Here is a 72,089-nt window from a genome sequence, read left to right as displayed (position 1 = left end):
AAATGGAAGGCTTCAGGTATGCCCTGCCTGTAGGTGTTGGCATGGGGAAGCTGTGGAGGGCTACCTAGAGGGCAGGTTATCTTATCTAGTTTGTTTGCAGAGTATGCTTGGCTTTCTCTGGATGGTCCTGAGTTTGGGGAGAGGGAGCAAAATTTATGACAGCTGGCAGTCATTAATCAAGTCCTGACCATTCGAGGCAAATTGCTGCAGAGGTTGTGGTTTGGCTTCTCTGGTTGGTTGGGTGGTTGCTGATTGCCAGAGGTTATTGGTTGAGTTCTATTGTCATATATGGCTTAGCCATGGTCAATTTGTATATTCAATCTCTCCATTTAGTATTCCTCAAGTATGTGACAATTTGAGGGCCTCACTTGAATTTTAGCTCTCGTACCAGATACATGGTGGATGCTTAATAAATATTTGTGGGTTGGTGAGGAATGAGAAGAGATGAGGGCTGAAGTCCTTGCTATGGAGACTGTACTATCCAGTGTAATAGAGTACTGGCCACGTGTAGCTGGTGGACACCTGACATGTAGCTAGTCTGAATTGAGATATGGTATCAGTGTAAAATACACTCAAAATGTCCAAGACTTAATGTGAATGAAAGAATGTAAAATATCTCATTAATGATTAAAAAAAACATTTAACTAAACATTGAAATAATTGTATTTTGGACATATTGGGATAAATATATCATTAAAATTAATTTCACTGTTTCTTTTTTACCTTTTAAAAAATATGGCTACTAGGCAATCTAAGATGACATACGTGGTTTGGATTATATTTTTACTGGACAGTGTTGACTCAAGGTAACCTTTTTGTGCATATGTTTACTCTTTAACAAAATAAGACGAATACTTTCTATAACATATTCCTTCTGTATTGCCTTAATATAAGAGTATTTGAAAAAGCTGGAAACAAATTTGTGCATTAGTTTATTCATTCATCAAAATATTTTTTGAGTTAATTATGTGCCAGACAATAAGTTAGAGGTTGCTCATTCCTGAAAAATTCCCAATTATTGCCTTTGGCATTTTAGGGATATAGAAAACTTAAATGGCAAGTTGTTTAGGCATACAATACTACTTAATATATACTGCTACGTAAGTCTGAGAAAATTTCATGAGAAAATCCTCATGCAGCCAATTCTCACAATTATGTATCAATAATGTTGTAATTGATTTCTTTAAAAAATAAAACCTGAAAATTCACCTCAGGAAGATTTTTTTTTACACTTTTTCATGAACCAAGACATGTTTCAGTACTAAATTTTGTTTTCCCACTTATGAGATGTATGACCTTGATAAGACTCTGAACCATGTGGGAACCATGATTTCCTGCTCCATAATCTGGGTTTACCTCACGAGGTTGCTCTGAGGCTCAAACAAGATAAAAAACCGATAGAAATGTGTGAAAAACCAATAGAAATATGAAGGATAATTGTGGTTATTATTAGAAACAATTATGGCCATTAGGTTAAAATGAGGGTACTGGGAAAAAGAACAGTGTGGGGACCCACAAAATAATTGTTAGCTTGTATAGATTCTCATAGAACTAGAAGCAGCTAACTAAAGCAGCATAAAAATGCAAAGCATATTATGTGATAATAAGATCTAACCCTTCACATGGTTCTAAATCTTTTTCTTTAAACTGCTTTCATGATTGATGTGAACTTATGGATGACAGAAAGCTCTCAGGAAGAAACTGCTGCAGGGCTGCATTTTTGATTAAAGGTGTGGCCTCAAGCCTTATTCTTTACAGGAATCAAAATGAAAAAAGAAAATTATTGCTTCTTGTTGAATCTGGTGGCCTTTTGACGAATTTTGGTTATCTCTCTTCACCTAGCCATGTAAAAATATCCCTGGCTACAGCACTGGGTTACAAAAGGATAGATGCAAATGACTAGGCCAGGGCTGTGTGAAAGGAACAGCCTCCTTCCACACATCTGTAGTATGGTGTGGTAGCCCCAAGGTATGTGTGACTGTTGACCACTTGATACATGGTTGGTTTGAATTGTAATGTGTAGTAAGTGTGAAGTACACACTAGATTTTGAAGACTCTGTATTAAAAAAAGAATGCAAAATATTTGATTAATTTTTTATGATGGTTATGTGTTGAACTAGTAACATTTTAGACATATTGAATTAAGTAAAATATATTATTAAAATTAATTTCTCTTTTATATCTACTTTTTGAATGTGGCTACTAAAAATTTAAAATTACTTCTGTGGCTCACATTGTGTTTCTATTGGATAGTGCTCCCCAAGACCCCTCCTAGTGTGTTTTAAAAGCTCAAGTCCTTGCCTTGATGGATTTGGGGATCTGTTTCCTCTCTCCGTATCTATACTTCCCATTCCTTTCTTCCAAAAGGCATTAACTAAGCTGCCAAACCAGGTATCAAGGTTGATTACCTGAGAAATAAGACCCCAGTCATTCTTTCCTCCTGTTCTAATAGGTTTTCTTCATTCATTTTTCCCTCCTGTTGGAGAGGACACAAACTTTGGCCTGAAATGACTTGAGCAGAGTTCCCATAAAAATTCCTTCAGTTAACAAATAGATGGAAACCATAAAATGGTTTTTCTTTGCTAGTCAGTGGCTTTCAGTTTGGTTTGAGGTGACCTGTCTCTACTCATATATGCAATAAACATGATTTATTAGTACTTTTCAGGAACTTATTTTTCCTTCCACTAGACATTCCACTTAAGTGCCTTGTCTGACCACAGATCGGTATCAAGAAGAAAGGGTCATGCAGAGATAGATTTAAACAGTTTTTTCTTCCCCCATGTTCTCCCTAGCCCTTACTTGGAAAAAGCAATAAATTCAAAGAGGAGAAGAGATTTATAGGATCATGTTTAAAAGGCAACATAAAGAAGAAAGATATTCAGGATGATTTAGAATTCTTGAAAGTGATATTCTGAATGTACAAAGCTTTATACAAACATCATCCCTAGAATGGTGGTAGGCACTGGTAATATAAACAAAAATCTCTTCCCTCATTCAAGTTATATTCTAATGTGAGGAGGCAGGCAACTAAGTGTTAAGAGTATAATTTTCAAGAGGGGTGTATAATGACTCTCTTGCAAATGTAAAATGGACATGTCAACAATTGTATTCAACTCATTAATTAATAAGAGAACCAGTAAGATATTAAAACAGGTTTAAAGATCATTTGAGAAGTTAGGTATTTACAGTTAATATTAGGGTAAAGTTGCTGGGTTAGATACAAAACTGGTTAATGACCAACAGGGACATAAACCATAAACTTTGGTTTTGTCTGTTCCACCAGACAGAAGTTATTTGCATCTTGACCAGACAAAAATCTACAGGTTAACTTCTCCTCCTATGGAATTTTAAAACAGCCCAGGCAAGAGAGAAGCATTTGTTTTTGTTTTAAAGTCAAATAGTTTTGAACAGAACATAAAACTTCCTTTGTAGGGCAGGGATTCATTACTTTAAAAAGAAACATATAAAAATTTTAATCATTATTAAAAATTAATATATATTCATTGTGGCACTTTTGGAAAATACATAAATATAAAAGCAATATGGACTCCCACTACTTACCATTAACTAATAGCGTTTGGTGTATCTCTTTTACTGTTGGTGTATGTTACCATGTATGTAGAAAAGTAGGGTCATACCATATGAACGGTTTTGTATCCTGCTTTTTAATGTTAAATTTCTACATGTATTACAAAATATCTGGAAATATGGGTACATGACATGCTATTATTTGAACATATATCAACATTTGTTCACATGCTTTCAGTTGCCAGCCACAGAAAGCCAATTATAGATGACCTAAACAATAAAGGCAATTACTATCTTCCATAACAAATTTCCAACAGTGCTACTCAAAATGCCAGTTTGCAAACTGTTTGTTACCAGTGAGTGATAAGAAACTTGCTCCAGAATGGAAATGAAACAAACACCATTTAGTTCAGTAGATAAATAAACACAGTTTAGCCAGTATTTTTGTTTGTTTGTTTGTTTGTTTCTCGGTGAAGGATATGGTGCTCTGCTTTATGTCCTGGCACATGCTATCTCATTGAGACCTATGGTTATTAAAGTTCATGACAGCTACTAGTGCATGGACCCCACTTTGAGAAGCACAATCTAGAAAGAGGTAGGGTAGTTGCAAGGTTTATAGGTCCTCTAGCTCAGAAGCATCCAGGACTTAGGTTCATGGATCTTTTTGCACTGCCCTCCTCAGCCTGTTGGCTTGCACCCATAGACTGGTTTCTCTCAGAGTCGCAAGCTGGCTTCAGCATGTGCATGCGGATGGAAAACTACAGAGGCAAAAAGAAAGCATCTTTTGTGTCCTCTTTAAGAGCAAGGAATATATCAAGCAAACTCACCCTCATGTTTCATTGGCCAAAATTGTATCATGTGCCTGTGCCTAAAGCTATCACTGGTGAGGAGAGTGGTATTATGTCAGTTATCACTCACCCCTGAGGCCTGGGAAATTCTCAGCCACCCTGCAAGCACATGACCCCGCCGCATCCCCCTCCACCCCCAGCAGCTCTAATATTTTCTAACAGTTAATACATGATGGGGTTTCTGCAGATTGAGGATAATACTACCTGCCTTAAAGGCTTATTGAAGGAAACTCAATGGCATAATGTATATAGAACATTTAGCAGAGTGTTTGACATTGAATACATACTCCATAAATGTTCACTCTTAATATTATTAGTGTTATTTTTACTTAAAGCCTTTTTATTTGTACTTTCTTTTTCATTGTAGCTTTGCTTGGAAAGTTCTTCCTTATGTATCCCCAAACTAGACAGTTATTTGGCAATGTTTCCCTATTTCCTTGTGTGTTTTGAAAGTTTGAATTGTGAATTTATATTTAGTGAGGTTCTCCCTGCAGAAGTCCTGGGAAGACTGGGTTGAGAATGACTTTCTACAGAGAGGACTCACATGTATCTGCCTCCTGTCCTAGAGTGCAACCTCTGGGAACTATGAGTTAATACTCCTGCTTGGGGTATCTGGTACAATTTAGGAAGCATACATTTGAACCGCAAACCTGAATGAGGGCTAGTCTCTGAGGGTGTAGCTGACAGAGGGTTCCCACTTTTGTGGGGATATCAATCCCATATCCCTGCCTTGGGCTTTGACCTGATCCCTCTGAGGTATTGAAAACCCAAGACGATGCTTCACAGAAGCTGCAGCTTCAGTGCCTGATTTCTATTATGGTATAGAGTCCTGCCAGGCCCCTCCGCACCACCACTGCCCCATAGTATCATTTTTGGTGTTTTGTAGTGGAAGAGATTTTGTGAGATACAGTGATTTATGTGGGTACAAGTGAGTGCTATCCTTCTATTGTATGGGTCCAGTATTTGTTCCAGTGATTTTCTTCTTTACATTTAACTTTGCAACTGATCTGACACATTTCAGCATATGCTATCAGGTAAGAATTTGATCTGATATATATTTTCCAAGCAGTTATCTATTGAAATAGAGCCACTTATAATTCCCAATTTGTCATATGCTAAATTACATATAATTAGGTCTATTCCTGGACTTCCTTCTGCTCTATTAATCTATCTCTGAATTTGACAGCAAGTAACACACTTAAAATATTTTCCAAATTGTGGCTTCATAATATTTTTATTATCTATTACAGAAATTTTCAAAACTTTAATGCTTTCTCACTCATTTATTCTTCCAGATACATTTTAGACTTTGTTCTGAAGAATATATTAAGACAAATTAATTTTTACATCAATGATATTTTTATAATATTCACTTCAGATTTATGTTAGGTCTGTATTTATTCAAGCATATAGAACATTTAAGCTAAGTGATTAGAGATATACTTTTTAGATAACTTAATAACCCAAAGTAACCAAGGTGGTAGGGAAATTTTAAAAGGATAAATAATGGTAAGAGCCATCCTAACAGATGTGAGATGATATCTCACTGTGGTTTTGATTTGCATTTCTCTCATAATTAGTGACATTGAGCACCTTTTCATTTTGGACATTTGTATGTCTTCTTTTGAGAAATGTCTGTTCAAGTCCTTTGTCCATTTTTTAATAGAGTTATTTGGGTTTTTTTGTTGTTGTTGCTGCTGTTGTTACTATTCAGTTGTGTGAATTTCTTATATATTTTGAATATTAACCCCTTGTCAAATATACAGTTTGCAAATATTATCTCCCATTCCATAATTGCCTTTTCATTTTGTTAATTGTTTCCATTGCTGTGTAGAAGCATTTTAGTTTGATATAGTCCCACTTGTTTATTTTTATTTTGTTGTCAGTGCTTTTGGTGTCATATCTAAAAAGTCATTGTCAAGGCCAATACCAAGGAGCTTTGTCCCTATATTTTTTTCCTAGAAGTTTTTGGTTCCAGATCTTACATTTAAGTTTTTATTCCAATTCAAGTTAACTTTTATACATGCTGTAAAAAAAAAAAAAGAGTCCAAAAACAGTATTTTTTAATTCTTTAAAAAATTAAAACTAGAACTATCATACCATCCAGCAATCTTAAGTCTGGGTATATGTCCAAAGGACATGAAATCAGTATCTTGAAGAGATAACTGCACCCCTATGTTCATTGCAACATTATTCATGATAATCAAGATATGGAAACAACCTAAATGTCTATTGACAGATGAATGGATAAAAAAAATTTGATCTATCTATCTTTCTACCTACCTATTTATCTATTTCTGGCTTAGTCTGTGCTGCCATAGCAAAATACCTAATGCTGGGTAACTTTTAAAGAACAGAAATGTATTTCTCACCATTCTGGAGGCTGAGAAGTTCAAGATCAAGGCACTGACAGTTTTGGTGTCTGATGAGGGCCTTGTTTGCTGCTTCCAAGATGGCACCTTGTTGCTGCATCCTCCAGAGGGGTCAAATGGTGCAACCTCACATGGAAGAAGCCTGAAGGGCAAAGGGCATAAACAAGCTCCTTCCACCCCTTTTTTGAGGCACTGATCCATTCATAAGGGCTTTGCTCTCATGATTTAATTACTTGCCAAAAGGCTCCACCTCTTAATACTGCCACAAGGGTGTACATTTCAACACGAATTTTGGAGGGGACACATTCAAACTATAACCATAAACACAGACACACAGACACAAAATGTAATATTATTTAGCCATAAAAAGAAGGAAATCCTGCCACTTGAAACAACAAGTATAAACCTGCAGGGTGTTATGCTAAGTGCAATAAGCCAGACACAGAAAGATAAATACCGTAGAAACAGAGAGTGGAATGGTGGTTACTAGGGGCTGGGGATGAGGAGAAAATGAGGAGATGTTGATCAAAGGGTACAAACTTCCAGTTATAAGATGAATGAATTCTGGGGATCTAATGTACAGCATGAGTGGTTATGTATATATTAATTTGGTTGTGGTCATCATTACACAACGTATATGTACATTGAATCATTACATTGTACAACTTAAATATATATGATCTTTGTCAATTAAATATTTTTTAAAAATTCTCAAAATGGAATATATAATGGGTTTTCTGTGTTTGCTAATAAAGTGTTATTTTTGATTTAGTGTAAAGATTAAAGAGGAAAAAAGAGAAGAGGGATGGAGAAGTCAAGGAAAGTTATTATATTGAAAGTAGTCTGGTAAGTCAAAATTGATTGATAGCGTCTAAATCCCACTTTGACTATCAATTCCTAATTTTAGTACCATCAAATTCTTATAAAAGCAAACTTATAAGTGATACCTTTGACTGACACAAATATTGCAGTCTCTCCTTTTCCCGCTTATTCTCTGTAGAGGAAAAGGACTGTGAAAGTGTCTGAACAATTGTCAATCTGCTTAGCTAGCCCTGGAATAGTCATGAATTCATTGACTGCTGCCAGGATTTTAGTACCCAGCATAACGAACCAGTGAGAGTTCTTCAGTAGACCACCAATGACAGGGGTCTTCATAAGGAGCACAGCCTTTTAGTCTAATGACCCAATTTTGAATTTGGTATTGATAACCTATAAGGGCCTTCCAGTAATTAATATGATCTAAGTTATTTTTGGAAAAGGGATTATATGGATGGTCCTGACTGTTAACTCATGAATGAGGTTTGTAGGGCCCTCTGTTGCAGCTCATGATTCTTCCCAGGCTGTCCAGGAGCTTTCAGAAATGCCATGTACACATCCTGTTGTTGATTTCCTCTCAAAATAAAACCCATAAGGCTACATTCCTTTATTGTGACCCAGAAGTCCAGCTGATGGTTGCTAAACACCTTTGTTGTTGCATTGGAAGTTCTTCTATAGTCCTTTGCTATGTTTGGTGTAAGGGGAATACATATTAATTGTATGATACAAGAGAGACAAAAGGCGTTCTGAATTATATTCCACACTGGCCTTGCCCTGATAGCTCCTGCATCTTTGTATTAAGACAGTAAGGTCCTTAAAACAGAGACTTTCCAAAAGAAAGAAAACATTTTCATCTTATGGGAAAAAACTGAATCAACCTGGACACCTCTTTTTTTTCTATTTAGGTCCTGTCGGTTCTTCAATACCCATCTCCTGTGCCCCCTACTCTGTGGCATTTTTCCTGGCTACTCTACTCTCTGCGAGTCTGTTCTCCTCTGTCTCTCACAGCTCTTAGCTCTCTAACTTCCATCAGGAGCGGGACTTACAGTTGATCCTTATTGTTCATGGATTTTGTATTTGTAAATGGCTGCTTGCTAAAATTTATTTGTAACTCTAAAATCAATACTTGTGGTGATTTTGTGGTCATTCATAAAGATGCACAGTGGCAAAAAAAATTGAATCTCCTGATGTGCACGTTGCCAGGTAAGATCAAACAAGGACAGGCTCTGCCTTCTCATTTCAGCTTTCATATTGTAAACACGTGTCCTTTTCATGGTCTATGTAGTGACAGGCTTTTGAATTTTTATATTTTTGTTGTAGATTTCATTGTTTAAAGTGACTCCCAAGTGTAGTGCAAAAGTGCCCTCTAGGGTTCTTAAGCTCAAGAAGGTTGTGTTGTACCTTACCAAGAAAATACACGTATTAGGTAAACTTTATTCAGGCATGAATTATAGTGCTGTTGGCCATGAATTCAGTGGTCATGAATTAACAATATATTTTAAGTAAGGTGTCTTTGAACAAATGTACATATAAAACAAAATTATGTATTGATCAGTTGATAAAAATTTTGTAACCAAAGTCTTTTAGGAACCTAACCCTGTATTTCCCTTAGGAACAAGGGTTCACTATTTGCTAATTCAATGTTTGTGGCAACTTTATAGAATAGAACTACTGTGAATAATGAGAATTGGCTGCATGAGATTTTTATATCTCCAGGGAGTAAGGGAAGGGTAAATCTCAACATATGTTTATTTGGTGATACAGTCAGTGTTCACCAAATATTTTCCAAGTTAATGTAAACCAGGAATGTGGTAGGAGGTGCAGAGCAGGGAGAGCTTTTGTTAGGCCAGAGTCTTGGGGATCTTTCTGTTGGTAGGGAAGTTGCCATGTGTGGGGAAGTGCTGACCTGTGAACACAGCCACCTGGGTGGTGAGGTGGAAATGACTCTGGAATGAAGAGGCCGGGCTCCTTGTTGGGCTTTGCCACTATTTCAATGTGTCCTTTGTGAAAGCAGTTTTACCTCCCTAGACCTCAGTTTTGTTATAAGCAAAATGAGGCAACTGGGCTAGTTTAATGTCTAAGGCCCAGTGCATTTAGAATGTGAAAAGAGGAAGCTGGCAGTTCCTGGGATGCAAAAAAAGCTTAAATGGCACATCATCTTCCTCCCATGAGGCCCAAATGCAGAAATACAAATAACCACAGGAGTTTTTGTGTCCGATTCTGTCTTCAACTTACTGCCATTTTGTTCAGACAATCTCACGGTCAGTTCTGAGGGACGTGTGCTCTCTGGTTATACCTTTTGACATGGAAAGGACCACTTCTGCAGACCTCTTGGTATCTGCAGAGTGCTTTGATTCACTTTCATCTTAAAGTTTGCAGTTCAGGTCAAATGAAATATTTTCAAAGCTCAGTATGTATTCCCAAAACAGCAATAAATCACTCAGAAAGTTATGTGCTCATTTGCACATGGCTTCAAATTACTGATTTAGCCAGCTGAGGGCACGCATTATGGTTTTTTAGCATATGATTTTTTATTTCTGGTGTTCTGATCATGCAGTAATTAGTGGATACAGATGAAATTACATGCTGCTGCCATTGCCTCAGATGGTCAGGTTTTCAGGATGCCAACTCCCAGCTCCTTTGGAGTTGACATAAATATTATGGAAGCAAAAAATTATAGTCATTTGCAGGGAAATCATGTGTTTAATTGCCAAGTGAAGCAGAGGAAAAATAGCAGAAGCACGCATCATGTATCAGTTAATGTGAGTGCATTATTGCATGTTGTAAAGGGGTCTAAAAGGACTTTTCAATAGCAAAATGAAAACAAAACTATTCTAAAAAATGCCATCTGTGAAGCCTCCAGATATGTCTGACTGGCTCATTTCCCTTCAAGTATAGTCCCTGCATTCCAAAAGATGTTAATAATGAATGGAAATAACCATGGAGTAAAAATGGACTGTGGCCGATGGAGTGTGAGACTTAATGCAAGGAGCTGATATTTAAATAAACATGGAAAGGAATATCCCACAGAAACATTTTGTGCAGATATTTCAATGTCTGCTGTAGATGGCACTTTAACACAACATAAGACTTCTCAGATCCCACACAGAAGTGGATTTCAATCATTTCAAACTTGGAATTTACTTAAACATTTATTTCTAAGCAATTACTATTTGTAAAAAAATTATAGATTTCTCCCATTTCTTCTCTTTGTTATTTGGTAGACCTGTCATCATGGGAAAGATAATTGATAATTCAGTAAGGTTTTGTAGGAGGCCAAAAATCAATGTAACTTGGAAATATTGTTATTACATTTCTGTATTGGGTGGGCAACTAATCACCACAGAAAACTTATCCTAATAATATGTCACATGTTTTGTTCCTCTTTTTAAATTACACATAAAATTAGAGACTTCATCTATTACTATGAAAGCAAAGATAAAGCTCTCATAGGTTCTGCGTAGTGCACTGCTAAGTGATCAGCAGGGTATAGCAGTCAAGGTTAAGAACTCTGGAATCAGATTGTCTGGCTTTAATCCCTGTCTGCCATTTACCAATATATGTCCTTGGGCAAGTTTTAAATTTATACATAACTCAGTTTCACTATTGGTGAGATGGAGATAATACCACTCTCTCCCTCATATGTTGGTATGAGAATTAAATGAGCCAATATCCATGAAGCAGTTAGTCTAATACCTGGCATATATTAAGTGCTCAATATATGTAAGTTCTCATTACTATTTAAGTAGCAACTACAAATATTAGCATTCAACTAAAAACTAAGGGGTGACATTCTCTGTTATATGATGATCTTTAGACAAAATGATGAAAAGAGCCATTACATTATGAGGGTCTACTGTAATATTACCTGTATAATATTCTATATTTTAATTGGGCTATTATAATAGTTCATAATTTAATAGATATATATTATGAGGGCCTATTCTATGTCTATTACTATTCTAAGCCCTTTACTTTATTGTATTTAATCTACATAAAAAATCTACATATCATCAGCCTGTTTTATAGATGAGGAAACTGAGGTTAAGGCTAAGGAATATGCCTTTTGGAACAAAATTATAACTAGTATTTATGGAGTGATGGCTATATGCTAAACACTGTTCTAAGCACTTTACATGTATTATTTTTCTCATTTCTTACAACATTCTAGAAGGTAGAAATTATTGATATCAATACTGCATATGAAGAAACATAGGCAAAAGGATATTAAATAACTTGTACAAAGGCATGTAATTAAAAAGTATCTGAAGCAGGATTCTATATCAGCAGCGTGGCTCCAGAATCCTTGTTCCCAACTATTTTACTGAAAGAAAAAGCAAAGGATTCATAGCCACATAAAAAAGAAGTTTATTTATAATAAATAATAAAAGACAAATAAATGACAAAAATATGGAAAAAGTATATAAATAATTTACAGTGGAAGAAATGACAAATGACTAATACCCATATGATAGTGCTATGGCTAATTTCTCTAAAAAAGAGACACAAATTGAAATTACCACCCTCTGAGACAGAGGCATCTCTGCTCAGCAGGGCCTGGGAGGCTGTCCAGGACTGGCCCTGAGGGTGGCTTGGGTTTTGGGGGAGTCAGTACTTGCACAATGCCTGACTCTCAGGGCGGCAGGGAAGGCATGACCTGAGGTCATTTCACACGGTGCCAGGTGAGGAACACTTTTGTTTTTCTCGTAGTTTTAAGTGTATTAATTTTCCCATGTTATTTAAGTCTGAATCATTCTTACCAAAATGAGAGATCGGGGAAAAAAAACTTACTCAATTACATGCCCTAGCCCCTTATGGATGTCAGGAGTTTCTCTTCATCTTTAACTCAGTTTAGTAATTTTTTTTTGGCTAAGAGATAATGATGAAAACATAGAGAAAAAATGAATTCTTCATCATTCCTTTCCTTGAGGAGCTCAACTGTTAGAAAGAAAGATAGATGCAAAAACAGATAATCACAAATCACGGATCTAAGAGCCATTTAGAGGCAGGATTGAGGGCGATGGGAGCAGAAGACAGGGGAAGAACTTCCAGAGATCACGAGCGAAGGCTACGCCTATGGGGTGGTGTTCAAGATGCGTTTGGAAAGAAGAGTAGAAGTTTGCTAGGAGGGAAACTGGAGCTCAGTTACTCACTGGCTGTGTGACCTCGGGCAAGTTCTGACACCTCAGAAGTTCAGTTTCTTTATATGAAATGGGAACGCTAGTATTACCTGCTTGTGAATGCAGGTGTGAGGATTAAATGAGAAAATGCTTACGAAGTGCTTTACGCAGGCCTGGCACAGCAAAACGTTCAGCAAACACTTGTTGAGTGCATGCCTGAATGAGTGAGTGTGTGCACAGGTGCACAGTGATGAAAGGTCATGGCAAAGCTGGCCAGAGACACTGCCCGATTGCTGTCTGATTAATCGACTCTTATCCAATACTCTTAGTTTAAAAATGTAAATTATGAAGAACCCATGATATTCGTCTCTTCACTTAAAGGTCAAAATTAAAGAAGGGTAAGATTCTTTGCTGTCTGGCTTCTAAATCCTTTTTTATGTTGTGAATACGCATTGAGGTTTTGCCTTGATTGATTTGGGGGGCAGGTTTGGATGCTCTGGTCAGTGGTTGTGTCAATTCTGAAAATGTTAAGTGTGAGCTGCAGAACTTCTAGTTGTGTTAAAGGCATGCAAGTAGGACAGAGTTATTCGCTGAGAGGGAATAACTGTCAGTAAGAGTTACCCCAGAGGTTCTGCTAAGAAGTGGACCATGAATGACCCAGTCACAGGCCGACAGGAAAGAACTGGGTCTAAGATGAGATTGGCTCATGTTCGACTTCCAAATCTGCAACTTAGTTGTGTACCTGAGGTAAGTTACTAAACCTCTTTGAACTTCGATTTTTGTTTACCTGTAAAATGGATTGCAGGCATGTAGAATTATTTTACGTGTTTATTCAATAAATACTTATTGAGGATCCACCATATGCCCTGTGCTGAGTGGGGCATGGCATGATGGGATGCCCAATGCATCGGGCTGGAAGCTTTGTCTTGTTCTTTTTCAGTCCCCAGAGCGATGGACTGGAGTCTCATCTGTTCAGATGCTAGAGCCCTGCTACCCACAGGCAGACCACGGCATGGAAGCCAGTGAATGCCTGAACCCCTGACTATTCTCTAATTGAATTGCACCTGTTAGGAAGCCTTGATATTTTTGTTTGGCTTCTCTTATGCTGATCATTTGCTTGAACTCTGGACAGAGATTCAGAGTCTTCAAAAAGAATAAATAATAAGTTTTGTTTTCTCCCTGATAATTCTAAGCCTGTGATGTAATTTGGGTCTGCATCCCAGAAACCTCTTCCTAGTGGGGCAAGTCTTCCAGGCATTGGCACCACCTCTTTCTTGCTGCCAGTAAACAACCATGCTGTCTTAATATATTCTGAGGCACATCACTGGAGATTCTAGATGCTTTCTGATTTTTTTTTTTTTTTGCCTTCCACAAAATATTAAGTTTCTAAATATCTTTCCCTCTCCTCCAACTGCCAATTTTTTCTCAGCCTCTAATGTGACACAGTGAATATAGGAGGAATTTAATCATCACTTCTTGGGTGAATGAGTCTGGGAGCCACAAACTCATCTTGAGACTCATAAAATATCACTAAATGCTTTGGTATTTCATCAGGAAAATGTGTAATGATACATAATTCAGGAAGATATTAGGAGGATTAGATATGACCAGTGTGGTATGCACTGGAAGAAGGCATATGTCAATAAAAAATGACTCAGACACATCTTAATGATGAGATGTGTTTGAGTCAGAGGCTACCCAGATGTAGAGTAGCACCCATTTAGTGTGCCTTGGTCAAATTCTTCAGCAAGAGGTGAAATTTTTGTTTTCCTACCTTTTACCCACACCTGAACTGCTGTTCCATAGCTCTCTCCTTATGTCGAGAAAAAACAACTCCCTAATTTATTTTTTAAATCATCTTTTTTGTTGTTGTTGAAGGGGTGCAAGAGAGAGGTGGTTTCTTGAACAAATTTGTGGATAGTTTTAGTTTTTTCACTCTCCCATCTGATCATTTTTTCACATAGTCGTTGCATTGGTTTGATTTTTACTTGACACTTAAAAACTTCCATGGATTTTAAGCAATTATCTTTTTATGTTTAAATTAATGTTAAATGCAAATCTAAACACTGTACTGAAGCCTTTGAAATCTGGTATCTATCTATTTGATTACCAATTAATCGCTCAGCACAATTTGATGAACTACAATAATGTCCCTAGCCTAAAAATATTGCTAATGATGAGAGAGCTGGAGCTGTCACATTGGTTCTCATCATGTTATTAATAAAAGGCCAAAGCAGAGATACAAAGGTGTTTTGATTATGATCAGATCATAATGAAATTTCAGCCACAGAAAAATTTGAAGTGGGTAACATGATCAATAAATCAATTTTGTTGTAATCTTTAAGACTATGATGTGGTTCATTTTATAATGATAGATGACTTACATTAACAGACTCAGTGTTCTTTTAGCTAAAAAGGTAAGCCATTGTTAAAGGACGGTCAACCATTCTCAATTAAAATAGACTTCCAAATTCTTTTGGCTTAGAATTCTACAGATATAAAAAGCTTACCTAGGAGATATTCAGCATACCAATGAAAGATATCTGTATTCTCTTTGCACATTGTAATAATCCAGGTGCACTCCACTCCAGCTGTTGGTCTGTGATGTAATAAGTGAACAAAAAGTGTTCTTGGAAAAAAATAGCAAAAGTTTGGATTTTACACTGAAAATTTAAGTACACGGCAATTTACTTGTTCATTCTTTGACTCTTGCAACAGTCAATCAATTAATGATAGTGAAGGAGAGACTTTGATATTATTTTGGTGATCACAGCATGATGTATATACTCCATATATTTTTGAAATAATGATATACATTGGTGGAATTCCACTTACTTGATGGTTATGAAACTCCAGAGCAAAATTTAAATATTTGTATCTCAGTACCACAATGCTATATTAGATTTTTTAAAATTTTGACTAAAATATGTATTCTATTCAACTGAAATTTGTGTTCACTAGAGATATTAAATTGATTTTTAAATTTAGAGACATCCATTGGTCATGTGTAATACTAGTAAATCTTCCAACTCACATGAGTTCTGTATAGCTCAGTGACCACATGTCCTGGTTTTCATGAGATTCTGTTGTCTCCGTGAAATTATTAATACCGCTTCCCTTTGCTTTCAAAACTATTTCTGTATGGATGATAAATTATTATATTAATATGATCACTATTTATATAGTCCCAGAAACCATTGTTTCTTACTCTTGGAACAAATTCTTTCCCTAGCTTTTTCATACCTTTTCTGTTCTGTACGCCCTGCGGCTATTTTACTTTGCTTCAGTGGATTCCAGTGGAAACTTTTTGCTAAAGAATGTATTTATAAAAGAACTTTAGAAAGAATCCAAAAAAATCATTAATACATAACCAATATATGTTTTATTCAACTCTAAGAAGGAAGGAATCTTGGCTCTTATTCATCATTAAACACTCAGCACCTTGTGCAATGCCTGGAAAGAGCAGAGACTCCATAAGTGCTTGTTGAATGAATAAGCAATTGAAAACCTAACCAAGTTTTAATTTAAGAAAATGTAGATTTCTTCCCACATTGCTCTTCTTCCCAAAGATATTAAGATGCTCTATGAACATCCTTGGAATCATTGCTTAGTAAAATATTCCCAATATTTGAGTGAGGATCACTTGGCATTTGGACAAAAAGTCAGACTCCCAGATTCTGCACCTGAGACTCTGGTTCGGTCTCAGGCTATGCCCAATGTATAACATGAATTCCATCTAGGGTCCTTTCCAACTCCAAGTCTTTAAAATCTTTGTCTTACTTTATTTTCAATAGTACATTTCCTTGACATCCTATTAGGCTATCCATCTTTCTACAATGTCACTACTAATAAGCTAGCTGTGGAGAAGACATTAGACCGAAAGAAAGCCAGGTTCCCCCATACAACTGGTTTTTATCACTTCCTGTCTCTGGGCACAAATTTCCTTAACCTTAAAATGACATGGCTGAGCTACAAAGATGTCTCAAACCTGGTGCACCTCTATTTTCAGGTGATTCTTACCTTTGAAGCCTGCTGTCTCATAAAGAGATAGTTTCCACAAAAGAGCACAACTACCTTGTTACTTCATTTGAAAGAAATTATCTGTGGATTAATTACTACTTAAGAGATATTTTTAGACTTTTAGGTTATTTAAGCACCATGCTTCACAAACTTGGACTAATTTTATTTGGGGATCCCTGGATACATGTTTTGAGAGCTGGTTGACAGTTTCTCATTTCAGAGGTTAAAAATTTTTTCTTAATTCTTGCAAGTTGTCTTTTAGATCCTGCCAAAGATATTTTACAGATAAGAAAAATGGCCTTTGTTTTTGAGTATAATTTACAGAAGTTGTCAGAGCCCTGCCTGCCACAGTGTCCTGTTATTAAATCATGAGCACAATCAGAAGTAATCTTCTGGGTAGCCACGCCAAATAGAGCCCACAGGAAGGGAAGAGAAAGGGACCCTGGTGAATGCACTCAGAGATTCGTCCATCAGATTAACTATCTCTGTTATTAATATATTGGGGCTTGAGGAAGTCTAAGCCAAGCCAGATTAATTTTTTCAAGAAGCAGAAAGAGGAAATAGACTGGAAAAGTTTTAGAGCCTGGGAAGGAACCCAAGAAGGTCAAAACTTGTTGAGCAGTGGGTTGTGAATGCCTAAAAGTTATTGCCAATAAAAGGAGAAGATGGTCACATGTGGTTAGAAAAGAAGCAACAGAAACGTTAACGTTCACTGATTTCATAATTCTGTCTTGGGCTGTTCCAAAAGTCAGAAGAAAGAGTCCTTTGAGATGATGTGATTGGGGAGAAAAGGAGGAATTGTATATGATTGCAGCTTCTTCCTATTAATACTAGGCGCCCTGCCTGGTGCAGTAGTATTGAGAGTATAGTCATAGAGGTGGAATTGATTTTCTTGTTTCTTTACATAACTGCTTAACACCCCACTTCTTCCTTCAAGGTGGATCCCACATAAAGAATAACTATTTATTGTTTGGTCTAATCCACACTGGCACCTATGTCTCATTAGTAGATTTAATATTAATCAACTCAATTATTTCTCAAGGTTGCAGGTATAAAGGACAATGAACAAGCTGAAAAATGTTTCTGGAGTTAAGCTTGTGATATTGGCAGTTCGAGAATGGACAGAAAACATGGGAAATACGTAGTGAATATTGAACCTTCTGGAAACCGACCAGTGAGTATTGGTGGCACCACTGTGGTATGTTCTGATAGCCCAGAGTCTTGTTTCCAATATTAATGAAACTTTAATATTTTTTTTATTATATAACACAGTTCTTCCCAAAGTGGAATTTCTTATCAAAGTTTTAGATGGCAGGTCATTTTTAGCTATTCTTTTACAACTTATTAATTAGAAAACTTGTTTTTTTCTGCATTAATACATGAATAGTTGAGAAATTTAATTTTAATATTTACTGATCTAAGACATTAGCAATTATTTAGGTGTCAATTGAATGATATGTCCAAATAATACTCTATAGTTATTATAATTTAGGCATAAGCCAACACGTCTGGTTTTGATTGCGTTAACAAATTATAGTTTTAAAATGTGATATGTAGATTTTTGTGTTAACTGTCAACATTTTTAGTCAACATATCTAGACTTACTAGAACCCAAAGATTTTTATATATCTTTGAAAGTCAGAAGTGAATTTTGTAAGTGAAATCTAGGCTTAGGAAGCAAATTATCTAGCAAATCCCTTTAGGTTGGTCTCTAACTACTTATGAATTTCTTTTTTTGGGGTAAAATATTACATTGAAATAAAATATTAGAGCTCAATTATATACAATAGTGTTTGACTATTGTTTATGTTTTTAGAAGAAGTAATTTAGTATTGTATGTTTTATGATTACATTTTATATAACTGTTCATGTCTGCCTAGAGCCCTTGATAGTGGAGACAGAAATGGACCTGAGCTGAAGGAAATCAGTATGAGTGGATAGTCACATTTTGTGAGGAAAAATATTTTTCTCTCCATGCACTAACAAAGAAGTTATAAGGCAGAGAAATTGTTCTTTTGATTCTAGATGAGCACCCCCTCCCCTGAAGACAGCCTTCATCGTCCTTCCAGCCCTGCAAATCTGTCACTGTGTCTTCACAGTGTCAAGATACTCAAATAAAAAGGTCCCTTTGGTAATGGTAAGGAATCAGTTAGTCATCTGGAGTGTTTTCCTATTCAACAGTTGAGTTTTCAGATAAAGAGTACATATCTTAACACTGAATATTTTACTTTACATATGGATATTTGGATGTAGTGATAGAAATTTTTTTTTTTCATTTACAGCCATCTTTACCAATGAATTAAATACCAATTGAAGGCCACATAAAAATAAAATTTAGGAGTTTGTTTTTCCCTCTTAGGAAACAAAAAAATGGTAAACTAATCTTTTTAAATCTATGAACAGAGAGTTTAAAATTTTACTCCACGTGAGCATAGCTAACCCTTGTGTATCAGATACATAATGAAGATTATTGGCTCCCACCAAGAGCTAATTAAATATAACTCATAGCTTCCTACCTGATCAAATTTTTAACTTTAGTGATCTCACTCTTACTAAGAGACAGAAGGAACTAAGACAGCAAGAATTGTATTACCCCCAAAGCTCTAGGGTTTTCCATTCTCCATGGGTTCTCCATTCTTGGTATAGGCACCTGTCATCTTCCCTTCTTTAAAAAATTTTCAAGAAATTCTGGCAAGCTGATCTAGCAAGTGAGTTCTTATTTAATTATAAAAGTTCTAAAAAAGTTCAAGTTCATCACCCTTAGCATACTGAATAACTGAAGAATCATTGAAACTTTTATAAAAGATAAATCTTTATTTTTCTCAAAGTTATCTATTGAAAAACAGATGGGATTTTCCTAAAATACCTATATAGATCAGATCTGCTCCTATTTGATATCACTGCACAGCTATTTTCTTTATTTCTTTGGCATGCTATTGTACTTTTAGAAAAATAGACCCTGACTAATTCTTTACACTCAAGTGTATTCCTTCTTGGCTCTATTTAATCACAATTACACTCTCTTTTTTTTTTTCTTATGTATAGTCTCTCACTGACCAGTCCCTGTATACATATTTAGTTTGATAGTTTTAATAAAATTTAGAGATTAATTGATCTGGCAATGTCAATAGTCTTTTAAAAATCCATTTAGGATTTGTCATTTAATCAATATGGTTAAGAGTATACATTTAAATAATATTCCTGCTGTCCTATAAGGAAAAAGTTATAAATCACTCTATGCTATTTTTCAGCTGTAACAAATTTACATGTAACAATTTATACTTCCACAAATATATAACACAGATTACTCTCCTTTTCTTGAGAGTGTGTCTACAATTATTTTTTTTTAACCTCACTTCAAGAAAACCTACCCTTTCCTATTTGAACCCACCTTATTTATTTATTTACTTTAAAAAATTTTAAATGTGTTTAAAAGATTTAAAGAATACTCATGTGCCAAACAACTTCAGAAATAAACCATTACAGAAATAGTTGAAATCTTCTGTTTATATTTCCTTAATACCACTCCGACTCGCCTTTGTGCGTACCTGATGGGGTGCGCCCTGCCTGGGGGATGGGCACGCTTATCCGGCAGTGCAAAGGCAATTTATGTAACCAAAGTGTTCATACCCCAGTAATACTCTGAAAAAGAAATAAAAGGATACAATACACTTTATGTAAAACATACATAAAGTAAACCCATGCTAAGCGTGCAGCTTGGTGATTTTACAGACATATACATACATGTATACATCACACACATGCCTGTGCAGCTACCACTGGATCTAGATACAGAACATTTCCAACACCCAAGAAGCTCCCCTGTGCCAGGTCTCAGTAGTGCCCCATCTTTCAGAGGTAACCACACTTCTCACTTCTATCGCCACAATTTAAGTTTTGCATTTTCTTAAATGTCACATAAATGGAAGTGTAGTACTATTTTGTGTGGCTTTTGTTGCTCATCATTGTATCTGTGTCACTTGTTCCTTCTTTTGTTTTCTATAAAATATTCCATTTTTGCATAAATATATCACAATTTGTTTATCCATTTTCCTGTTGATACAACATTTGAGTTGTTTTCCATTTTTGCTTGTTATGAATAAAAACTGCCATGAACTTCCTTACCTATGGCTTATGGTGCACAAATGCTTTCATAGCTCTTGACTATACATGCAGGAACACAGTGACTGTGTCAGAGAATAGGTGTTGAGAGCTGCTACGTTTACAGGTGGTCAGTTAGGGCTTTGAGCCAAATTGAAAGTAATGATTAAGGCCTTTTTCACTTACTGCAATAGTATAAGCAAGAAGTGAAACAGGAAAGGATGTCAGCCACCATAATGTTCCATTTTTTCCTCCATGTAACAACGTGGGGCAAGGGTTAAGTGGATCAGTGCAGATCAGGATCATCTCATTGCCAAGGGAGCCCCGAGCAAAAATCTTTTATCATTTTATGGACCTGGAAGGCTAGAGGGAAAAAGAGGAGGAAGGGCTAGAAGTGGAAAAAAAGCTGAGTACAAAGTCAGAGTGGAGAAAATTGTCTTCAAGGCCCCTGATAAGGAAGTCCCACATAGGTGCCTGAACAGTATCTCAGCTGAGTAACCCTCCTAGGCGAGGAGTGCAGATATGCTTAAGAGCATGGTGGGCCCAGGGCAAGGTCGAGGAGAGGGGAGGCTGAGTTCCTGACTACACATCCATCCAGAGGCTGCAATGCATGGCTGCACCAAGGCTGCAGGGAGGGCAGCTTCCTTCCTTGAGTTTTCTGTGCCAGGTGGAGACTTTGCAGTGGTCTGTGGCTGGGCCTAAAGGGTGACACGTAGGATTTTTTCCCTGGAGCCAGACTCCTCCATAGACAGTTTCTATTTGACATTTTTCTCATTCTTTTCTGTCTATAGCCATTCCTGAGCCCAAGAAATGAAGCTCATAATTCAGCCTGTCAGTTTTCTACATCAACTAATATAACTGGTGATAGTGCTACCAATTTAACTGATGTCTGCACCAACCCTGAAACCCTGGAACACTCACAATTTCCAAACAGAGAATTCCAACATTGTCAGGTAATGCTTGGAGCAACACTATTTTGCTGGGTTAAGATGTAATCTATATGAAAACACTTTTGATCTAATATTTGGAGAGAAAACATTCAATCACTTTACACAAACATTTTTCTTGTGGGAATCTATAGTATCCTTTGAACATGTAAAGTCACTGAGGTTATATGGGAGAGGTAGAAGACTCATGGGCTCTTCATTTAAGAAGCTAGTGATCTTGACAGAAAGACAAAAACATATACAGAGTTTAGAGAAAATATATGAAGGTCAAAGAAAACAAAGAAAAATTTGAAGTACTGAATAGATGACAACATAGGAAATACATGGGCAGTGAATGAGACTGTAAACCTTGCTCAGGTAGAAGGTGAAGTCATATGTTAAGGCCCCTGGGCCTGATCTGGGGGTGATCTCTCTGACTCTGCTTCCCTGTCTGCCTCAGAGTCTAACTGTGGGCCTTCCTTTGGCCTGGCTCTGACCTTACTGTATTCAATCATGGCTTAGAAACCATTCTGTATCCTGGGAGATATAAAGAGTTTCTAAGAAAACATTTATTATTTTTTAAATTGGAAAGATATAGCCATATGAATAAGAAAGCATGAGTGGTCACTGGAAATTTCTTCTTTCTAAATTTAAGGAAAACACAAGGACAAGGTTTTTCCTAATGAAAACTAAAATTTGAGCCCAGTATTTGTTGCTTCACATAGTATTTATGTTTATAAATTCTTTTAATGAAATAATCTACTTCAAAACAGGATGGTACTGGCATAGCAAAAAGAACTATAGACCAATTGAGGAGAGTAGGAAGCCAAGACATAAATCCATGGATTTATGATCAATTTGTTTTAGACAAAGATGTTAAAAACACAATGGAGAAGGAATGGTCTCTTCAAAAAATGGTGCTGGGAAAACTGAATATCCACATGAAGAAGAATGAAATTGGGCCCTATGTCACATCATACACAAAAATCAATTCAAAATGGTTAAAGACTTAAGTGTAAGCACTAAAAGCCTTAAACCACTACAAGAAAAATGTAATACAAAAAGGACAATCAATGGCACTTATTTTCCTTGAAACCTTTTGTTTCATCTTGAATAATTTTATTTAAATCCTTTCCAGGTGACACGAAATTTCTTCAATGACTGGTCTCTGTGTAAAATCTTCCTGGTTTGTCTCTTGGCCTCTGTGATAACAACAGCAATTGGAGTACTCATACTGTCCCTGGTATATAGTGGGAAAAACAGTAATGCCTCTATTGTAATCCAGTTTCCCCAAAGCCATGGGACACCCTCATCTGTTACTGGAACAGCCTCATCAACAAGTTCTGAATCTACAGTTACCACTCCTGTACTAGACTCTACCACAACATCCACTTCAACTCAGCCCGTTATCATAACAACCACTGCCTGGACTTCAACAGAACCCACCAGCACAATGACCACCATGAATGCCTCAACTGAAACTACAAAAGCATCAGCTACCACTTCACCTGAAGCAACAACAACAAGTGCAGACACATCCAATGAGGTTACAACCACAGCAGTCAGCACTACTGCTTCTACAGAAGATACAACCACACCAGCCAGCACTACCACTTCTACTGAATCAACAACCACAACAGCCACTTTAACTGAACCAACTATCACAACAACTGCAGACACTTCCACTGACACTACAACCACAAGAGCCACCAGTAGTGTTTCTACTGAATCCACAACCATAACAGCCAGCACTACTACTGCTACTGAATCCACAACCACAACAGCCAGCACTACTGCTTCTACTGAATCCACAAGCACAACAGCCACTTCACCTGAACCAACTACCACAACGACTGCAGGCACTTCCACTGACACTACAACCACAGCAGCCAGCACTACTGTTTCTACTGAATCAACAGCCACACCAACTAGCACTACTACTGCTACTGAATCCACAACCACAACAGCCAGCACTACTGCCTCTACTGAATCGGCAACCACAACAGCCACTTCACCTGAACCAACTACCACAACAACTGCAGGCACTTCCACTGAAACCACAACCACAGCAGCCAGCACTACTACTGCTACTGAATCCACAACCACAGCAGCCAGCACTACTACTGCTACTGAATCCACAACCACAACAGCCAGCACTACTATTGCTACTGAATCCACAACCACACCAGCCAGCACTACTACTGCTACCGAATCCACAACCACAACAGCCAGCACTACTACTGCTACTGAATCAACAACCACAGCAGTCAGCACTACTACTGCTACTGAATCCACAACCACAACAGCCACTTCACCTGAACCAACTACCACAACAACTGCAGGCACTTCCACTGAAACTACAACCACACCAACCAGCACTACTACTGCTACTGAATCCATAACCACAACAGCCAGCACTACTACAGCTACTGAATCCACAAGCACAGCAGCCAGCACTACTACTGCTACTGAATCCACAACCACAGCAGCCAGCACTACTACTGCTACTGAATCCACAGCCACACCAGCCAGCACTACTACTGCTACTGAATCCACAACCACAACAGCCAGCACTACTGCTGCTACTGAATCCACAACCACACCAGCCAGCACGACTGCCTCTACTGAATCCACAACCACACCAGCCAGCACTACTACAGCTACTGAATCCACAACCACAGCAGCCAGCACTACTACTGCTACTGAATCTACAACCACACCAGCCAGCACTACTGTCTCTACTGAATTGTCAACCACAGCAGCCACTTCACCTGAACCAACTACCACAACAACTGCAGGCACTTCCACTGAAACCACAACCACAACAGCCAGCACTACTACTGCTACTGAATCCACAACCACAGCAGCTAGCACTACTACTGGTACTGAATCCACAACCACACCAGCCAGCACTACTACTGCTACTGAATCCACAACCACAACAGCCAGCACTACTACTGCTACTGAATCCACAACCACAGCAGCCAGCACGACTGCCTCTACTGAATCGGCAACCACAACAGCCACTTCACCTGAACCAACTACCACAACAACTGCAGGCAATTCCACTGAAACTACAACCACACCAACCAGCACTACTACTGCTACTGAATCCACAACGACACCAGCCAGCACTACTACTGCTACTGAATCCACAACCACAGCAGCCAGCACTACTACTGCTACTGAATCCACAACCACACCAGCCAGCACTACTACTGCTACTGAATCCACAACCACACCAGCCAGCACTACTACTGCTACTGAATCCACAACCACAACAGCCAGCACTACTACTGCTACTGAATCCACAACCACAGCAGCCAGCACGACTGCCTCTACTGAATCAGCAACCACAACAGCCACTTCACTTGAACCAACTACCACAACAACTGCAGGCACTTCCACTGAAACTACAACCACACCAACCAGCACTACTACTGCTACTGAATCCACAACCACAACAGCCAGCACTACTACTGCTACTGAATCCACAACCACACCAGCCAGCACGATTGCCTCTACCGAATCCACAACAACAGCAGCCAGCACGACTGCCTCTACTGAATCGGCAACCACAACAGCCACTTCACCTGAACCAACTACCACAACAACTGCAGGCACTTCCACTGCAACCACAACCACAGCAGCCAGCACTACTACTGCTACTGAATCCACAACCACAACAGCCAGCACTACTACTGCTACTGAATCCACAACCACAGCAGCCAGCACTACTACTGCTTCTGAATCCACAACCACAGCAGCCAGCACTACTACTGCTACTGAATCCACAACCACAGCAGCCAGCACTACTACTGCTACTGAATCCACAACCACAACAGCCAGCACTACTACTGCTACTGAATCCACAGCCACACCAGCCAGCACTACTACTGCTACTGAATCCACAACCACACCAGCTAGCACTACTACTGCTACTGAATCCACTACCACACCAGCCAGCACTACTACTGCTACTGAATCCACAACCACAACAGCCAGCACTACTACTGCTACTGAATCCACAACCACAGCAGCCAGCACGACTGCCTCTACTGAATCGGCAACCACAACAGCCACTTCACCTGAACCAACTGCCACAACAACTGCAGGCACTTCCACTGAAACTACAACCACACCAACCAGCACTACTACTGCTACTGAATCCACAACCACACCAGCCAGCACTACTACTGCTACCGAATCCACAACCACAGCAGCCAGCACTACTACTGCTACCGAATCCACAACCACAGCAGCCAGCACGACTGCCTCTACTGAATCAACAACCACAACAGCCACTTCACCTGAATCAACTACCACAACAACTGCAGGCACTTCCACTGCAACCACAACCACACCAGCCAGCACTACTACTGCTACTGAATCCACAACCACAGCAGCCAGCACTACTGCTGATACTGAACCCACAACCACAGCAGCCAGCACTACTACTGCTACTGAATCCACAACCACAGCAGCCAGCATGACTGCCTCTACTGAATCGGCAACCACAACAGCCACTTCACTTGAACCAACTACCACAACAACTGCAGGCACTTCCACTGAAACTACAACCACACCAACCAGCACTACTACTGCTACTGAATCCACAACCACAACAGCCAGCACTACTACTGCTACTGAATCCACAACCACACCAGCCAGCACTACTGCCTCTACCGAATCCACAACCACAGCAACCAGCACGATTGCCTCTACCGAATCCACAACCACAGCAGCCAGCACGACTGCCTCTACTGAATCGGCAACCACAACAGCCACTTCACCTGAACCAACTACCACAACAACTGCAGGCACTTCCACTGCAACCACAACCACAGCAGCCAGCACTACTACTGCTACTGAATCCACAACCACAACAGCCAGCACTACTACTGCTACTGAATCCACAACCACAGCAGCCAGCACTACTACTGCTACTGAATCCACAACCACAGCAGCCAGCACTACTACTGCTACTGAATCCACAACCACAGCAGCCAGCACTACTGCTGCTACTGAATCCACAGCCACACCAGCCAGCACTACTACTGCTACTGAATCCACAACCACACCAGCTAGCACTACTACTGCTACTGAATCCACTACCACACCAGCCAGCACTACTACTGCTACTGAATCCACAACCACAACAGCCAGCACTACTACTGCTACTGAATCCACAACCACAGCAGCCAGCACGACTGCCTCTACTGAATCGGCAACCACAACAGCCACTTCACCTGAACCAACTACCACAACAACTGCAGGCACTTCCACTGAAACTACAACCACACCAACCAGCACTACTACTGCTACTGAATCCACAACCACACCAGCCAGCACTACTACTGCTACCGAATCCACAACCACAGCAGCCAGCACTACTACTGCTAACGAATCCACAACCACAGCAGCCAGCACGACTGCCTCTACTGAATCAACAACCACAACAGCCACTTCACCTGAATCAACTACCACAACAACTGCAGGCACTTCCACTGCAACCACAACCACACCAGCCAGCACTACTACTGCTACTGAATCCACAACCACAGCAGCCAGCACTAATGCTGCTACTGAACCCACAACCACAGCAGCCAGCACTACTACTGCTACTGAACCCACAACCACAGCAGCCAGCACTACTACTGCTACTGAATCCACAACCACACCAGCCAGCACTACTACTGCTACTGAATCCACAACCACACCAGCCAGCACTACTACTGCTACTGAATCCACAACCACACCAGCCAGCACGACTGCCTCTACTGAATCATCAAGCACTATAGCCACTTCACCTGAACCAACTACCACAACAACTGCAGGCACTTCCACTGAAACCACAACCACAGCAGCCAGCACTACTACTGCTACTGAATCCACAACCACAACAGCCAGCACTACTGCTTCTACTGAATCCACAACCACAACAGCCAGCACTACTGCTTCTACTGAATCCACAACCACAACAGCCACTTCACCTGAACTAACTACCACAACAACTGCAGGCACTTCCACTGAAACTACAACCACACCAACCAGCACTACTACTGCTACTGAATCCACAACCACAGCAGCCAGCACTACTGCCTCTACTGAATCGGCAACCACAACAGCCACTTCACCTGAACCAACTACCACAACGACTTCAGGCACTTCCACTGACACTGCAACCACACCAGCCAGCACTACTACTGTTACTGAATCCACAACCACACCAGCCAGCACTAGTGCTTCTACTGAATCCGTAACCATTCTTGTTGTATAGAGGTTATATTTCTGCATGTACTGCCCCTACGGATGTCCCATTTCCAGCCCTCAACACCACCTGTGTTTTGCTGCCCTGTCTTGTTAACATGTAGGCTTCCTGGATGCATTTGGAGATAAACCACTTGTACTTTCTCTTTTATTGTTTTACCAGTGTTTCGTTTGGCCTCCTTGATGATTTGCTTCTAGATATCTTTCATTCCGCTTCCCCCTCACTCTCTATTGTGTTTTTTTGAAATATAATTGTGGTTGTGGATTCAGTAGAAGCAGTAGTGCTGGCTTGTGTGGTTGTAGTTTCAGTAGCAGTTTTATTGAAATATAATTCACATATCTTAAAATTTGCCAATTTACAGTGTACAATTTCCCTCATTCTATTATTCTTAGCAAAAGTGTACAACAAGTATAGAATAACATTAATTAAGTGATTATTAGATGAGTGAGGCAATCTCAGGTGCACATTGTAAACTTAGCTTAGGACTCGGTAAGTGTTTCTTTAAGATTTGGTGTCCCATCAAGACATTGGGACAATAATTCTTAGTTCTTAGATAGGTTCATAAGAATTAAATTATGATCAAAGAAGTGCACACACTCATAGAGCACACATCTCTCCACAGTAAATGTCAGTGATAGTACTGGCAAGCTGAAAATGGGACAGATGCTGCCTAGGTGTTAACACTTATTTAGGAGGCTGCAGTGACATTTTGCAACAACAGATGGTGCTATTCATGTTCTTACTTCTCCCCTATTAAAAATAATTATCAGGCTCAAGTAAAAGTCAAATGGCTAACTGTTATCTTTTAAGAAGTTGGTTTTTTAAAAGTCTTAAACAATGAGGGGCATGTTTATTGTGTCAAAATATTAAGAAATACTATTTAGAAGAAGAATTTGATTTATTTTGTGTCTCTCTAGAAAAGAGAACCAGGATCACTAGGTTGAAGTCACTGAGAAGACTGACTCAACATAGAGAAGAATGATCTAGCAGTGAGAATCAACACAAAAGGCACGTTGAACCCTAAAAAATGGATGAACTCCTGGTCACTGTAAATTGCACACAGAGGCTAGAAGATAGAGTTCACTTTCGTTCATTGGAGTTTGATCAAATGTTTAGGGTCTTTTTATCTAAAATATAACTGCATACATTTATAAAAGCAGAGTGTTATGCATAATAAGACATGACTACTATTATTTAAATGAACTTTAAAATTTATAATCAACAGTCAAATATTGCATGTGTTACCAATTGTGATAATGCAGTTAGTGATAATTATATTGTAAATACGTAACTAAATATTAGTTGTGTATTTGGAATGTAAACTCCAGTAGAACAAGTACTTATCTGTTTTATTTATCACTGTGTAGATCCCTACTGCCCAGAAAAATGTCTGACATATATTACATCTTCAAAAGACATTTTCTGAGTGAATTTTAACAGGGCAATACTCTATCAGTAAAAACACATTTGACTTTTTAGTAGATAGAATCAAATCTAATGAAAAGTTGAATTAGAAAAATCACTGGTATGGATCAAAACATTTTAAGATGCTTGTTTTCATTTTGAAAATACTAATTATTGCTATTATAAGATGTTATCTAACTAATCCTTCATTAATTTTAATCTGTTGAAAGGATATAATGTTATAGATATTGAGAATTGAATAAAGAGCCACACTTATCTTTTATGATAATGACATAAAGTATAAACTTTTCCTGTTGTTACTTCTACATTTAGTAATTTTATGCAAAGCACTAATTGAATTAATGCCAATTCTAATAGGGTTTTTGAAAAATTCTTTGCACCTTCTGTGTATTTTTATAACAATTTTTCATACATTTAATTGAATAATACTAGAAATGTAATTATCACTAACTATACTATATTTCAAAACCTATTGTCTGTCTTGTTAGTTACTACCTCAATCAAACAGTAAAAAGGATATACTAAAATAATCTCTTTGCCTAAAAATTGTCAAAAAAATTAGAGAATTGGAGCTGTCATATTGGTCTCAGCCAATGAATGAACCAAAGTTGTTTTAGTTATCATCAGACCATAGTAAAATTTCAGCAAAGGAGTTTCTTTTTGTGGGTAAAAAAATGAAGCAATTTGATATAGCATTAATAGATGAATCTGAAAGAGACCGCCAAGTTCTTTTGGCTAAAGAAGAGCCAAATATCAAAGCACTGTCACTGGTTTATTAACCAACAAATATTTCCAAATTCTTTTGGTTAAAATCCACCAGAGGAGGAATATAAAACTGTGAAGACAGTGGGATACACAATGGTAAGTGGCATCATTTTCACAACCTCGGATGCCAAAAGTGCCCCTGGTGTTGGGCAAAGTGATAATCTTGGATTTACCCATACACTCTTTGCATATTGTATTGACCCAGGTGTGTCCTACTCTGTCTTGTACAATAATATAGTAATACCTGCCCAAGAAATGTTCTTTGACAAGGCAGAGATCAGATGAATTTCACAGTAACATATTTTATATTTTCTTTGTTACCCTATAGAGTCTTGTGACTGTTTAATCAATCAGGCATTTTGAAAGTGGAATATTCCAGTTATTGCACAAGTATCAGAAATTATTTATTCCTCTGTAGGCTATCAAATAAGGTATAAATACACATAAATCTTGTGAAATTTTATCTATGCTGTGGCTATGGAGCTTCTGGGCCAAATTAAGATAATGTCTCCTTGATTACTGTTATAACATAACATTAATACATTATTGTATGGCTAAGAATGTAATTCAGCTGTTACGGGAGTCTAGTGTGCTGCAGTGGTTCTTCTTTATGAAGGTTTTAGAGGTTCAGGCTTCTTTCAGCTGGCTACCTGCTGTTCACAGGATGTTGCCCTTGTCTCTGTGTTACAGGATAGCTCACCCACTCGCCTGCATTCAAACAAAAGGGAAGTGAAAGGGGAAATAACGGGCATATCCCTTTGCTCTTAAGGGCACAACCTGTTAGTTGCACACATACCTTCCTCTCTCATGCCATGAGCTGGAATTTAGTGACATGGCTGTCTCGCTATGTGAGAGGGTGGGCAGTGTCCAGCTAAAAATCTCAGAGCTTGCTTAGTATGACAGTGAAGGGGAAAATGGTTATTAAGGATAACCAAAGTGTGTCAAACATGTACCCAGGTTGAAAGAAAAGCCCAATTTGTAGTCATTTCAAGCATAATATCATTTGTTTTCTGTCACTATTATATAAAATTTTTAATGACTTCATTGATTCAATTTCAATAATATTGAAACATTTAATTCACAGGGATTGTTACAGCCCACAAGACCATGCTTTATTTCTTGGCAGACATCATATTATATTGCTTTTGGGGCAAATCAATCTCCCAGTTACTTTTCTCTCCTTCCATGGCTTTTTCATTGCCCATACGTTTTAAAAGTGTTGGATATATTTACAAGACTTTTGAAAGGGCAAAATTACACATACACACACGCACCTCTCTCTCTCTCTGTCTCTCTCTCTTTCTCTCCCTGCTTCAAGAGAGCAGAGTATAATGCTTGGCGCATGTTGAACGAATAAATAAAAATTAGCTGCATAATTTGAACATGTTGGTTTATTTTTCATGAACAAAAAAAAATCTTCCTAAATATTTCAGGGAATTCCATCACTTATCTTTTAAATGTTTTCTAAGTTCGTGCTTCTCCAATATGATGAACATAGGAGTCACCCAAGCAGAGGACAAACCCGCCCACAGATTTAGGTAGTCTGGGGAACATCTTTTCCAAGAGGTCTTTCCATCTCTTTCCAACTCTAGGACTTGATTTACTTGCTCCTTTTTGTTTTCAAAAGGAGATCTAACAGACTTTCTTATGGACTGTCTGCCTTTCTTCTCCCTGAGCTGGGACATATGAGTGGTTTCTAGCCTAAAAGAAGGGAGATTCTGACCATGATTATTAAACTGATTGTCTCGTATCTCCTCTTGGGGCCTCGGTTTCCTCAATTGTAAAATGGCACAGTTGGATTAGATGATCTTTCTCATGTCTGAGTTCCATCATTGGAAAATTGCGATATATTAAGTCTAATGGATCTATAGGTAGTTATTTAGTACTAATTATACATCTGTCATAAAAGAACATTAGTTTTGAATTAGTTTTTGATTAGTCTCTATGTAAGAGTCATTTTTTTAAATTTATAAGTTCTTCACTAAAAACTTTTTGTGCCAGTTTTGTGAGGATCCCCCTGGATACATATGTTGGATGCTAATTTTATTTTAATTTCAGAATATTCACAGGGTCCAAATATTTTGGTCACATGGGTTGCTTTTGTACTGCTTGAGTCAAAGTTAAAAGTGTGCCTATCACCCAGATAGTGTACATTGTACCCATTAGGTGTGATTTCACCCATCTCCTCCTCCCTTTTCCCTCCTGCTTGATTTTTGTTGAGTTTTACTTCCATCTGTGCACGTGAGTACTGATCAGTTAGTTCCAATTAAATAGTGAGTATATGTGGTATTTGTTTTTCCATTCTTGTGATACTTCACTTAGGAGAATGGTCTCTAGTTCCATCCAGATTGTTACAAAAGGTATTAATTCATCATTTTCTTCTTATGACTGAGCAGTATTCCGTGGTATACATATACCACATTTTATTGATGCACTCATGAATTGATAGGCATTTGGGTTGATTCCACATCTTTGCATTGTGAATTGTGCTGTAATGAACATTTGAATGCAGGTGTCTTTTTGATAAAATGACTTTTTTTCCTTTGGGTATATACCCAGTAGTGGGATTGCTGGATTAAATGGTAAGTCTACTTTTAGTTGTTTGAGGAATCTCCATACTATTTCCCATAGAGGTTGTTCTAGATTGCAGTTCCACCAACAGTGTATAAGTGTTCCTTTCTCTCCACATCCACACCAGCATCTATTGTTTTGAGACTTTTTGATAAAAGCCTTTCTCACTGGGGTTAGGTGATCTCTCATTGTGGTTTTGATTTCCATTTCCCTGATGATTAGTGATGTTGAGCATTTTTTCATGTTTATTGGCCATTAGTCTATCTTTTTTTGAAAAGGTTCTGTTCATGTCTTTTGCCCACTTTTTAATGGGGTTATTTGATTTTTTTTCTTGCTGATTTGTTTGAGTTCTTTGAAGATTCTGGTTATTGTTTCCTTGGTTGTGCAGAAGCTTTTTAATTTACTCAAGTCCCATTTATTAATTTTTGTTGTTGCTGTGAGTGCCATTGGGGTCTTCTTTGCCTAGGCCAATATCTAGAAGAGTTTTTTCAACATTTTCTTCTAGAATTCTTGTGGTTTCATGTCTTAGGTTTAAGTCTATTATCCATCTTGAATTAATTTTTGTGAGTAATGAGTGATATGGATCCTGTTTCAATCTTCTACATGTGGCTATTCAATTTTCCCAGCACCATTTATTGAATAAGTATTCTTTTCCCCAGTGCATATTGTTGTCTGCTTTGTCAAAGATCAGATGGCAATATGTGGATGGTTTTACGTTTGGATTCTCTGTTCTGTTTCATTGGTCTTTGTCTCTATTTTTGGCCAGTACTATGCTGTTTTGATTACTGTAGCCTTGTAGTATATTTGGAAGTCTGCCAATATGAGGCCTCCAGATTTGTTCCTTTTGCTTAAGGTTGCTTGGCTATTTGGGCTATTTTAGGATTCCAAACATAGTGCAGAATTATTTTTTCTAGATATGCAAAAAATAATGATATTTTGATGGGGATTGCATTGAATCTGTAAATCATTTTGAGTAGTATGGACATTTTAACAGTGTTGATTCTGCCAATCCATGAGCATGATATGTTTTTCCATTTGTTTACATCATCTGCAATTTCCTTCCTCAATGATTCATAGTTCTTTTTGTAGAGATCTTTCACCTCCTTGATTAAATATATTCCTAGGTATTTTATTTTCTTTATAGCTAAAAAGATGTATGTTCATAGCAACCGAAGCAGAGGGAGCATATGGTTAGGGTAAGCAGACATTGATTGAAAAGTTACTAGGGTATTTTTGTGTTAATGGACAAGGTCCATATATTAATAGGGTGGGAGGACACAGTGAGGAGTATAAAGCTTCAGACTTTTTCCAGGCATCACATTTAAGGTATAAAAAAGGCATATACTTAAGTTCAGCAAATTTCACTGTATTTTCATTTTATATTGGTACAAACACAATAAGAAATAGGTAAAGAATAATACTGAGAGAGTAATAGAGACAAGGGCATTTTATTTACTAATCCCCACCCCCACCCCCCACTGACCATATAACTGACCTATCTTGGGTAAGTTCCAGGTGGAATGTTGGGGTGTTCTCCAGGGTTTGTTGTGGCTGTGGGATCCATGGTTACTGGCCAGAGCCCTGTGGTGACTGCAGTGCCATGGAGAGGCTGTGATCCTCTGTGGAGCTGAACTCTGGACTGAACTTTGGGAAGCTGGGCAAGGTGGTGATGAGTCCACAACTGGCTTTCCATAGTCTCCAGTGGGAAACACTGGTTTGTCCACCTCTCATTGGCATATTGGTGGGTCTCATTGTTTTATTTAGACTTGTTCAATCTATTAGAAGCCACCTTTATGTAAGGCGTGACAAGCAGCTCGCAGAAACACTGGCTGCACAAATTAAGAAGAAATGCCAACTCATTGACAAGCTTAGTGCTTCTAAAAAGGAGTATGCAGAGATTGAAGCATCTTTAGAGAATGCCCGGCTCGTGAATAAGTCTTTAAATATACCCAGCCTTATAGACAGTTACAAAAAGGTGAAGAGGTCCAACTCAGTGCTGATGGAGGAATTAATGTATCTGGTGCAAGAAACAAAAAAGGAGAAATTCAAAGGCTCTAAACAAGAAGAGGCAATGAAGACGATATTAAAAATGCTGCAATCCCTAGAAGAGAACATGAGAATCCCCCTGTCACAAGGAATTTTTCCACACCTGCCAGGAGGCCAGCAGCCAAGCCCCGCTGGTCTCTTCCCTAGGAGTGGTCCTGGATTTTAAAGCAGAAATGCTCCCTCAGGTCTTCAGAGCTGCCAGGCTGCATTCGCCCACTCCATCTGAGGGTGGTTGAAACAGTGGATCCAGAGAGCCCCTGCCTGGGCTGCAGTTCCTCCACCTTCACAGCCGGACACGGCAGTCACCTTTATCCTGGGTAATTCCTCCAAATCTATTGAACTTCCTCAAACACACCAAGAAATGTGGGAGTTTCTTAATCTTTACAGAAAGTTTGGATTTTCTCTCATGAGCAGTGGAAAAAATGCTATGTTTAAGAGACTAAGCTTTTATTCATATTAAAACTTTATTAAAGTTCATTTTTCAAGATAATTTTTTGCAAATATTTATATTAATCTTGTAAGTGAATTATTTATACTTATTGGTGTATATGCATTATCTTTGCATCTATATATTGTATCTGTTTATGGACTCAATTTCTACACTGTATATGTAGATATTTTCTAAACAGAGGAATGAAAATTAAAAAAAAAAACCTCAAAAGAAAATGTACTTCATCTAAAGCATTAAATAGAGTATGACAGGAAATTTCATTTGCCCATACTCTTCAAACCAAATTGGGTAAAAGCCTGATAGCTTTTCTTCAATGTTATCTCAAAAAAAAAAAAAAAACCCACAAAAATATTTGTGATAAACTAAGAGGTTATATATAGTCCATGTTTAAACATGTAAAGATTATATATCAAAAACATATGTACATACACAGATATGATTTAGATTTAGTGCCTTTTAACATTTTCAACAGACATATCAAAAATTATATATATATATATAAGTATTAATAAGGACACAGAAATTTAGGCGTGTCCCGTTTCATGTTTCTTTGCGAGCAATGGTTTGTTATAAAGCCAGTTGTCTCTGAAATTTCTTCCTGAAAAATGTACACATGCAGATACAAACATACATGTTATAGTATGTGTTCTTGTATGTTCTTAGCCAATAAGGGCTACACAACCACATGACATTAAACATGCTCAGCCAACGAGAAATAATACACCAATTCTCATTGTCGGAGTGCATTGTCCTATTCTGTCTCGAATTGGGTGTGCTGTGCATGTATGCTGCTCACTGCACTGAGGCCTCTCTTTTTCCATATATATAGTTTTATATTTTTTTATTTCAAACTATTAAGGGGGTACAAATGTTTTTGTTACAGGGATAGCTTTTATAATGCTTGAGTGAGGCCTATTAGTGTGCCCATCACCAGAATAGTGTTCATTATACACATTAGGTAGGTTTTTACCCCTCCCCTCCTCTCCTTTTCCCCCTTCTAGATTTCCGATGACTTCCCTCTGTTCCCCTGTGTGCCCATCGATTAGTTCCAACTTACTAGGGAGTACACACAGTATTTGTTTTTCCATCCCTGAGATACTTCACTTAGGATAATAGTCTTCAGTTCCATATTGCTGCAAAGGACGTTAATTCATTTCTTTTTATGGCTGAGTAGTATTCCATGGTATTATACATATACCACATTTTGTTAATCCACTCATGAAGTGATGGGCACTTAAGCTGATTCCACATCTTTGTGATTGAGAATTATGATGCAATAAACATTTGAGTGCAGATGTCTTTTTGATAATATGACTTCTTTTCCTTTGGATAGATACCCATTGTAATAATTTGCAGTCCCACCAACAGTGTATAAGTGTTCCTTTTTCTCTGCATCTGCACCAGCATCTACTGTTTTTGGACTTTTTAATAAAAGCCATTCTAACTGGGGGAGCCAAAAGCACATAAAATACAACTATTTACAAAGTAATGGGAACATGTTTAAACTCAATAATAACAGATAAATAAAAATTACTCTCTTCATCTGTCTAATTAGTGTTATATTTAAATATTATCTTACCCAACACTGCCAATCATGTGTTTAGACATTGTGCTGTCAATATTTTTGGCAAATCAAAAATTTTGTAGCATTTTGGAAAGCAGTTTGCATTAAGGGTGATAAAATACCTATATCCTTTGACTGTGTAATCCCACCTACTGGAAATCAGTCACCAGAAAATAGCTTAAAATATAGATAATAACATCTTCCACTATTACTCATAATTGCGGACATACAACAACTTAGAGAGGCAAAATTAGAGGACAGGTTAGCTCAACTATGTCACATCCTACATGGTATAATTATATTGACATTAAATGTGATGTTTTTATAAAAGATTTTAAATTATTCAGGTAAATGCATATGTTAAAATGCCAAGCATAAAAGATGATACTCTGTGTGTGTGTGTGTGTGTGTGTATAATGTGATCACATTCAAAAAAATGTATGACAAAAAGATGGAAGCTTTCTAATTCCTATAGCATGAAAACAGCTACCTGGTTCTGAATCTCTTTCACTTATGTCTCAAATACATACAAAGCAAAAAAAAAAGGATGCAGATATTCCCCCAACAAACATCTGTTGTGTAACTCAAAAATAAAGGCCCACAAACTCTAACTTACATATAAGCAGGATGAAAAAAATGTGAAAGAGGCAGAGTATTGTTTACACAATACACATTAGCAAAGTTAAACATTTCACTGTGTTGGTACTTATAAATAAATATGAATATTTTTATGGAAGTGAATATTCATACAATCTTGGAAACAATTTTGGGATTATATGATAAAGCTGAAAAAAACATCAGATGATCCAGGAATTTCACTTTTAATTATGCATCTAGAAACATAGCATCATTGCACTAAAAAGGGAACCAATCTCAATTTCGATCAGCAGGAGAATAGATCAATAATTGTGATGTAATCAATCAATGAAATACTATAAAGCAGTGCAAATGAATGAAGTAGGGTTGCAAATGTCCATGTAGTTGAGTTTTATAAATGTAATCTGGGCAATCTCCGCCCCCCACCCTGCACCTGATTATGGAAAAATACAGCATTATAGGCGTCATATAAATTTTAAAACATGTAAACAATACCATATATTTTCAGAATATATTAAAACATGAAAAAAGGGAAGTATAAACAGGAAATTAAGCAGCGTGGTCACCTCTGGTAGGAAGGGTGAGAGAGCAGGAGGGGACACGCTCAGGCATAGGTACAGAGGTGGCTGTAATTGTGTGTAAAAAAAATGTTATTGCTTAAGCAGGGTAATGGGAATTTGGCTATTTACCAGATTGTTCCTTATAGTTTTTTGTGTGTTTGAAAGGTTTCCTAATACGTTTTTTTAAAATGGTGTGGATGGGGCACGGTATGCGACGTGTAAAAAAGTGTGCGACGGGGATTCAGAGGTGGGCAGAGGCCGGAAAGCTCAGCGACTCCTGGGCCTTGGAAAGGACTTGGGATTTTACTCTAAGGGGAGTGCGATGCCGTTTAGGGGTTCCGAGCAGGATAGTCATATAAACAGGTTCACATTTTGGAAAGAACATTCCAGCTACCTTGTGAACTATGAATCAGAGGGGGCAAAGGTGGGAGTTGGGAGAACCAGTTGTGTGTGGCCCTCTTCAGGGATGAGGGTGGGATCGTCATTTGTATTTCCACATCCGACACTGAGCAGGGGGCATGAAAGGCGGTCAACACTATGAATAGCGGTATTATAACTAGAATTAATTTAGGGATATTCGTAATCTTTCTTTGTTTACAAACACTAGCGGCTACAAAATTAGTTATACCACATCTGCTTTTCAAAGACTACTGTCTCGCTCATTTCTCAATCATATTTTAAAGTTCACATCCTGACTTTTCTCTTTCCCCTTTGTCTGTGTAATCTAGTATCTTTCTACTTCCACTACAGCCTTATTCCACGTCCAGATTGCTCTTCTTGTTTTCTGCCTCTCTGTGTTGGTCTCAGCTACCCCTCTTTTACAATTTCCCCTTCCTCCTCTCTCCCCACCCACCGGCAGTGAGGACCTTCAAGATCCAGATCTCAACTTGCCTCTTCCAAACTGTGACCTACTTCATCCCTCAAAGATCACTTCTTTTGCTCTCCTAATATTTTGGCCATCGCCCCCAGTGGCTTTATTCTCACTTATCCACCTGATCTTGCCTACCTGCCCCCTCCCCACCAGCTCCTCAGTGCTGAGTTCACTGCTGCCTCCTTTGGGCCTGCCTTGGTCCCCATGATTGTCTCAGATCCAAGCCTGACTCAGACAGGAGTTCTATGAGCTGCTCCACCTCCATAGAGCCCTTGTCTTTTACCACCCCACCCTCCACCCCAAGTGAGGTGAAAAAATAAGCCAAGATCTCATTTTGAACTCTGGGACTGCGGGGTCTGCACCATCCACTGGACCTCCAGCTAGGCTGCTGCAACCCTGAACAGGGCAATGATGTCCCACCACTGAGCCCTTGAACCCCCCTCTAATCCTAGCTTTAGAGTTGACCCCAGTCTGGGACCCAGATCTGATAACCCAGTTATGGTTCTGAACCTTACAAACCCCAATTTCTTCATTTCACATACCTGAAATTTTCTGAGATTTCCATTCTGAGTGCTCATTCCAATAACCAATTTATTTGCTGCAATTTTTTTTAATGAGAACTGGAGCCCTGCCTTATTCTTCTTGTGCCCATCTCTGCAAGCTGTAGTCCCTTTTGGTGGGTGAACCTCAGTTCCAATATCGAGGGCCCTGCTGTCTTCAGAATGATTTGGCCTGCATGGCTGATTGCCAATCCCCATGCTCTGTAAATGTCCTAACAATCATCTGATGCTTAGGCAAGACTTGCAGGGTCAGCATGGATGACGACCCATGCCTCCACCCTGGGAGTTGCTAAATCCTTGCTGTTATATATAGCCTGAATTCCAGCAATCTCTGTTTTTGTGGGCAGGTCTAATTCCTGGCTTTGCTGCCAGTAAACATCCATACTTCCCTGATGAATCTTGGCATACATCACCAGAATCTCTAAAGGTATGACAGTTCTATCATCTTTACCATGAATTTGAACTCCAAGTTGTCTTTCACCTTTCCTGAGCATCCTCCTTAGGGAATGGTGCGGTACACAATAGACAGTTAATATATGGCTATAGACAAGAAACGAATGGAGAACTTGAAAGCCACACACTCTAAGCTTGGGTTCATGAAACGTATGTGTCTCATCAGAAAAGTAGGGATAATAATACTTAATTCTTATAAATTCCTATAGGTATTACAAGGATTAGCTATGAACAGTGTGGTACACCCATTGAAATAGGCACAAACATCTCTATAATGTCAGTAATATTATGTTAATCAAATCTTATGTCAGAGGCTGCCCAAGAGTAGCACCATTTGCTATGATCCCTCTATGGTTAAAGCTATTATTATGCTTTTTAAAAAAAAATTCAGAATATTATAGGGGTACAAACATTTTGGTTACATGAATTGTTTTTGTACAATTTGGTTAAAGTTATAAGTCTGCCCATCACTCAGATAGCTTGCGCTATACCCATTAGGTGTGAATTTACCTGCCTCTCCTCCCTTCTTCCACCTGCTTGGTTTCCATTGAATTTTACTTCCATATATGCCCATGAGTGTTGAATGATTAATTCCAATTTAATAATGGGTACATGTGGTGTTTGTTTTTCCATTCTTGTGATACTTCACTTAGAAGAATGGTCTTCAGTTCCATTCAAGTTGCTACAAAAGGTATTATTAATAGTGCACCACTTTTTTATGGCTGAGTAGTATTCCATTATATATATATATATACACACACACACACACACACGCACACACACACCCCATATTTTATTAATCCACTTGTGTATTGATGAACACTTGGGTTGATTCCACATATTTGCAGTTGTGAATTGGGCTGTAATAAACATTTGAATGTAGGTGTCTTTTTGATAAAATGACTTTTTTTTTCCTTTGCGTAAATCTCTAGATTAAGGGATAACTGAACCTTTCCTAGGAGATGACCCAACAGGATGTTAAAAGTGCACATTACAGTTATGCACACAGCCAGACATCTCTGCTGGCAGAACTCCACCAACATCATTCTATCCCCCATCCATCATCTCTGACAGAGGAACCAAAGTCTCTCTCACCTGGATAAGCGTGAGGAATAAGTATCCCAGCTACCACATCACTGGTGGTGTCAGGAGTAAACTTGTCTGAGATGCCAGTCAAGGAGCGTGGAGGGGCTAGTCTGGACATGCACACCACGGTGGCGAGCCCCATCAGGCCTGCCCCAACCACAGTGACCTGGCCGTGTCCATGGGCCTGTGAGGGGAGACATGTGGGCTGCACGTCTTGTCTGAAGGATTATTCCATCCAGACAAAGTTTTGCCCTGACAGTTCCTTCCTTAGGTCTTCAGCCTTTCAGAAAAAGACCTCTCCTGTCGGTGTTTCTTTTTTTTTTTTTTTTTTACCTGCCCCACCCTCAAGCCCTGTTGATGTTTCTTGTGTGTTAAAGATAACATTCCTCTAAAAAAATGTATTTTGCATAAAAGTTAAATTTTTATCATTTGTTTGATGATAATATTATTCTTATTTTCAAATAAATCAGTTTATTCAGAGGTCCTGTTAAATATTATTAACACCTTCAACCCATGTCTGTCTTTGTACCCCATGGCTAAACGAGGGTATTGTTGGTTTTGTTTCAACAGGAAGAAATCATCATGTTTTTGTTTCCTAATTTTTTACTGTGGCAAAATACACATAACAAACTTTATTATCTTAATCATTTTTAAGTGTGCAGTTTAGTAGTATTAAATACATTCACAATGTTGTACAACCGTTGCCACTATCCATTTCTAGAACTCTTTTTCTCTTCCCAAACTGAAACTCCATGCCCATTAAGCTATAACTCCTCCTTTCTCTCTCCTCCCAGTCCCCAGCAGCCACCATTCTATTTTCTGTCTCTATGACTCCAGGGTACTTCATATGAATGGAATTATACAGTATTTGTCTTTTTGTGACTGGCTTATTTCATTTACCATCATATCCTCAGGATTCATCCATGTGGTAGCAAGTCATCATGCTTTTAACTCCTCTTTAGAGCAAACCTTTTTCCAGCTTCACAGTTCCTCACCAGTTTTCCATGTTCTTGATATTCTAAAGCTTGAGGCTGTATTACTTCAGGTGATCTAGTAAAATTTATTAATATTGAACATATTTATCAGAGAAATTTCAAACTTTAAGAAAAAAATTGAAAACTCAAAAGTGTCATATACAAAGGGGACAGGTGTGGGGTCTTTTGTTTGCTACTGAACTTTTTGCATGAGAAGAATACCTGGCACACGTTTGAAACTCAATAATCTCACATGTTTAGTGAATAAACCAATAAAAGAGTTGATCCTTTTACACTTGGGACAAACTAAAGTTCTTGACAAAAAGAACAAAACCTTCTTCCTAAAGATTTTTAATATTCCATCATTCCTTTGACATTACTTCCTAGGAAATTGATCCTAATGGTCTTTAATGTGGGTGAATTACCTGAACAACTGACCGAGCAGACTTCCAGACACCAACCCAAGGTCTGAAAAGGTGAAGTGTCCCTAAGGCTATGAGTGCCTAAGAGATGGTGCCAACAAGGGAAGAGAAGGCATTTGTGCTGGAGTAGAGAGAAAGCAATGGAAAACCCGTACCTCAGAATTTTTTCCTTGGGTGAGTCCTCAAATAGAAGGCAGATGTCTGAAAGGTGGGGCCAAATAGAAGGGAAGGAAGAATTATGTAAGATTTTCAGAGTTGCTTTCCATCAGGAGAGTTGTTCAGGGGGTAGTCACAAGAGCGCTCAGAGGAAGTACTGGTTTTCTTTTGTCTTTCTATGATTTAACACTTCATTTCCTCCTCTAAGGTGGATCCTGTTTTAGTGAATAATTAATTTATTGTCTAGTTTAATCCACACTGTACTGATGCATCATACTGGATTTTCTACCAGTTGTTTTAATTATTTCTCATGAGGGCAGGTATAAAGGGCAAGGAACAAATTGGAAAATATTCTTGGAGTTAAACTTGTGATATTGGCAGCTCAAGATGGACAAAAAGCAAGGAAAATATGTAGTGAATGTTGAACACTCTGAAAATCAGCCAGTGAGTATTGTTCCATTTTGATATTTTGCTTATATTACAGTCTCATTTTCAGCATTAAAAACAATCTAATCTCTTTACTACTAGTAGTTAAGGTCATAATTTTGCATTCTTCTCCAAAAGGAAGAGTAACTGTATAGTAATTTTTCTGCCTTAATTTTCATGTTATATTTTGCTATATTTTAAACATTAATACTTATAGATGTAAAGTATTAGGAATGTTTCTATGACCATATGCTATAGAAATAAATCCATTTAACTTTCTATAGTTACCATCATGTAAGTATAAAGCTCCAATAATGTCATTGTTATTTATTAAGTTATAATCTTATAATTTGATGCTGAGATTTTTATATATAATTTCTAAACCTATTAGAACTCAGATTTCTAAATACGCTGAAAAACAAGATATTAATCCTAGATATTGTCTTTAGGCCTAAGAAAAAAAATTCTCTAAAAATACCTGCCTCATGTAAAAAGATGCTAATTCTGCCTGTTTTTTAAAAAGTATTTTTATACTAAGAACCAAGCCTTCAGTATATAGCTATCATAATCATATACAGTTATCATATCATATATGTATCATATACAGATTTTATGTATCTGGCTATATTTGATCAAATAATCTTTGATATCAGAACAAAGGAAGAACAGGTGTTGAAAATTTAAGTGGTAAGTTAAAATTCACTGCCTAAAGAATAAATAAAAAGTGTGTGAAGAAATATTTTGCCTTCGCCATATGGCACTGTGGCAATCAGTGGTATTAATCACTTATGAGATAAACCAAAGAAGAAAGTCTTGTTTCTCAGTAAGCGTTAGTTGAATAAAACCAGGAGTCCTGGTTCACCAAAAGAAAAAGTTTGTCCCTTTGAGTTAACAAAGGACCCTCTTGAAGATGTTCTTTGTCACTCCTGAGTCTGACTATTCTATAATTGGATCTTCAACATGCCCAAATACTCATATGGAAAAAAAAATTCTCTTTAACCAGGTATTCATCATCTTGATAGTTTCTCTAGAAAACAACAAATTTGAAGATGTTTAGAATAATTATCTTAAGTTGTTTTTTATAGCATATATCTGGATAGCTGACTAAATATTTGACTTTGTTATAGATATTTGGGCATAGTTATAAAAATATTTTTCTCTTAATGCCAAATTCAATAATGGGGCTTAAAAATTATTTGAAGATTATAAATGAACAGAAAAGAAATGTGGGTGTTTTTGTTTTTCTGTTGGGGATACAAGAGATCTTAAGTTAATCCTCATAAAGTTAGGGGGAAAACCCTATGGAACTTCCTTTGGAAAATAAAGCTAATGCACGTCAGTTGCCTATGGCTATTATAAGCTAATGCTGATGATCTCATTAAACATTATTTACAGCTCTCCAACTATTCCAATTTTGTATAGAGACTCCACCTGTACTAAGAGTCAGAGCAACCTAACACAGTTAATTTATTATCCCAAAGCTGGCCTAATTCATAAGCTCTCCACCCATAGTTAGATCCACATATCACCTTCCTCTTTAAAAGGGCTGTGATTCCAACAGGACCAGAAAATTCTGGAAAACTGGCCTAGTGAGTGAGTTTTACTTTGTTTACAAAGTGCATTACAATGTCCAAGTTCATAAATCACAGGCAAGTTGGATGTAACTAAAGCAACAGAAACAGCACCCAGGAAAATAAGCAAGCATGTTTTTTTTTGGAGACGGCACTCTAGCCTGTTGCGTCAGCCTAGCTCACAGCAACCTCAAACTCCTGGGCTCAAACGATCCTCCTGCCTCAGCCTCCAGAGTAGCTGAGACTACAGGCGCATGCCACTGCACCCTGCTAAGTTTTTCTATTTTGAATAGAGATGGGATCTCGCTGTTGCTCAGTCTGGTCTCGAACTCCTGAGCTCAAGCGATCCTCCCATCTCGACATCCCAGAATGCTAGGATTACAGGCTTGAGCCACTGTGCCCAGCTGCAAGGGTGTTAAAAAAGGTCAGTTTAACTTTCCTCACATATGCCTAATGAATAACAGGTAGAATTTTGTTTAATCATATTGAATAAAACATACAGCTGATACCTTTATTTCTTTGATATAATACTTACAGAAAAATTTAACTTAACTAATTTATTACTGCCAAGAATATTCTATCTTCTATATATTTAATGGCAATTGTATTTTTTTGTATTTTTAATGATAGCTCCTAATGGGCCAATAAGCATATACAATTCTGGTTTGACAGTTTTAATGGAACTCACTGGTGGTTGGCCAGCAATTTCTGTAACTATTTAGTAATGGGTTATTAATCAACACAATCAAAGACAACTAGTAGAATAGTAGTAGTCATAACAATACTATTACTACTAGTAGTAATGATAGTTAAAACTTACTGAGTGCATTCTATGTGCCAGACATTGCTGTAAGCATTTTGCAGTTATTTACTCAGTAATCATCACAGCAAATCTGCAAGTGGGTAATTTTAGCCCTTTTGAAGCTGATTAAAGAGTAGCCAAAGAAGCCCTTGATTCACAGCTAGAAAGTAAACATCACCATCCTGTGATATGAAGAGCCCTAGACAATTCTACATTATTTTTGATATGTAACAAAACATTTGCCCAAGGTCCATAAATTTCTGAACTTACTCCTCTCTCATTTTCACATTATCTCATTCTTCCCTCTTTTTTAACACACCTCTTTCCCTAAAGTCTTTTCCATCAAACTCACTCATTTTCAATCCTTACTCATCCCTTCTTCTCAACAATATTTTACAATTATTGCATTTATTTGTTCATTATAACTAATCTGTTTTGCCTCCTTGTTAGCAAATAAGCTCCGTGAAAGAAGAGACTTTTTTGTTGTTGTTGTGGACGGTTTTCACGCTGCTGTATGTCCAGCAAAGATGTTTCGCAAACTTGACACATGATTTGTCTTCTGTTTCCTGTGTTATGGGCTTGTAAAAGGAAAGAGCATGGTGTGAATTATACAAAGTAGTCACTTTGTATGAGAATTTGTCGTTAGTGTAGTGTAGTAAAGTGCACATTATATTACTATATTAGCATAGCATAGTATAACATAATAATATGCTACACATAGTGTAGTATAGTGGAAAGTACACAAGCCTTAACACTAGAAGTTCTGAGCTCCAGTGCTTGCTATTGTATCATGATAGCAAATCACTTCAACTCTTTTGTTTCCATATTCTTATTTTCAAAATGACCTGAACAGGTTGTTCTTGATAAAGTGCAAGGACTTTTTCAGCTCTACCATCGTGTTCCTTATAGAGGCTCCATAATATGTACTCTACCTACAGAAGCTTGCAACACAAGGGTAGCCAATACATTTACGTCCTATCATGAGGAAGAGGATAGCATTCCTGAGCTAGAACTTTGTTAACTTACAAAAATTAGTTAAAATGTAATATATAATAATCTGTCTAGACTTTTTGTCTTTAGAGGATAAGAAAACATTCCTTTTAAAAGTCACACTCTTGTGTATTTTTGACAGAAGAGTTTTATTTTAGCAATTCAACACCATGGCCTGCTGTTACTCACTTGCACTTCATCTCTATAGCCAGTCACGTGTCCAAATGACCAAGAGGCTCACAGCTCCACACGCTGGTGTCCACCTTCAATGGATACAACCTGTGATGTCTCCTCCGACTTGACTGGGGTCTGGGTGAGCCCAGGCATCCTTCAACATTCCAGATGCCCACAGCCAGAAGTATGCAATACACAGGTAACGTTTGGCGTGGCAGCTTTTATTCAGGTTGGGATGGGCTCTACATGGGGGAAGGGGGTGTACTTTGCCTATTCTTCCCCCCAAAATGCATTTACTTACTTAATTAATTTACATTTATGTTAGGCATTTTCTGTATTCTCAGTACAATATAAGTCACTGTGAGGCAATTCACAAGAAGGAGAATATTTGAAAGTCTCTGTTTTTGAAGAGTTAATGTTTTATTTAGGGATTTGAATATCCACAATAGATAGAAAACATATATGAAAACCAAAGAAATAAGTGTAAGGTACAAATGCAAGGTCAGGGAAGGTCAGGGGAGCAAGTATGTCAGCCATATGGGGCTTACCTCACTATTTAGACTCTGATGGGAGACTGTGTCATATTTAAAGTTTCATGGGTCCTATTCTATTGGTGATCACCTTATTTTCTTTACCGTGCAGTCTCTGAACCAATGTGTGGCACAGTTTTTTTTTTTTTTTTTAGCTTCCTGGGGCCTGACCTCTGATGCATGTGACCTTGACACAGAAACCTAACTGTTTTCTGAAGCTTCTCTACTAGCTTCAGAGACCAGATCCAGCTCTACTTGGTTCCTGACCTCATGTCCTGTTGGCTGAATTAACTTTCCCTCATGACTGTATCTCTTAAGTCTTCAGCCCTTGTATAGAAACTTGATCTTGACTACAAATTACTGATCTGGCTTGGCAGTTTGGTTGGATTCCTGAGACTCTAGAATTTCTTACTATAGAGACTCACTAGAGAGCCCCTGAGCCTTGTTTCTTGATTCTGGATAAAAAATTTAAACTGTTTATACTGTTTCTGGGGCAATGGGAAAGGATGAATGAGCTCAATAGGGTGAAGTTAGAAAATGAAAATGTACCTTTTTGTTTGCAGAGGTAAAATAACTCATATCAATTATAGAACTGAGAGAGATCTTCAGTAACATCAACGCTGCTGGTTCTTCTCCCCTGACTATACCTTAGAATCACCTGGGGGCTGCTTAAGAAAGAGCAGTGGCTAAGCCCCCATGCCAGACAAATTAAATAAAAATCTCTGGAGGTGGGGCCCTTACAACAATATATTTTTTAAAAGCTTTAAAAAAATTTTTTTAAGTTGAATCTAATGTGCAAGAAGTGATGAGAATGACTGATCTAGTACCATTCCATCATTTAACAAGTAGGGAAAATATGGCTCAGGAAAGTTTAGAGATTTGCAAGAACTCACATATTCTTTGCTAAAAGGGGCCTAAGCAGGAGAAGAACCTGTTGTCTGGTTATGTTCACTTTGTTTCACTAAAGTGCTGTTGTTCAGTTTGTCTGAGGCAGTATTACAGACTACTCCCAGATGGACATAAATCTGTTTGGCACTTTCTTTCCTTGAGCCTCCTTTTTCAGTGTCTCCATTCAAGGTAAAGAAGATGCTCTTTGTCCAAGGGCTAACTTGGTCTTAGTGGCCCTCATTTCCCTGGCCTTGCTGACAATTGCCCTCATTCTGTTCCCGCTGTCTTGGTGCCGCCATCCTTTTCACAAAACCCTGGCCTTCCCACAAATACCATGGCCCATGCCCAAGGACAGACAGGGGTTTAGCTTCAGGCAGAGAGAGGGATAGTTCCCCTATGTCAATGGAATGAAGAAGGAGAGGTAGAGTCCAGGTAGGTTTAGGTTTGCAGGTTTGGTAGCTAATAGGGGTTTGAAAGAGTTTCCATTTGATGGTTTCATGTTTCCCAATGAAGTAGGAAGGATATGAAGTCATTTGATAGGGATGAAGAGGAACAATTGCATGCGAGCGTTGGTGGATGGAAGTTACAGGTTTGAGAAAAGAAGGTTGAGAAAGTATTAAAAAAAATGAGGGAGTAGCTTAATCAGATTAATACAATAGGATGGTAGAGCAGTGCAGAAAATTCATTTGAGAATGGTGGCCATGCATTTATATTGAGTCTCATCTGCTCAGGTGCTTGGCTTTCCCCAACAATGTGGCTGCTCCAGCAAAGGTCCAGAGAAAGCAAATAGTCATTTATTTGCTATTTGCCAGCAAGGAGAGATGAGAAGGGGGAAGTGCAAGAGGTTTTAGGGAATTAGCAATAGTGTTATTGAAATAATGGATCATCCAAAAAAAAGTGAATAAGGAGGGATATGCATGAAGTAAGGGCTGCTGAACTAAAAGTTCCAATAAAAATGAAGACAGGTCATTATGGAATCATGAAACCAACAAGCTGGAAGGAGAGGCCATGGTGGTTAGAGGACAAGATTCTTGAGGAAGTGATTTTGGAAGTGGAGCAGTTTGGGATAATGACAATATCCAGTGGAGGATGAAGTACATGATGGAGAATCTGCTGTTTAAAAGTGCTCTTCTGCTCACAAAAAAGACAAATGGTCGGGGTGATGGAGGGAAGAATAAATGGAACACAGAGGACTTCTAGGGCAGTGAAACTACTCTGTGTGGTACTATAACGGTGGATACATGTCATTATACATTGTTCAAACCCATATAATGTACACCAGTAGTGAACCCTAAAGTAAACTATGGACTCTGGTTGATAATGATGTATCATCAATGACATGTCATTGTAGGTTCATCAGTTGTAACAAATCCACCACTCCAGTGGGGCAGGGGCCAAAGAGGAAATTCTGTGTCTTCTGCTCAGTTTTTCTGTGAACCAAAAACTGCTCTGAAAAATAAATAAAGTTTATTAAAAAGAAAAAAAAACCCAAAGGCCCCCTACTGGAAAATAGAATAAGAGAAGGTGAGATACTGGCAGATTTGTCTTCCTTCTAATGTTAGGGACAGCATGCAATTATTTCTACTTGAATGAAAACCTGGACTTCAAGTCTAAACTTCAGAGACACATAGTGATTCAAATGATGTTAATGCAATAAATTATAAATAATAACAAAGAGATGTGACTCATAAGCATTTTTGTTTTTCATAACTGATATTTTTATTTACACTTTTCTTAGTTGAAAGGAAATTGCCGCAATGACTGGTCTCTGTGGAAAGTCTTCCTGGCTTGTCTCTTAGCCTGTGTGATAATGACAGCAATTGGAGTGCTCATAATATGCCTGGTGAACAATAAAGGAAATGACAATGTCTCCATTGTTATCCAGCTACCTGGAAACAATGGAGAGTCTACAGTTACCTCACCTGGAATAACCTCAACAACTTCTCAAACTACAGAGACCACTTCAACGGAACCTACAACAACAACCACTTCAACAGATACCACAACTGCTACAACTTCCACTCAATCTACAACTTCAGTAACCACAGCTGTCACTTCAGCTGAACCTACAACCCCTACCCCATCAACAGAACCTACAATAACAACCACTTCAACAGATACCACAACTGCTACAACTTCCACTCAGTCTCCAACTTCAGCAACCACAACCGTCACTTCAGCTGAACCTACAACCCCTACCCCATCAACTCAGCTTGCAACCACAACAGCTGCCCCTACCACTTCAAGTGGAACCACAGATGCCTCCACTTCAACAGACTCTACAACTGCTACAACTTTAATAATGTCACGTGCTATTCCAAGTTCACCATAGCTGACAACCAAAATACTCACCACTTCCACCATCTCTTTAACTGAATCCACAACTACATTCATTTCAAATGAATCTATACAACCACGACCACTTCCACTTAACCTATAACTATGGTGACTTCTATTTAACCTACAATAACAATGCTCATCACTGTCCTTCAACAATTTGTAATCTCCACCTATTCATCTGAACCTGCAACCACAGATGCCACTATTACCACTTTAAACTTAATAGAACTAACATAAATCATCAAAATGACCTGTTCCATATCAAGTTACCCTTTAGTTATCACCACTGAAATTAGCCTACATCTACTCCTTGCACCAGCTCTTCCCCAAAATTGAAATTGTAGCTACCTGTTCTACAGTAGCTAATTCTGTATCATTGCTATTACTACACTATGCCTACAGCAACTACCACAATGCCACTTAAAGAACAATAGTTTGGACCACAAATAATGTAATAATTACTCCAATGTTCACTATATCAACACTTAGTATTTCTAAAACTGTTAAACTCTTTTTATTTTTAACACATTGGCTGCCACAATAGAAAGAAAAAATTTTTCCTTGGGGCCAACCATGGTGTTTTATTGTGAAAATAGAATAAAAACTTTGAAAACAAAACAATCCTTTCTAATTTAATGAAAAAAATTGTTATTTTTTTATTGTTTTCTGTGTGTGAGTTATATGCAACTTGAAAAATAGCTTATGTGGCTCCCAAGGTGAAGAGACATGTGAGTTACACATGCTTCATGAGGCCCTGGGTTCAAAACTAGGGTGAGTTAAATATAACTCTCACAGCAGTTAATGTGTTAAAAGAACAAAACATTTAAGCTATAAGAATCTAATAGTGATTCTATAGTTCAAAATAATACAATTTCATACAGAAAAAGTGATCCAATTTGCTCACTTAAAAAATCTTGAAGAAACTGTATATAAAATCTTATAGTAAAATTATCCATTTAGATTTTAATATGTATTGGTTTCAGTTCAGACTCTTGTGTTCCTCTGTACACAAATCATACGCATAATGAACAGAAATTTCATCAGGGGAGATATAAACAAATTTATGTAGAAAAAATTTTAGGGTTTATGATAACTGTTTCCTCTATGGTGAAGTTCGTTATGTTTCTTCAATTTTTCCTTAGATTATATTGCCTTTTAAGCAGTAGTATTCTGTTTGCAATAATATTATTGAAAGGGCACTCAAATCTGTATTTTAAAATTAAATAATTAATTTTCTGCAGTCTTGTAAGTCACTCAATTAAATGACATTTCTTAAGTCCCAACTGTGTACTAAGCACTGAAGAAGGTATAGAAGAAGAAAATAGCAATGTATGTTAAGTAGTAAATTCCTTAATTTAGAGTCAGTTAATTTTGAATTCTTAATAATTCTGGCAGATTTAAATTATAATTGATGATGCCCCAGACTTACAAAATCAAGATTTTTAGATTAGAACTAGAAACCCATAATTTAAAAAACTTCATAGATGTTTGTAATGTCTAGGAAGATTTGAGAGTAACTGATTTAATCTATAATAATAATGATGTTAATTAGAGTGATATAAATTATAATTTGAAATATTAAAAATCAGAGAATCATGGATCAAGGCATGCAAGAAGAAAAGAAATTATAGACCTAGCTACATACAAAAACTTGATTAACCGATGATCAAGAAGATCATTTCTTTGGTAAAGAAATATTTTCAAAAAAGCTTTTAATTTTAAGCTGTGCAAATTTTAAATCAGTTAGTCTCTTAAAGTTGGACCTAAGGGGATAGTTATTGTTAAATTTTACTAGCTGAGTTATTTTAATTATGTGTGCTTAGAAGTAATGACATTTTAGTAAGAACATTCATTTGGATTTCTAGTAATGCACATTGGCTTTCTCTTCTCTCCTTGCTGTTTTGATGAGGAGTATTTTATGAGCTATTTAAAACATCACTGACTTGTAGTTACCATTTTCTAATTCTTTAACAGCTCTTCCAGTCATCAGAATGATAAATGATCTAAATCTTATCCATGTTTGTAAATAAATACATGTACAGCTTATTTTATAAGAAATGGTAAGATTGCCTCAGTTTGTAACACAATTGGTGCTTAAGAAATACATGTTAAATAAGTGAATAAGTGGTAGCTGTCTTGTACTATATAAGATCCGTGAGAATAGACCTTCTTTATTACTTATGATTGTATTCATCTGGCACACAGTAGACTCCAATAAATATTCAGAAATGAAAGATAATTTTTAAGGTATTATTCTGCAACAAAAGATTATTTAACATTTTCAATGTTAAAATTAGTAAAACATTTTAGCCCATTTTTGTTTAGGTTGGATCATTCCAATTTTTAAATCTTTTTTCCTAAGACTGATTTTCCACTTTTCAATAGTGTGCTTTATTATGTTGTGAATGCTCAAAGTTTTCATAAATTTGGAGTTCATAAGTTCTTATAGTAGACAATTAAGGCTTCAGGTCACTGTTGCTCACTGTGGTGGTAGTGGAAGGGGACAATAATAATTATGGATCAACTCTTATATATCAGGCATGATTATAAGGTATTTTCATACATTTGGCTCATATTTATGTTTTCCCTAATGCTATTTTTATTATGTGATCATTTTGTGATCCACCAGTGGCCCCAATACTTCTCCCATTTCAGTAAATACCTAACTAGAGAATTTTCTATGTGCAACACTTCTATGTGCTTTTCTCCCCAACTTTAATATATTTAATGAACACTATTTGGAAGTTTCTCCCGATATAAACTACCTTGGCTTATAATCTTTTTATTCCTAAATCCATTGAAAAAGAATGGTTCAATGATGTGGGCGGGGGAAGGTCTTCTCTTTTGCAAACAGCAGGGACGTCACCTTGATTCAATTACAAACCAATGGATCATTTAGAAGATTTAAGCTCATTTACCAGCCTTCACACAAGTAAATCAAGTAGGCCAATTGGCGTAATGATGAAGGATTCACTACCCAAACTCCTTATTTGAGAAAGATGAGCTACAACTTGAGATGCAACCTCGGGAGAGTAGAAAATACGGTGCTTAATGGCCTATGGATGCAGGTTCTTCCTGAGACCTAAAGAAACAAATCTGGTGCTTCTACCAACATGCCAGATGAACTTCAAATGGACAGCAATACTCCATCAGTAAGTATCTGACATTCTTACCAAGGCCAGAATCTCCCACCCCACTAGCTAACTAGACCATGGATCTTCAATGCTTTCAATAAGGTGTTGTCTTTCCAAATGTCTTCTTTGAAAAGGAAAATATTCAAGGATGCTGTGCAATGCTAAGGGATAAATCATTCTTAATTCTGTAGGAATTATTTACATAAGTCCTTTCTGTAAGGGACCCCGAAGAAATATAAGACATAGCGGGGTGAATCTGTTGATCTCAACGTTTCTGTGAGAACTTTTGCAAGCGTCCTTTGTCCCCTGCCTGAAAAAGAATTTTTAAAAGTCCTAAATCTGATGTGTATAGTTGAGCTCTGCCCTTTCTTGGCTTGTGGTCTTCTTCTGTCCTTAATTCCTAACTTCATTTACATTTTTATCTCATAACCATTGCCTCTTTAGAACTTTCTATTAATATTTTTGTGCTTAGTGCAGGTTGAGCAGCCCTAACCTGAAAACTCAAAATCCAGCATGTTCCAAAACCCAAAACATTTTGTGTTGTCCAACATGACAACACAAGTGGAAAATTTCACACATAAGTACTTAACAAAAACTTTGTTTTATGTACAAAGTTATTGAAAATACTGCATAAAAATGCCTTCAGGCTGTGTATATGAAGTGTGTATGAAACATAAATGAATTTTGTGTTTATACTTTGGTCTCATTCCCAAGATATCTCATATGCAAATATTCCCAAATCTAAAAAAAATCCAAAACCTGAAACTCTGCTGGTCTCAAGCATTTCAGATAAGGGATACTCAACCTGTGCATGCTCAGAAATTATTGCTCTTATTTTTATTTTGTTTAAGAAAGGTGTTCATTAAATCTTACCTCCTTCAACTAAAGCTACCTTGGATAGATCATTTCAAGCAAACTTGCGTAAAAGTAACAAAAGCCATTTCCTTCGTATCACTTGACATAATTAATGGTTGCAGATATATTTATGATTTACTGCTTAGTGGTTTGTCTCGTCTATGGTAGATTGCATTAAGGGCCCCAGGTCTTTTGCTCTCATGGTTTCCATGTCCTTTGCTAGGTTACTTTGCAGAGGCCTCATACTCAGGCTCTGGGTTTAGTCGTGTGACGTGCATTGGCTCATAACAGACAGAGTGATAGAGTGACAGTTCTGAGTCTAGGTCTTCAGCAGCCTTGCCCGTTTCCACTTGCTCTCTCACTCTTCGGCTATCTGCATGAGAAATTCATACTTGGCCCAGCCTACTGGTCCTAGTAGGAGGATGGAGGATACAAAATAGGAAAAGCTAAAGTGGAGGCACCTTAGCCAAGCTGGCCTAGATCAGCCAATGCCCAGGTGATTCCCTAATCTATGAGCAAGCCCCGTAGAGATCAGTAAAACTACTCAGCTGAGGCAGCCTTGATGAAAGGAACCTTGCATGCTCAAATGTTTATTGCCATATGCCACTGAGGTTTCGTGAGTTATAATTAAGCAGTAATTTTGTGGCTAAAGTTTATTGATACACTACCGTAAGACAATAAACTTCAAAAGGTCAGATACCAGAATTGCTTGTTTGCCATTGGATACCTAATGCCTAGTACACATAGGTAGTAGCCATGCAATTTCTATTTGTTGAATAAGTGAATGCCTGAATAAATGAATATCTACAAAGAAAGCATAAATAGCATGCCTTTGAACATATATTTATTTAGTGTCTACTATATGTAAGATCAAAGTGGGAGTACGAGATTGAGTAAAGAAAGTATAGTAACATCTGCTGACCTCCTCTTCTGTGTCAGGCACTATTCTGGTGGCTCTGCCAACATTGCCTCATTGAACCCTTGCAATAGTGCAGTGAAGTCCCACAGTGAGTGAATGGTGGTCTCAGGAGTCACAGGTGTCTTGGCTATAAAGGTCTGTGCTGTCTTCACCATACCAGGCTGGGCTTGGCTCTTTGCTAGAGATGAGAATGACATAGACACAGACCTTGAGGGGCTTATAGTCTAGAAGAGGAGATATCACACATAGGTAAAAAGTAATGTCTAACACATTGCTGAGAGTGCCTTTGAACTCAATCAGGGAGCTTTTTTGGACCTACTCCATATGACATAGTTTGTAGTCAAAGTTTCTTTGGTTATATTTTTTGCCCTTGGTTTATGCATTGATTTGTCATTCATTTATCTCCTAATTCATTCATCCAACCACTATTTATTCAGTATATACTAAGTGGCAGGTGCCGGGAATTTAGCATCACAATGGTCACCCAGAATTGAGATCTAGAGAAATTTTATCTTTCACAAATGTAGATGTACAAAAAGGACATCTCTTCATTTATTGAGAAAGTTTCAACATTTTTACATACACACACAATGCTAGTCAACATTGTGATAATGCACTTTTGTGGAGCCAAATTTGCAAAAAATGCATAAAACAAATTAGAACTCCCTCAAAGTCTTTACACAGTTTATACCTCCAGCATTGGAAATGAGGCAAAGATGAAACACATAGCATAGTGAATTGTAAAAATTAATGCTGACAATTTAAAATAGTAGAGAAAAAAACCTAAAAAAGGAAAAAAAAAGAAGAAAAAACAACAAAAAAAGAAAATTTGACACATGAAAAAATGTATTACAGGGATAGATTATGAGCAATTGCACAGAGGTAGTCCATGAGAGCTGGCTGCCTATCACAACTGTTAACTATATTGAAGTCTTGCATTTAGATGAGAAACTGCTTTTTTTCTTTTAGGGTTTTTTATGACTGTCCTCAGAATATGTTCACATTCATTTTCCCATATGGCACTGCTCCCTTTGAAATTCTTCTATGATTCTATATACACTGACATGAGCATTCTGTATTAAATCTTCCAGTCTTCTCTGCCATGCTTCTATGTTGTTTTGGGTATATGAAAATCCATTCCACATGCACTAATATACAGACCACAAATTTGGTGGAAACAATGCTAGTGATTAAACAGCAGCACAGTTCTGTGTCTTCTTATCCCGCAGTGCACATAATTATTTTTGAACCAGTCAGTAACTTTGCTGGCTTCTTCAGGCAGCCATGCACAGCTCTTTAAACCTTACTTAATTCCCAAATAAAGACACTAACAAGCTAATAGTTCCACCTAACATGATGCAACTATCCTGCATACAGCTGAAAATGCACTAATCCCTTCCCTAGAATTTGGCTTTCAGCACATTTGGGACTTTAATCTTCTGGGTTTGTGATTTTAAGAATTTTAGAAGTTAGGGATTTTAGATTCTAAGGACTTTTGATCTTTTGGGATTTTAACATTCAGGATTATGGCGTTCAGGATTGTGTCTTTTGAGATTATAATCGGCACTGAGGACAAGTCATAAAACAAGGCTAGCTTCACTTTTCTTTGGCCTTAGTACCCTTATTTCTAAAACAAAGAGGTTTTAATATACTTCATAACCTTTGAAGTCTTTGGCGTTCTAATGTTCTTCTATTGTTTATTTTTATATCCAATAGAAATTGGTGATGTGTCTGATAAATATGTAATACATACATAAAAATACAATATCAACTTGCAACATGACAGCTACAATAATAACAGCAACATGACTTTAAATATGAAGCAAATACAGCAAAACTTTAAAAATTGTTCTAGATGGTGGGTAAATGAGTCTCCATGGCATGATATTTGCAACTTACCTATGAGTTTAAAAAATTTCACAATAATGTGGAACAAAAAGAGACACAAGGCCATAAAATGATAGGCAAAAGCTATGTGACAGTTCTCAAATGATTGTTGCAGGATTGCTTCTAGGTTTCCCCAACTGGCAGTGGCCTGCAAGACCAATCACACAACGCCCGTTTCATGTTTCACCGATCCAGTGACAGCGAGAGTAGATGTGCAGACAGAAGCCCAGTGGATGTCAAGCCTCGTATGACTGGGCCGTGATGAGGACAGCCTAACACGGGGAACAAGTGACAGGGCTGCCCTGGTGCCTGTTCCTCCATGTTCCTCCTTGGAGTTGTCAAACGTGACATTCCTGAGAATAGAAACCCTTGAAGAGACGTTTCTTTAGCCTAGAAAGGCTTATGCAGCCTTTGACTATTCAAGAGAGTGAATGGGTTTAAGCCCAGGAGCCCAGAAGATGTGAGAGTAGAGTGGGCAATCGGGGTGTGTGTGTGTGGGGGGGGTGTGTGTGTGTGTAAGAGAACAAGCAGGTGGATCATCTATCTCTTACAGTCTTTCCTCTGAATTGCTGTGTAGTGAGTGCCCATAATTTGACATTGCCTCAGCACCCATTTAAAACTACAATTTAGCTTTCTCATATCAGAACCAGAAGCATGGCTCAGCCACTCTGGACAATTTCCAAGACCATACCCCACCGGAATGGCTCCAGCTGGTGGCCAGAGATAAAAACTTAGGAGGCATCTCTTCTGCCTAGCAGGATGGACTCCCCGCTTGCCTGCGGCTTTCTTTTAAAGGGACCATTCAGACATTTGGCCACACACTTAGAGTGCCCATCTCTCAGTCACAGTGTGACCTCCTGAAACTAGCGCCTGCTTGCTGTAAATCCACCAATTAAAGTTCCCTGTGGGAAACCTGTTTGGATAATGCCCTGAACCCAATAAAGTTATGGGCCCACCCACGGGTCCCTTCCCTCTCCCTATGTGCACCCCCTGACCTCCGTGTGTGTGTGTGTGTGTGTGTGTGTGTGTGTGTGTTTGTGTGCATGCCATGTACCACCCATGGTGTGTAAATACTAAAATCCTTAAACTTTCACACTGTGGTTGTGTCACTGAAGCCATGCTCACAATCCAATCCCTGGCAGTGAGACCACCCAATGAGACCCATGTGGGTGGATCCCCTGCTGGTGTTCTTTTGTCTGGGCCTCTGGTGGCTGCTGGGGACAGTAGGTACCAACTAGGTTGATGGAGAAAATCATTTGAATAAAAGAGTTTCATTCTAACCTCCTATTACTCTTTTTTTCCTTAATCTTTCTTCAAATCAATTCACCCTTTCCAAACTCACTATACCTTATCCATCCAATCTCCTCTTCTAAAAATTCCTGGGAAGAATCTTCTGCTCATGAGCCCTATATTTCCATTCACTGGCTCTCTCATGCACAGTTTATCTTTGCTTGTGGTATTCGCTCCTCTGGAATATTCTTCTCTCACACTTTAGCTCCTGGAACATTGTACACCTGTCTTGCTCTGTTTCTTGTTTCCCTGTCGCTTACTTCCAGATGTCTGTGTACACTGCTTTGAAACTTTTTAGTATATTTGTCCTTCTTAATGATAGTACAAGAAACTTACAACTTTTCTGTGGGTGCATCAGACAAGGCCTGCTATGGTGTTACCCAGTTTCCAGACAGCACCTCTGAATGCAACTGCTTTAACACAGACACAGTGCAGCTTCCCAGATAAATGGAGTGTAGACATCTAACATTGAAACACTGTGTTCAAACCCTCTTTACTTGACTTTGCTTCAGTATCACACTTAGTGGACCCTCATCTTCATATTTAGCTTCAGTACTGGTTTTCCATCTGGATCAATGTTTCTGGAAACAGTCTTTGATTTTCTTTCACTTCTCCTTAAGACTTGTAATGACTTCTACCCCACTTAATCTTGGCCCACGACTTCCAACTCCTCCCTGTTTACTAATTTATGATGACTGCTCAGCCACTTGACCAAGAAGAGGCAGAATGCCTTCAGAACTTGGTGATTCACGATCCTGCTTTGATCAGCATTTCTATTCTCTCTCTTGCAGTGAAGCTAAAGATATAACATGATTTACTGAGGATTTTCATTGCTTGAGTCATAGCAACTTCGTCCATATCAGAACATAAGGTTTTTCAGCAGCTATCATGAATTTCTTTCTTAAAATTAATATGAAAGGCCTACCTCCAGAAATATGATGTTGAAAATAGTTTCAAGTAAAGATAAAAAACAGTCACTTCTTCCTAGGCCATTGCCAAGGCTGGCTGAACTTCAGATCCTTTGAAATTTCTCAATGCAAAGAGATTCTTTTCACAGGCTCATATTTCACTCCAGTAAAAAATATAACAACTATTAACATGTTTTTTGGATACATTTTCATCAATTCAGCATTGGTTTGGGATCAAGACACCATAAGAGGACTAGGGAAGGCCCTTCTAATTCTCATTTTCATTTCTAGGAAACTAGATATTTGAATAATTTAGCCATTCCAGCAATAAACAGCAGCACTGGGGCTCAACTCTGGCCCCTAAAGCCCTGCACCTTGTAGATACATTTCCTCTTTTCCACTTTCATTTTCTTCATGATACATGAAAAACTTCTCCAAGGAACGAGTTGTTCTGTAGTTGTGATTCCCATGGATTTGAAGGACAAGCCATAATCTTTGGAGTCGGCAGAGGTACACCCTTTCCTATGAAGAGAAACTTATTATTAATATAAGCTTAAGATAATTATGCTCCAAGAAAATCACTGAGCTTCCTTTGATTACATACACAAAGGATATTAACAAATAATATGAAAAGCAGAATAATTATTTGGTAATAAAGCATCTTTAATATAAATAATGAACACCTTTCAAAAATGGTTTTGGCACTGATTTTAGAAATAAAATATACTTAATTCTGGTGAGCATGAAATAAAATAGGTAATCATATTCAGCTTATGATATTACTAATCAGCCCAAATGCATTTGGCAAAAAAACAAACAAACAACAAAAAAACCTTAGCAACATGCATTGAGAGTTTTAAAATTTTACATCCTTTGAGTAAGTCTAATAGTTAGACTCTATGCCAAAGAAATACCTGAAATACAGAAAAATCTTTATATTACAAAGAATTCCTTTGTAGTTTTATTTATAAATACCAAATATTGGAAAACAAATGTCTAAAAGCAGAAGTGGTACATGATGAAATAAATGTAGCCATTATATTTTCAAACATCTTGAAAATGTTGTAAAAATAGATTATAAAATATACAGAGGGGAGGGTGGGGGTTAGGGATCAAAAATTACCTGTTGGGCACATTGTACACTATTCGGGTAAGGGGTGCACTAAAAGCCCTGACTTCACCACTATACAATTCATCCATGTATCCAAAAACCACTCGTACCTCCTAAATCCACTGAAACAACAAAAGTTAATAAATATATACAGTGCAACTACAAGGTAAAAATAAAGACAGAAATCTACTAAAAGATGATTCTCTCAAATAGTGAGGTTTTAGGTGATTCTTTCTTATTGGCTGACCTTACCTCTCTGTATATTTTAAATGTTCTGCTATTATATTTTTCTCATCCAGAAAAAAAATGTTATCAAAGAAACTTGATTTATCGTTTTATCAGATACACATCATCTATCTAGCACACATTTTTTTTTTTTTTTTTGCAAATAGCTTTATGAATTTTGTAAAACTGACACCACCTGGAGCACTCTGGGTGGAGATCAGTGCCCAGCGTGCAGCAACAAGGAAAGATGGTCTCGAGTGCCGTGGTTTAGGCTGCTTGTGCCGTTCACGTGGTGAAATGACTCTTGGAGCAGATGGCCGAGGACTGGGGTGTGTGAAGAACACAGAGCTAACCTGTCAGTATCCCTGCTTCATCGAGAAGCTCTTCAATGGTACGTCCTTTTCCTTCTTTGAACCAAAGTGGAAACTTAATTAATCATTTCATCTGATGTCAGCATGTTTTCTCTGTCTTGCTCCATGCTGGCATCTGCTTCTGTACATAATTTCCAATTTCATTGAACTTTCCTATCATGTCATGCCCTCCTCTAAGCTACATGAATAAATGGACCAATTGGATAAATGAACCAACTGAATGAGTAAAAAGCAGAAGAAATCCTTTGGGCTCACTTACATTATTCGACTTATTTTGATCAGATGTACTGGTTAGAATTTTGTAATTCATGTTACTGCTATTAACTATTTTAATTCTGGAAAGAGCAAAGACTTGTGTTGAAATGAAAAGGGACATCAAAATTGCCACCCAGTCATTAAAGCATGTAGAAGTGACGTGAATTGTGCAACAGAGATCTAATGAGTTTCTAATAAACACTAGTGGACAATCTGGGAGTAGGAGGACATTTAATAAGCACCTATCATGGGCCAGGTGCTTTATGTCTCAAAACATTCTCATAACCATTCAATGAGGCAAATGTCAACGTCCCTATTTTATAAAAGAGAAAATTACAATTCAGAGCAGTTAAGTAAGCTGTCTAAAACACCAGAGTATTAGGATGTATAAAGCTGAAAAGAGCATCACTCTTATCCTTTTTCTTAACAAGAAAAAGCTGGATAAGCTACAGGTTCATAATAGTTTTGAACTCATGAGAGAGCTGAAATCACAAGGCTATCTCCTAGCCTGAAATGAAACTAAAGACAGGTGCCCTCCAGGGAAAGGTGGGACCCACACACTGGCTCACCTGTGACAGAGCATAGGAGGAAGATGAGGTCACCATATGAGCAGGTATGAATTCAACTAAAATTATTCAGCCATGAGTGTAAAGAATTGACATTTTCACACTGAAACCTCACAGAAGGAAGGAAGGAAGGAAGGAAGGAAGGAAGGAAGGAAGGTGGGTAGGTAGTTTGGTTCATTGGTTGGAGTAAGGTTTAAAGGGACCTTGTTGGAATCTTCTTGAGAAGCCATGGCAACATCCCCCCATGGCAACATCTCTGAGGCTCTTGAAGATAAGAAGAGAACCTGAGTACCCGTAGCGGCAGATGAAAGAGCATGGGGTCGGTGAAGGTGCAGAAGGTGTGTGCCCTTGTCAGCCTCTAGGGTAAGGAAAAGACTCATGGGTGTGGCGAGATTGCTGGCAGTGCTAAAGACACAATTGCTGCTCTAGCAGGGCAGCTACAGAGGGGCTGGAGCGAAGCCGAATACAGCCCCCCTCAAAATCTCACATGGCCCCCACACAGTAAGGACCACATGAGTACAGGCCACCAGCATCAAGTGGAATCGTCCTGAATCAAAGGTAAACAAGTCCCACCTTTGTTATCCTTCCTCTCTGCCCTTGACTGGAAAGAGATAGTTTAGAAGAGGGAGGGGCAGGAGGTGTCTCAAAACAGATCCACACCCACACCCTGATCTGTGCGCTACCCTTTGTACAACCTCTGTTCCTTAGAGATGCCGGAAAAAATAATACGGACCCAGCTGGGGAAAGGGAGGAGACAAATAGAATTGAGTTTGAGATTAAAGGGTTTTTCTTTACTGGTCAAGATTAAATACCAAAATAAGATTTAATAACAAAAAAAGGCAGGAAGGTTGTAGACTGACATGTCATTAAGCATTCTAGTATCCATTGGCAAAGAGGGACTCAACATAGTATAGTTGAAAGCTATGTATTTTATAAAGTACATACCCTGTTTCATGTAGACATTACAGAAGCTTGGATTCCTCAGTAAATGGTTATGTACACTAGTGAATATTTTCAGCTATTAGCTATTATTAGTGTAAGTATAATCTAGGTTAATCACAAAAGATATGTACACTGAAAAATCCCATTAGCTGAAATTTTAATTTCAGATGTTGGGTTAACCCATAATGAAATTTATAAAATACATTGATTTTACCTCTTTCTTATTTCTTAAAATCATTCCTTTCTCTCAACCTTCAGCCTGGGCTTCCTCTCTCCCCTCTTGCCCTTTCAAACCGTCCTCTCTGCCTCAGCTAGAAGGAGCTTTCAAAATGACAAATTCTATTTTGCCATTCTGATACTTAAACGAATGCTGTGGTTTCAAATGGGTTTCAGAATAAAACCCAATTTTCTGCACATGATGTGCCTCCATCTTTCCTTTCCACTCTGTCCCTGTGAGTAATGAACTCCTCAAAGTTCCATCAGTCTCTTCATAGGCTGCCAGCTCTTCCTGGAGCTCTTGCTCTTGTGCTTTCACCTCGATCCCTCCTTACCTATCCTTTAAAGCTCAGCTTAGCTGCTGAATCCTACAGAATCCTCTCGTATTATTGCCAATGGGGTTAGGTGGTTTGGCACCCTTTTTTGAGAGCCCATGGAGTTAAGTACCTTTATCAAAGCACATGCTACACTCTATGGGAATCACCTGCTTGGGTGTCAGTCTCCTAAACAGGCTGAACTCACTGGCTTTTATCTCTGAACTCACAGGACTTTACCTGGCACAAAGTTGATGTCAATAGGTATTTGTAAAATAAATGAATGAATGATTATCTTTAGTAGTGAACTATTTATTGTGAAATATCTAGCTTTTTATTGGTAAATGGGTAAATCCACACCTAACAGATGAGTGGTGCACTTCCTGGGGAATGGGCATTCTTGTCAGGTGGTGCAAAGGCAATTTATGTAACAAAAGCGTTTGTACCCCATAATACTCCAATATTAAAAAAAAATTTATAAAAAAGAAAAAATTTTTAAAAAAACAGGATAAAAAAATAATGAGACAAATTGAAAAAATAAAGCTTTCTCATAGCTCATGAATTCATAATAAAAGATTTATTTTAAAAAAGATTAAAACAGGCACAATTCCATAGGGAAATACATTTTGAATATATAAACTTATGTGACTAAATGGCAATAATTTAGGTATATTAATAAATTGCTTTTCTATTTTAGCCATTTGAAAGGTTACACTGTTCAGAATACAGATTCAATACCACATTTTCACTGTATTAACTATGTAAACAAATAGGTAGAAGGTAGAATACATCGTTTCAGAGAACAATTTCTAAATAGTTCTTCAGGATTTAGCTAAGTTCTTAGACAACAGTCTCAAATCCTGGAGTTGGGGTATAGGAAGTCTTGATCTCCAAGAGTTTAAATAAGATGATGTGAGAAAAGGGGTTCACTCAGTGTCTGCTCCATGGAATTTCTATACCCTTCTGAGGCTCGTAATTTCTTCTGCAGCCTGTTAATGAGAACTGGACTCCAGCAAGGCAAGAAGAATCTGCAAAACAGCTGGCTGAGCAAGTCAGAGGGATTTTTCTTTTTGAAATACCTCTGATTTGTTTTTCAGTCTTCACCCTTGGGTAAGTTGAATAATCTCTAAAAATTAGCAATAAAACCCAAGTTTAGGGAGGTCAGCAATTCTGTTTATTGGCCATGTTGGATCTACAAACTAACTATGCTTATAGTTCTAAAGCTGAGACATACACATGTTTAATCCCCATGACCTAGTATAGTGCCAACCTCATAATATATGGTTAGAAAATATTTGCTGAATGTGCTTAATTAGACCTTGACTCATTCTGTCAAAGTCTCACCATTTGAAGCCCTGAGACGTCAAGCTCTGGCTTGTGAATCATTGAACCCATTTTAACCAGAGTATGATGCTCCTTGGAACCTTAAGGTCAGCAAATTCTACTTGGCTTATAACCCAAGTGAAGCCCTTCTCATCACCAATCTTTGGCCTGACCCCTATCCCCATCTGGTGCTCTGCTTCCTCTCTCCTAGTCGACCCTTCAATTCTTTCCCTCCTTCCTAGTCTTTTCCACTGTGCCTCATGGAACCCCCATTGCCAAGTAGACAAACTCTCCTCTGCCTTGAGTCTCTTTAAACAATGATGACACCATCTTTTTGCCTTAATGGAAGTTGTCTTTTTCTATAGGACAAGGCTTCCCTTTGTCTTCTTTGACTATTTCTCGTTGCTCTGTATCATTTCTACCATATTTTGGCCAGATTGGGGGTGGTGGTTAGGGGAAGGTGAGTGTCCTAGTTTTCTGTTATTGCTGGAAAACCGTTACTTATCTTTGCTCATTGAAACACACATTATTTGGGGCTCTTGCCATTTCTCTCTTCCACCTTCTCCCCTTCCTTGTTATTGTTGTCATTCAGCTTCTGACCACTCTCGCTTGATACCTGCTCAGTCCTTTTCCCTACTCGACTCTTGCTGCCAGCATCATTCTTTGACAACCTTAGTACCAGTGACCATCAATTTTAAATAATTAATAGTCATCCAGTTTCCAATAACCCACAACCCCACCCTGGACCTGTCACTTATAGGAATAGCTCCCCCATTGAAAGTGTAAATTTCAATTTACAAAGCTCTTTGTGGGCTTCCTTCTTCTCTGGCCCACTCTTCCTTCCCTTCCCTCTCCCTCGTTCTCCTCTGAAATCTGCCGTTTGGTGAGAGGGCTATGAGTGCCTCTTCTCCAAGCATGGATGCCGATGTTTTAAGCAGAAGACTAGGTACCTGTGAAAGGGACCAAGAAGGAGTCATTAAAGAGGTCAAAGGAGAGGTGGGGAACCACAGTATGATGAAACCAAAAGAGGAAATTGTTAGAAAAGAGGAGACTTCAGTATTATCCAATCATCGAGACCTCAATATAGTCAAATCATCCAAAAGGAGAAGAAAGAATGTTAACTGGATTTAGCAATGAGGGAGTTATAAAGAAAATAGCAGAACAGTTCAGAGGCATGTTGGGTGGAGAAGCCTGTTGCAGGGTGGAGGACTGGGTGGGAGGGCACGAAGGGGACCCAGTGCACTCAGTCCTCTTCACAACATTCCAGGAAAGAAATGAAACAATTACCAGAGGGTGCAGGGCTAGAGCAGCATCTGTTTTTGTTCTTTCATTTGTTTTCAGATGGCAGAGCCTTGCATGTGTTTATGGGATGAGAGGAGGGAATGAATTATAATATTTTTTAATCTATGTGTTATATATGACATGACTATCATTGAATGCTTTGTATAGAAGATATTTCATTCTTTTATTCATTCAATAATCATTGATTATTTGTTATGTGATAGATACTATTGTAGATAGCCCCCCCCCATGGAGCATACAATCTAGTCGTAAAGACTAGATTTACAGATTTACAGACAGAGGATAGGTACTCTGGAGAAAAGTGAAATAAGTAAAATGAGGAGATTTCAGAGGAGCTAGGGGTGTTATTTGATGCAGGGTTGTCAAGAAAGGGAGAAACCTAAATAAAGGGCCAAGCCACATAGGTAACTGTGGAAAGGATTCTACTCAGAGCCACCAGAAAGTGCAAAGGCCAACATGGCTACAGCAGAGGGGGTGAGAGATGGTGGAGGGGTGAAGTCAGAGAAAGTGGCGGTGGGAAGGCAGATTGTGCAGAGCTCTTCACACCATTATAAGGACTAAATTCCATTCTAAGAGACATGGGCATCCATTATAGAGTTTTAGCAGAGCAGTGGCGTGAAAATAATCATTTTGACTGCTGTATACTAAATAGATTACAAAAGGGCCACTATACGAGCAAAGAGACTAGTTAAGAGAGAATCCAGATAACCCCAGTGAGAGATGATTGGGTCTGGATCAGGATGGTAGCAGTGGAGGCGCTAAGTGCCAGGATTTGGGGTCTGTTTGATAATAGAGTCATCAGAATTTGCTGATGGATTGGTTATGGGGTGTGGGAGAAATATGATGGCATCCTATGTTTTGCCTTGTTTAACAGAAATGATAGAATTGCCGTTTACTGAAATGGGTCCAGACTCTCCTCATCCTTCTGGTCCACATCTGGGCAAGCTGATAAGAAAGTCTGAGTGGTCTCTGTTATACTAACAATGCCGTTCTTTCAGTCTCTCTTTTGCACCAGCAGGAAGTTCAAGAAATGCAAGTCACAGCCCACATACAGAAATTTTCACTCCAGTATCACTCCCTCATCACAAGGAAAGCCAAACGCCTCTGTCTTCCCTACTTTCTCAAGCCATTTTCAGACCTGCTTGCAATCCTGCCCTGTCCACCTTAGAAAATCTCATTATGTGAGTAATAAATCCCTCATACCCTCATGGTGGTTGGGTATCACCAAGACAAATTTGGGTGTGGTGGTCCATCTCACCTATTCAGGACATCTACAACAGAAGCAAATCGGTTTCCTGGGATTGGGGGTAGAAAATGGAGGGGAGAAGAAGGAATAAAGAATTTGTTTTCAGAAGTATAAGTTTGAGTAGCCTGTTAGATATCAAAGTGAAGTTGTAGGGTAGACAGACAAATGTGTCTATATCTGTTTAGAAGATAATTCCAGGCTTTATATACAAATCTGGGAGCCAGCATGTGGATGGTACTTAAACCGTAGACTGCATGAGCTTACCTAGAGCGTAAGAGTGAGGCTGGGAGATAGTCCAAGAACTGCAGTAAGTTGAGGTTACAGAGATGAGGAGGACCCAGAAAAGCCTTCTGAGAAAAGTTATGTGATCCAGAAGGAGAATCAAGAAAAACTGTGGCCCTGGAAGCCACACTGTATGGAGAAGGGAAGAGCTGTCGGTGGGGTCAAATGCTGTTGGCAGTTCCATGCGCCCTCTTTCCAGGCAGGTTTATTCAGTTATTCAGTTAAAAAAAAAGAGTTTGAGAAATGGGAAAAAAAATTCTGAACTTAAATAAATTTAAGACAACCAACTACACGTGAAAAGCAAGGGTTGGAGCCATATTTCCCGTGGGTGCAAATCTGAGCTCTGCCACTACTAACTTTGTGATCTTGACCATTTTATTAACCTCTGGTATAAAATGGTCATAATTGATGTATCTTATGTGGTCGTTGTAAGAATTGAAGCACTTAGAATCCCGAGTAAGAGTTTTACAGACACAAAAAACACACAAGATAAAGCCTGGTGTATTCAGTACCCTGACACAAGGCTTGTGTGGCTGGAGCTATTAAGTGAAGGAGGATGAATTTGTCAAGGAGGTAGCAGCCCCATTGTACTGAGCCTTTGTAGATTTCATTTTCGGTGAAATGTATAATCACAGAAGGGTTTTATAAAGAGTCTGCTTTGTGCTTTAAAATGATGGCACAAGCTTCCTTGGAAAGAAGCTCACAACTATAACTCAGGCTCAACATGAGCAACATAAATGTATTTAAACCTTGGGAACTAATGAAGGTCAGATTCTTATTGTCTGGTTCTATTTAATGTCAATTTGTTTGGGTTTCTCTGATTTGGTTAATTAGCTAAAAATTCAAAGGTGGAATCTTTGGCAAATGTCTATTCAGCATAATTCTTACTAATGTATTAATACCTCATTATTAATTTATAGTAGGTTCCTAATCCTACTTAAATACTTCCTATGCCTCCTAACTGTATTTTGCAAAAGGCAGTAGACACCTTCTAAAATACATTTGCATTTGTGGTTGTGTATCACTATATAATGAATATAAAAACAGGGTAGTGTGTTGTAAGCATTGAGGAGCCAGCGAACAAAGACTTGTGTATTTAACGATTGGCAAGGTCTAACTTAAATAGGACGTTTTCTGTTCTAAAGAGGAGCCTCAGTCTTTCTGGTTCACCAGATTAATCAGCAAACATCAATTGAATGCTAATATTTTCAGGGTACTATGCTACACATTATCTTTTAATATGAAATATTTCTAACATCATTAATTTTATTCCACAGGCATGTGTTTCCTATGTGCCTTGCATTGTGCTAAGTGCTGGTAAGTCAATAGGAAATATGATATGATGAGCTGACTATTTCAAAGCTAGGTGATGGAGGCCATGGGAGCAGTGAGCCCAGGATGCTGTAGGAACCTGTGGAGGAGCTGCAGCAGCCCTAGAAGTGGGTGCTTGCTTTTGACTAAGCCGAGTCTAGAAACAAGTTCTCTTCAATCCCAGTAACATTAATACATTTCTTTTCTCTGTCAGGTAGTGAACTTTTAGTAACCATTGTGGGGGGCTGAATATTGATGTCCATGTCCTAATCCCTGGAACCTGTGAATATTACCTTACATGGAAAAAGAGACTTTGCAGATGTAATCAAAGCAAGGATCTTGAGATGAAAAGATTATCTCAGATTATCCAGTGGGCCGAATGTAATCACAAGGGTTATTATAAAAGGGGGATGAAGAGTCAGTAGTAGGTGGAATGACAGATGCAAGAGTGATGTGAGGAAGGGGCCACAAGCCAAGGGATGCAGGTGGTCTCCAGAAGCTAAAACAGTCCAGGAGGTGGATTTTCTCCCAGAGCTTCCAGAAGGAACACAGCCATGCCTACATCTTGACTCCCACTCAGCGAGGCTAATTTTGTACCTCTAACCTCCAGAACTGAAAGACAACACATTTGTGTTGTTTCAAACCTCTAAGTTTATGGTAATTTGTTATAGGAGCGAGGTAGTGGCAGCTGTGATGAATATTTTTCTGACTCACTAAGAACGCGGAGGGCAGGACAAGAGCCAAGTGGGAGTTTCCCTCTTTGAAGGGAAGCAGAGAACAGGAATACTAGTAAAATTCCTTGTTTAGGGAATCCTGCAAACCACAAATCCCCACACTTTATTTCCACAAACCGCACACATTGTCATTTTGTTGTTGTTAAGAGTGTGAGTTACCCAGAATGTGATCTTGTCTTTTTGTGTAATCTTGGAAGTCATGACAGGACAAGACCAAAGAGGAAAGTTCATGTAATGATACACAGTATCTGTCAGAGATATTGAGTAATAATTTAAGTGTGGATACAAAGACAAATCTATTCCAGATTCTGCTCTTAAAGGATTTCCAATTAACAAATGGAAATTATATATGCTCATAACTGAGTTTTATGGGAAGCCAGAGAAGCTGGATTCAGCCCGTGGTGACTGGAGACTGGAGACTGCCTAATGAAGGAATCTGGCTATTATTTGGTAACAGGAGGTGATTCGGTGTCTTAACACCTGCATTTAGGGCTGCTAACCTAGAAACAGTGTACAGGAAGGATTGCAGAGCAGAAAGAGAGAAGACCAAGAGAACCTTCAGGAGTCTGTTAAAATCACTCAGAGTAGTGGGAGTGGGAATGGAAGGGAGAGAATACACAGATTCAAAGTGGAGGAGCCTTTGGCCCAGTCCACTGTACACAGGAAAGTGACTCCCAATGCTGGGAGCTCCTTGAGGTCCAAGTGGGTCCTTGGCTTCACACAAGAAAGAATTCAGCAGTGCGGCAACAGAAGGTGAAAGCAAGATTTATTCATAAACTATAGAAAGTCTACTCCACAGACAGAGCAGGGGCAAGTTCTCTCTGCAGAGAGAGAACCAGCCCCTTGGATCCTGTTTCCTTTCTATTTAAGCAATTTAGTTATAGCCTAAGCAAGGGGAGGAATCTTCATGGAAAGGGCAGTGTTTTCCTGGAATCAGGGTACCATCCTCCATTTCTCCACCATCTTGGTTCTAACCAGTTGGAACTTGTCTGCCTATGTCCTGTTTTGATCAGGGCAATTTGAAATTTTGTTGTGAGACTTCCTGACTCAGTTAGGTAATGCTGCAGCAATGCTCAAAGCAATGGCAGAAGCAATGCTCAAAGCAATGGTGGAAGCAGTACCTAAAGGAATACTTGCCACTTCCCAAACTCACTGCTGAAAGAAATAGGAAATCCTTTAATTGATGTTGCATTTCAAAACTATGTTTGAAGTATCTGGTGCACAAAATAGAAAATTATAAGAATAAAAAAAAGGCAATGTTTGTAAAGAATAAAAATTTAAGCCAAAATAAATTTAAATGTCAACCAGTAAAGGCAAGTCCAGAAGCCTACTATCTGATATCCATACCACTTATGTTTCCAAAGCTGCACAGATATGGAATTTAACTAGATACATAAGAAATTATTAATCAACATGGTATATGTGTAGACCAATTTCCTAAGGCTCCAGTAAAGTATAAAAGTTTGGATGTCCTTAAGGGAAAACAAAAGAATGATAAACAGATAATTTGGAGTGTTGGCTATTTCTGGGGGTAGGGATATTAGCTGGGAAGTGTATACTGGGGCTTCAGTTGTATTAGTAATTTCTATTTATTATGATGGGCAGTAGGTATGTGTCTTATCATTTTTCTTTACTATTAAATATTCTTTTTGTGAATGCTTAGAAAAATCTAATAATTTAACAAATGTTTTTATCCCAACTTATGCCACTATGTGAAAATAGGCTGCTGAGTCACTTTGGACTGGGTAGTTTTAAACTGTAGGTGTAGCTTCTGGAGCAATGGTCACAAAAGTTCTAGGTTCTGTTTTCATGGGGACTTTAGCCTTCATTTGCTACTGATCAGAACAAAGCAGATATAGCAATACAAGAGGATGTAGGATTGAAAACTCCTATCAAGATAGCAGAACTGAGAAATTTGAAACCTTCATTATAATGAAATATTTTATAGGGTGGATAGAACCTTCTGACTTAAAAAGTGACACCCAATATATGTGCACTAATTAACTTGCATACTCCAAGTCAGTTGGCTGTCATGTGTTCTCAAACAAAAGAGAGACTCTTTTTAATTATCATAAACTACATACTTATGAAATTTTGTAATCCCAAAACAGTAATTTATCAGTTAGTCACCCAGTATTGATTACTTTTTTTGCCACTGAAACTCAGTGGTCCTTATTAATTACATTCTTATAAATTTTGCAGTTGGATACTACCCACTCAGCAAACTCATTTCAAATAATAGAACTGGACCCCACACAAACATTGTTATATTTATAATTATATTTGCCTATGTTCAATCCTAGGGCAGAGCTAATCTGGGACTATACTGTGTGCAGGGTGAATTAGGAGTCACAGGATAAAAAGGCAGAAATACGGATGGTAATTAAAGCAAGAAAAAACATTTTCAGAGAAAGGCAGTATTGAAAGACAGGACAAACATTAAAAGTCAAGTGCCCAAATTATTTGATGAGAATTAGGGAATTATTGTGAAGAATAGATAGCAGGATGTGATCTGGCTGTCAACCAGATGTGTAACCAATTACTAATAACCCTTATAAAAATAACATACGTAAGCCAATTACCTAAAATTCAAATGAAGTATAAAAGTTTGGATGTTCACGTCATATTTGTCAAAATATTTGTGCCCTGTATGTGATAGCCAGAATGTCCAACA

The 72,089-nt window shown here is 38.1% G+C and overlaps 1 protein-coding gene across 1 annotated transcript; it reads left to right on the top strand.

The window, feature by feature from the left end:
* Positions 1–42,890: 42,890 nt before the first annotated feature.
* Positions 42,891–50,216, top strand: DYNAP (dynactin associated protein). Its single transcript, XM_069467838.1, has 4 exons — positions 42,891–42,947; positions 46,501–46,665; positions 49,623–49,810; positions 49,955–50,216. The coding sequence occupies exons 1-4, from the start codon at positions 42,891–42,893 to the stop codon at positions 50,214–50,216; spliced, it is 672 nt and encodes a 223-aa protein (XP_069323939.1).
* Positions 50,217–72,089: the final 21,873 nt, after the last annotated feature.

The sequence above is a fragment of the Eulemur rufifrons genome, chromosome 5 (genome assembly GCF_041146395.1).
Source record: "Eulemur rufifrons isolate Redbay chromosome 5, OSU_ERuf_1, whole genome shotgun sequence".
Taxonomy (NCBI): Eukaryota; Metazoa; Chordata; class Mammalia; order Primates; family Lemuridae; genus Eulemur; species Eulemur rufifrons.
This window is presented reverse-complemented; position numbering and strand designations above follow the sequence as displayed.

Coding starts and splice junctions, on each gene's coding strand:
- DYNAP (XM_069467838.1), top strand. CDS start 42,891: ATGGACAAAAAGCAAGGAAAATATGTAGTGAATGTTGAACACTCTGAA. Junction 42,948..46,500: donor AACACTCTGAAAATCAGCCA/GTGAGTATTGTT, acceptor TCATCTCTATAG/CCAGTCACGTGTCCAAATGA. Junction 46,666..49,622: donor CAGAAGTATGCAATACACAG/GTAACGTTTGGC, acceptor CACTTTTCTTAG/TTGAAAGGAAATTGCCGCAA.